This window comes from Jaculus jaculus, chromosome 3 (assembly GCF_020740685.1).
Source record: "Jaculus jaculus isolate mJacJac1 chromosome 3, mJacJac1.mat.Y.cur, whole genome shotgun sequence".
Classification (NCBI taxonomy): domain Eukaryota; kingdom Metazoa; phylum Chordata; class Mammalia; order Rodentia; family Dipodidae; genus Jaculus; species Jaculus jaculus.
Window position 1 is genome coordinate 30,299,557 of NC_059104.1, and position 72,089 is coordinate 30,371,645.

The following is a 72,089-nucleotide window of genomic DNA, read 5'->3' on the forward strand; positions in this document are numbered from 1 at the left end:
CTTTTTTAATACACCATGCAGCTTAAAAAAATTAAACATGCAAAGCTGGGTATGAAGACCCATGTCTATAATCCCAGAGTCCAGGAGGATAAGATAGGAAGACTGAAAAAAGTCTGAGTCTACCCTAAGCCACAGAGTAAAACTTGTCTTAAAAAACATAAAAATAGAATTGATGCATGTAGTTCCATGGTTGAAGTATAGCTTTTTATATCCTAGAACTCTTAGGCACTATAGAAAATGCTGACACAAAAAGCAAACCAATAAAATGCACAATATTTGCTAAATTATATACATTTTTAAATGCTTAAAATGCTTTGATGTGTGATAATAAGTGCAGTGACTTGGCCTATAGTATTGACATTTGTCAAAGATGCATTCAAGTAGATTATATAGCTTTGGAATTCATAGCTCACAAATATCAACCATAAATAACTATGACATCAAAATAAAAGAGAGGCTGATTGAGACAGGGAGGGGATATGATGTAGAATGGAGTTTTATAGGGGAACGTTGGGGGGATGGAGGGAGGGAATTACCATGGGATATTGTTTACAATCATGGAAGTTGTCAAAAAAAAAATTTAAAAGAAGACCTATGTGACCCAGAAATGCTATATCACTTTTTGGTTCATGTACAGTATTATTGCTTTCACAATCTTTACCAATTCCTCTTTGTTTTGGAATAAAATTTAAGTCATAATATTTCCCTAGACCTCACTCTTCTTGGAGAGCACTAAAATACAAGTTCTTCAACATCCAGGAGAAAATATAAGTGAGAGAAATATGGAAATATATGCCAATGTACTTGAAAATAAAAGCCTGTAGAGACAACATAATCATTAATATAGTCCTTTTGATAACAGACCATCTACAAATTGTGTATACATCCTCCTATAAACACAGTTGAGGCAAAGCCAGTTATTGAATACCTTCTTGTTTGCTAAGTACAATGCTAGATGCCGCGGGTGAAGTGAAAAATAATTGGGAATATTTGCTACTAATGGAGTTACAGTAATACTAAAAGTAATAGTGTGATGTTGCACTAAAATAAAGTTACATGAGGCTGAAATATGAAATAGTGATATTATGGGAAAACATAGGCAACCCTGCATAGTGTTTCGGCATATAAATGCAGGGTTTATTATTGCTTGGAATTGAATCCTGGCTCTGCCACTTGGTAGCTGTGCCTTCATTTATGCTATGCTTCATTAACAAAGCTAGGGACACTGACAGCAGTGCATTTCTCCTAGGGCAGTAATGATAAGAAAGCAAGTTATTATTTACAAAGCACTTAGAATCATGCATGGCATATGCTAAGTGGGATGAAAGCGCTGGTTAAATAATAAAGCCTTGAGCTTGGGGAAATGATCAGAGAGGAAGAAACTATTTTAAGGCACATGATTAATTTTTGATGGTGAAGAAAGCAACATGCTATCCATACTGCCTACTTATCCCATTATTGCTGGTGACTCCCACATGGATAAGAATTCTTCCATTCAATGCAGAAATTCCACGTGCAGATGGGATTTTGCTAACTTTTTTTTTTTTCAGATTTCAACATTATTTTGGTTGTATAATTGATTAATGGTCCTAAATGCTTGGGTTCTAATATTTGACATTTTTAAAATTTGATTTTTTTATAATTTTATATATATATATATATGACTGACATGTCACCTTGTTGCCCTTTCTTATCTCACTACACTTGAATCCCTTCTTCCCACCTCTTACCAATGGCTATACCATTCAAGAGATGGTCTCAGCCTTCATTCACTGCCATTAGCTCATTAGGGAGAGGTGAGGCCTCATTAACCACTCCTCCATCCATGACTGGCCTTACCTTGCGCAGCTGCTGTTAATTCATGACTATGGTGGCCGTGTCATGTCCAGACAACAGAGTTCCATGGCACTGCTCCCTCTCCTCTGACCTTTACATTCTCTTTGCCTCCTCCTCTCCTGCATGTTCACCAAGCCTTGGAGGAGGTGATACAGACATTTCATTTAGCACCAAGTACCCAACAGTCACTTATTCTGAGCACTCTGACAAGATTTGAGTAACCCCAGAAGTCACCTCTGGGCCCTAATTTTAAGAATGGATATTGAGGGAAAGGAAGCATCACTTAATGCTTATGTGAATGTGTGTAGAAAATGAACTGCCTACCTCCTTCACAGAAGTAACTGCTGAGGAATTACTACGAATCAGAACAGCCACTCGGTTACTAGAACAGTTATATTAAAATAATAATAATAATAATAAAGACAAGCTCCTGGCCATCCAAGCCTGATTAATTCTCCCATATCATACTGGTTTCTCTGTATAGCAAAACAACAAAACTGAAGATGAAATTCTGAGCACCAGGATTAGGAGTTTCAAACACAACTTTTCTCCATGGATACATCCAAGTCAAAATTATATTTCTCTGCTCCTTAGGACTTATCTATAGCCCTTACAGAATTTCTCTGGAAGGATGGCACTGAACAAAAATGCAACCTTCCAGAATCACCGAGTAGTAGATTTCTCTTGATGCTCATCATGATGTTAGAATATATAGAAACTATAGTTAAAATATAACAATCATTCAAGTGAGATTGAAACTTGAATGAATGTTGAACAAGACCCAGTGGAGGACAAGTATCTTGCCCCCTCTATAACCATGGCTCTCAATATTTTTTGAGCTGATTAAGACTCTCCACACATTTTTTTTATGCCTTCTTTAATCAAACACCCCCCCCCCCCATGTGTGTGAGTGTGTGTGTGTCCATTCCTCTGAATCTGGACTGGTTTATGGTTCCTTCAACCAACAAAGTGTTACTGAGTGTCACTGAGACAGGCCCCACATCCAGACCTTATGTAACTGGCAGTTAGTTTCTGCTTCCTGTCTCATTCTAAGACAATAATCACCAGGTGAAATGTCTGGCTCCATTGAGATGTTCTTTCTGTGAGAAAGCCCAGCAGACCATGTGAAGAAGCCCTGGAAAGAGAGTAAGAAAGAGAGACTGAAATGGCTTCTGTAGCCATTGCATCATGAGGATCAGACCATGATATAAGATATCCTCAGAGGAGTCCAGACCCTCCTAGTTACCAACTTACTACAATTACCTGAGAACCCCCAGCTCATCTACTACAACCAAATCTGTGAGAGAGTAATGAATTATTATGTTAAGCATTGAGTTTTGGCATAGTTTCTCACTTCATAGTAGATAATCAGAATGCTCCTCTGAGCATCCTTGTGTGCTCTCTCTTCTAAGTTACCGGAAGTGGCTCAAGCAGCCTGAGTTGTTGCTAAGTGCCTTTCTCACCTGTTCTCCCCCTGCCCAGAAAATTCTGACTCCAACCCTCAAAATTCAACACAACGTGCATTATATCTTTGACTTTATCTTTTCCAGTTGTTTCTTGATACAGATATTTATCAAAAAAGAAAACACACACACACTACTTTAAGTATGCTACTCATTTCTTTGTTTTATTTCCCCTACATTATAGGTGAAGAAATAGAGGTATAGAAAGATCAAGAAATAAAGATCAAAGAACTGGTGATTAGAAGAATTGTATCTGTGGTAGTTTGAATGAATGTTCCCCCCAATTGATTCAGGAGGTTTATTAAAGCTTGTGACTTGGTATCACTGTGGGTGGATCCTAGGATATAGCCCTAAGGTGTGAGGGTAGACCCAAATTTCCTATCTAAAGATATGCAACGTGCCAGAGTTTAGCCTTGTATTCCTGGAGTGTGCTTGCTGTGGTGTTGGTAGTGGCTTTTCTGTCTGTTTGGACCTGTGAAAGGTGGGCCAGCTTCTTCTGCCATCATGGATTTTCCCTGCCATCTGTAAGCTTCAATAAATCTCTTCCTCCCATAATGTATGCCTCATCTGGAGGTTCAACCCAGCAACTGAAGCTGAACTGCCATAGTAGCCCAATCACAGAGTTTGGCTTCTGATTTCGTGTTGTAGCCTCCATAGTTTGCCTCTGTCTTCTTCTCCCATCTACCTTCTTCTCCATCCTGACGGAGCGTCTCATGCATGCCATGTCCTCTTTGCCAGGTCTTAGCCCAAAGGGTAGTTCCTTAAAGAACATGACTGTTGACTCAGATAACATCAAATAGCCCTACTTTCTTCACTGTACATAGGTTAAGTCCTACATACCTTGTTTTATATTTTTATAGGCATTGAAAGCAATATTTTTAATTCATATTGAGCAGAGATCCTGGATTTATCCCCTGCAATATGCCCAGAAAGTCTGATACATACTATTTCTTGAGTAAATGAATATATGTACTTCCTGACCTAGAAGGTTCTTTGGGAGTAATCTACTTTGTGACAACTCACTGGTGTTAGGGCAATGGTAAGTATCCAGACAGCTCAGTACCTTATGGTTTATTATTATTAATTATTGCTATTATCACTTAAAAGAGAGCGACAGACAAATAGAAATAATATAGGCATGCCAGGGCTTCTTGACCCTGCAAATGCACTCCAGTGGCATGTGCTACTTTGTGCATCTGGCATTACATGGTATGGTGGTTTGATTCAGGTGTCCCCCATAAACTTAGGTGTTTTGAATGGTAGCTCCTTAGCTGGTGGCAATTTGGGAACTAAAGCCTCCTGGAGGCAATGTTTTGTTGGGGGTGGGCTTATGGGTGTCATAGCCAGCTTCCTCATGTCAGTGTTTGGCACACTCTCCTGTTGCTATTGTCCACCTGATGTTGGCCAGGAGGTGATATCTACCTTCTGCTCATGCCATAATTTTCCCTACCATCATGGAGCTTCCCCTCAAGTCTGTAAGCCAAAATAAACACTTTTCCTCACTAGCTGCTCTTGTTTGGGTGTTTTGTTGTTGTTGTTGTTATGTTTTTGTTTGTTTGTTTTTTTGCTAGCAATGTGAACCTGACTGCAACACATAGGTAGTAGGGAATCAAATTTGGGCCATCATGTTTGGCAAGTAAGTGCTTTAACCACCAAGCCATCTCTCCAGCCTCCTTTCAGTTATTTTTATTTATGACACCTGCCTATATTTGAGTTCCTAAAACAAAACAAAAAAATCCTGTAAATAAAAAAAACTACTTTCTGATAACTTTATCATGAAAAATGAACGTGTTAAAGGAGTAAAGGGTCTAAGTTATATTAGAAGTGAATTTATTGCTTGAGGCCAGTATTTCTCAGAATTAGAAAGGAGAACTACTGAGTCGGCAAAGATTTTCATAAGTGGCTAAAGTACAGGTCTATATCAGTTATTTTTCTTTTTGCTGTGATCAAATACCTGACAAAGGCAACTTAAGGGGTTATGTCGCCTCACAGTTTCAGGGGAGAGAGCTCCTCATTGTGGGGCAGGTCTGGCAGCAAGAGTGTGTAAAGCACTTCGTCACATTGCACTTGCAGTCTGGAAGCCGAGAGAGGCGGGTACTGTGGCTCACTACTGTCTCCTTGTTATGCAGTCCGAGACGTCAGCCTGTTTGAGGGCACTACCCTCCTTCCAGGTGCCTTCCCTACTCTGCTAAACCTTTCTAGAGACAACCCCGTAGACATAGCTGAGGTGTGTTTCCATGGTGATTCTAAAGCCAGCCAAGTTGGCAGTGAAGATGAACTATCACAGCATTCTAGGAAGTTTTAAGAAAATTGAGGATTCTTTGGTAAATCTTTTACTTCTTCAAAATATTATCTTATACCCTTTTTCTCCTGTCAGCTTTCCTTCCCCACTGTCTGTCTTCTCCACTTTGGCTCCCTTCCTCACTGCTCTCCCTTCTAGTATCTATCTCTGCTTTCTTTATTGCCAGATTCACAATTACCCTCTCTTGACTTCATACCATCTTCTTTCTTCTTCAACCATTGCTACAGGTAAGGTTCTTATCCAGAGTCTGCAGTTCCAGTATCTCCGAATCCAGTCTTCTCCTATTCTAATCTTTCACCTGTCTTGCCACCAAAGCTATTTTCCATAACAGGAAGCTGATCTCATCTCACTCAAGATCTACATTTGGATCCCACATCTTGCCAGCATAGTCTATAATTGCTTCATGAATAAATGATGTTTGTGTGGATAAAGCATCTTTAAATGATTTAACAATGCAAATTGTATGTCTGCTAGATGCACTCCATAAAGCGTGAAGCATTCATTTTTGAAAGATATCTTTTATGAAAGGAAGGACATACCCCGACCTGTGTGTGTGTGTGAGAAGCTTCACAGAAATGTCTGTCTCCTTCAAACTCAGGTATTCCTCCATGTCCCACAGGGCTTTCCTGCAGGCTTTTGGTGCTGCCTTTGTTCTACCTGGTCAGTAGCTTTTACTTCACATCATGATCGTCTTTTCCCCAAGGGAAAATGTGCACTATGAGAGCTCGGAGGATCATCTGTGATTTTATGTGCACAGAAAATACTGACCTCATAAGTTCTCTTGAAGAAACTTCTTACTGAAAACCTCCATACATATAGACAATATGCCATGATCATCATCCCCTTTCACAACCCTCCCTTTCCTCCTCTCCTTGTTCCCCCTTCATTAAATTCCTTCTTTCCAACTAGTTTTTTTTCTATGTAGATGCCATTTCTCACATCATTAAAAGTTAAAAAATAAAAATTCCTCTTCCTTCTTTCAGGCTTGAAGATGGTTCTTAGCAAAGGACTTAGAAACAACTGAAGAAGACATGCTCATGGGAAGAGATAGTGGGGATAAACTCACTCCAGAAGCAAAGTGACAGGACCACATTGCACAGGCGTGCCCAACAGGAGAAACTTGGCCTGTGAGTCTTAGAGAAGACATATTTAATGGCCAGTCGAGAGAGCCCTTTCTTATCTTTGAGACTTTAACAAGCTCGGCTACTCTTCTGGAGGCTCGAGCAGAGGGCGTGTGTGCCACGTTGGGATGAGTCTTAGAGAGGCAGCAGCAGCCCGAGGGAAGCCAAGCTCCAGGTGGCAGGTGGAAAATCCTGAACCTTTGGTGGAAAAGATTGTTGGCAGAGCATTGTCAGCAAGAAAGGTATATTTGGGGGATATGGAGACCTTTCAAATCTAGAAGCATTGGGGAATTAGGTATGCAGAAATCTAGTAAAAACTTGAACTTCCAGCTGGGCGTAGTGGCGCACACCATTAATCTCAGCATTGAGGAGGAGGAGGTGCAACTTGGAAATGGTCACAGAATGTGGAGAGATATAATCTTCTCAGGCCGTTATAAACGAAGTGAGTCTAGCCAAGCGCACAGAGATAATGCTTGAAATGGCTAGTGCATTCCTGTTAAAGGTAACATGGTACAATTAACAGTGAGCAGTGTGATCTTAGTTTGAGCAGAGATAGCTAGAAGGCTTTCATTTTAATTCTGCTCACTTGCCAAAGAGAGGTTTTTAAGCATGCAGAAAATAACCAGTAGTGGGGAAGCGAGGCCCTGCCTCGAGATTTCTGAATGGACAGGAAGACAAGATAGCTTTAAGACATGTCCTCTGATTTAAGGCTTCCTTATCATAGATCTGACTTTTGGGAAGTCTGTTAAAACTTATAATGGAAAGAAACATCTTCTCTCTTTCTACTAACTGCCCATTTAAAAAAATTCTTTCGCTGGAGCAAGCCCTTTTGAACATTTTACCTAGGTTCTATCACAGTGCTCGCTTTATGATTCTCACTTTGCAGTAAGGAGATTGGGTCTAAGAAAAAGGTGAACTGACTCACTCTCATCAAGAAAGGTGATTGTGTCTTCAGAGTCGTCTAGGTGGTGACTCGTTTTATTGATCACCATTCATTCTTTTAAAATCCAAATATTTAGTAGTGATATTCTGAGATGGAGATATGGAGTTACGCACTGAGGAACAGGGACTGTAGACCAGCTGTGTCCTGGGAATCTCATGGCTTAGGAGGAGGGATGACAGCTTGATTAAGTACCTGCCAAGCACAACTACAGGAACAATGACAGAGCAGAGCTCAAGGCACAGGGGAAGGCCAAACTTTTCCTTTCTGATGGCTCAGAGAGGGTTTCATAAGCACCAGAGCAGAACTAATCTACAGTATGTAATACTTCCATGGGTAAAATACTTTATGAAAAGAACTCACATTATGTGCTATCCATTGCCTCCCATTCTCTCATAGACAACTACCTGAAATGTTCAGAAAACCACACATGAAGGTTGACACACTGTAGATACCGAAATGATCTACATTCCTCTCCTTGAAAGTCTCCTTTCAGCCACTGTGCCTCTGGCATTGATTCCTTCCTTCCTTCCTTCCTTCCTTCCTTCCTTCCTTCCTTCCTTCCTTCCTTCCTTCCTTTCTTCCTTCTTTACTTCCTTCCTTCCTTCCTTCCTTTCTTCCTTCTTTCCTTCCTTCCCTCCCTTCCTTTCTTCCTTCTTTCCTTCCTTCCTTCCTTCCTTCCTTTCTTCCTTCTTTCCTTCCTTCCCTCCCTCCTTCCCCCTCCCTCCCATCCTCCCTTCTTTCCTTCCTTCCTTCCTTCCTTCTTTCCTTCCTTCCTTCCTTCCTTCCTTCCTTCCTTCCTTCCTTCCTTCCTTCCTTCCTTCCTTCCTTCCTTCCTTATGCCTATAACACATCTCCTCCTAGGGTTCTGTATTAGAGCTGCCCTTGGTCATTAAGGTTGTTTGAAAACCCCGTTCCTTGTCGAAATAAAGCTGAGTCTCTGAGGCCCAGATCCACAGGAAATTGATCTCTTGAGTCTGTCACAGAAATATGAAGGTCTGCAAGGTAGAGTGTAGTATTACGGTGCAGGTGCGTTGCCCAGATGACGTGCTGATGGCAAGAGAGGTGAGGACGCCCCGCTGCCTTTCACAGCTGCAGACAGAACGTTGCAGCGACAAGGGACAACCGGCGTGCCTCACATTCCTCCGAGTTGAAAACAATAAAAAGTGGGGGAATGAGAGAAAAATCAAATTTCTAAGAAGAGATGTCAGCAGTAAATTTAACGCAGGTGCAATATTCTACAAACAAAGGGTGTTTTGTTTCTAGGGCCTCTGGCTCCTCAAAACCTGCCCCGGCCTCCTCCCTGCTCTGTGCATCTCTTTTTAACATTGGAAGGCAGATTAAAATGTTGATACCGTCTTTTGGAGAGAGTAGTTTTAATGTTCTTAGTACCTTTAATGTAACTCCCCCCCCCCCGCCCCCCTGCCAAAGCTTAACTTTGTTGGGTGTAACAAAGCTTACCGTTAAGGTTTAATTCATTAGTTAAGCTTTTCATTTCTTCTGATTGCGCCTGTGTGTATTACTGTGACATGGCTTTTCTTAACCATCTGTTCTCTCCTGCATCTATAATCTAATAAAGAAAATAAAAATGGAAAATCAAACATTGACTTTAGTTAGAGTAACGAAGTTAGAAATTCTAAAAAAAAAAAAATCTCATTCTTGGTTAAGATCAGATAAAAGACATATTTTGTAAGATTTTAAGAGTTCAAGTTATTTATATTCTTTCACATAGCTGTCACAAGCAGAGAAAGTGCAAAGTGATGAAGGTGTGTGTCGTTCAGATTGGTTTTACCTAATGATTTATACACTTCCCTCTGATAATAGGTAACCATCCAACAATTCCCACCTTTACTAATGAAGCTTGAGGTCAGACATCACCCAACTTTGTGCGTCACCTTAGCAGGCCTTAAAAAGAATAAATGCCAACTTTTCTTGGGTAGTGACTCACTTAACTTGTGGCAGACAAGTGAGATGCTGTGGATGTAGTGATGTCATTACTCTGGGTGACCGCACAGTGTGAACAGAAGGAATGATTCTAACCCAGGATAGTTAACTATGATTTGGATGAACCTGGCAGTGACTTCGAATGGTGACATCATATCTGTAAGGGGTGCAAATTTTACAAAAGTGTGATATTTTAACCCTAATTGGCTACCATTTCCATTCTAGCATCTCTGGTCAAAATTCTAAAACCTACCCACTTCACATATGACAGTGGCCTTTTGGAAGCCAGATTAAAGGGAGGCCACACTGGGGGGGTATAACGTTGTGATCTCTAGTCACCTCCGTGCATAATTATTGTGAGAACATGTTGCTGGCTCTGGAAGTTGTTAGGAACAAAATGGAGTCACTTGAATCGGCACTAAATAAATGAAAAGGTGTGGCCACTTGAAAGTTGCCCATGTTCTCATAAATAGACCCCACCCATATCCATGGAACCAACCCTGATTAAACTCAGTGGGTCACAAAAGAAAAGGTATCAAGACAGAAGTGGGGCTACTTGGGAAGAAGAGGTTGAGCAGGAGAGGAGGGATGGATAAGAGAAGGTAAGTGGGGATCAAAATGCACCATAGATATATAAAAATTGTCAAGGAATAAATTAGGAGAAGAAAAAGAAAGGAAAGAAAATTAGAAGTTTTAAAGGAAGGGTTATTTTGCATAATTCAATGATGGTCACTATCCCCAAAGACTACCAGAACCATATAACCTTACACAAAGAACAATGCAGACTGATGTACTTTAAAATTTTTAAATGTTACTATTTATTCGTGTGTGTGCATGTTCATACCACGGTGCACATGTGGAGGTCAGAGGACATTTTTGGAGGAGCTCCTCACCTATTCACCTCATTTGAGACAGGTTCTTGTTCTGGGTTCTTGCTCTACTGTTCTTTGAAGCACTGATCACCATTGGCTCCCAGGAAATTCTCCCATCACTAACCTCCTAGCTCACCAGCCATCCATGTCAGTGTGCTGGGATCACAGAAGCCCACCTCAGCCTGGGGTCTGGAGAATCAAAGCCTGGTAATCTATCTTGCTTACGTGGCAGTTGTGTTATCCACTGAGCCAAGTCCCAAGCCTCCTTATATACTTCTGATAACCTACTGTAAGGTTATCAGTTTAGTCACTGTTCAACATTGCTTGACAGGTCAGTGGACTTGTAAAATGTATGAACATCCTGAATTGTGTTAGTTTCTGGTCCCTATACTCACTTAGTCTCTTTCCTCTCCACAAAGATGGGCCAGCTGTGTGTATAATCCTCTAGTTCTCTCATTTGAAAAGTTCTAAGTCTCTGACCCTTGGTGGAACATTTGGTTTTGGACTATGTCTCCTGAGTTGAAAATCTATTCAGCACTCAAATAAAACTTCGTTTTTAACCTACTTTTATTTTAAGATCTTTAAATATTTTTTTCTTTAGCATTTTAAAATTTTTTTTCATTTTTTGAGATTGGATTTCACTCTAGCCCAGTTGACCTGGAATTCACTGTGTAGTCTCAGGATGGCCTTGAACTTATGGCGATTCTCCTACCTCTGCCTCCAGAGTACTGGGATTAAAGGTGTGTGCCAGTATGCTCTGCTTTTATTTTTAATTCCTGTGTTTATTGTACTAGCTAATAGTAATAAACAGCATAAAGAAAAAAATAGTTGCACCTCTAATGAGTATCCCCCATCAAATGTCACAGTATAAGAAAACTTGAAATGTCCTAAGGCAGAAATTTGATAGTTCACCAAACCAACACACACTTAAATGCTGAGTGATGTTACTAATTTCAGGGTGTGTAACAGAAATCAACTTTTCAATGCTGTAAATGATAACAAAACGCTTTGTATCAACCATATGGGTGGAATTACTTTCCTGATGTTGCTGTCAAAAGTATTATGCAACAGTGGTCATATGAAAGAGCAGTCAATGAACATGCAGCCCCAACTTCTGGGGGAAATATATATAATAATGAGTCAAGCAATTAGTTAACAAGGTATGTTTGTTTTCTGAGTTTTGTCATGTTTGAAGTATTTATCAACCGATAAAAATGTGTGATAGACTTCTTTTTTATTGTAAATAAATACCCGTAGACTGGGGAGATGGTTCACTAGGAAAGGGCACTTGCTGCACAAGCATCAGTGCCTGAGTCTAAACTAAGCTCCAGCACCCACATAGAAAACTGGGTAAGATCATGTGCAACGGAAGCCCTAATCCTGAGGATGGGGAGTGGGGACAGGAGAGTCACTGGACCACACTACTGTGACAATATGACTCAACATGGTATCTCCAGGCTCAGCAAGAGCCTCTGTCTCAAAGAAACATGCGGATGGGTGATGGAGGAGGACATCCAGTTTTGTCCTCTAGTCTCTGCACATTGCGCAGAGTACATGTATCTTCATATTAAGAAAAAAACACATAATACACTATATACCCATACCACACATACACCATACCCATGCATAAGATAAACAAGTATCTACTTTTAGAGTTGATTTTATTTTATAATTTCATAGCCCTTTTTCTTAAAAATAACTTCCAAATTGTATCAGTGTCTGGCAGCACAAAACCTTGATTTCTTTTATAAAACTTGGATGTGCTCTGAGATTATGAAAAGATATTTGCAAGAGGACTTTTTATTGATCAAGAGTCTTGACAGGTCATGATACACAGAGACATTTCCTCCTACCCATAACTGAGGACTAACCCCACAATGTATAACCCATATACCCCAACAAGGAGGGGCTGGGGGTGGGGGAGGACAGGGAGGAGGCTAACAATAGTACCAACTTGACTGTATTCACTGAGTACAAAACTAATTTTAAAAAAATGCAGCTCATGAAATAAGAAGTAAATCTACCTACAAAACAAAAAGTCTTGACATGGATGATGAATGTTTAATAATAATCACCCATCCATGGAAGTTCTTTACAAGTTGTCTAGTAAGCAATGAGAATGAAGACAAAAAACAGCTATTTTGCATCAACAAGGCAATAATTTGTTTTTATGTGTTTCTGTAGAGTGCTAAGAATGTGAATTTTTTGCACATTTTGTTTTTGTTGATACCCCTTATCTACTCTTGGCTCCTGTAATCCCTGGTCTGAAGTGCAACTGGTGAATATGTTGTCCCAATTGGTGTGTTGTCCATTCACTCTACTGATAGTTTGCTTAACTATTAAGAACACTTTTAATTTCATATAATCCTACAGGTCAATTCTTGAAATTATTTGATGTGCTAGTAGAATCCTGATCAGAAGGTTCTTGCCTATGCTTTTGTCTTCAAATGTGTTCTTTATGTTTCTAACAGTTTTATGTTTTAAGTTAAGGTATTTGATCCATTGTAATTGTTGTGCTAGGTGAGAGATATGGATCTAATTTTCCTCTTCTGAATGTGGGTATCAAGTTTCCCTATCACCATTTGCTAACAGGCTGCCTTTCTTCCAGTTTGTGTTTTTGATACCTTTGTCAGAGCTTGGTGGCTATTGCTATGTGGGTTTCTTTCTGGGGCCTCTGTTCTGTTCCATTGGTCTGCATGTCTGTCTTGGTGCCAATATAATGCTGTCTTTGTCATTATGGTTCTGTAGTATAAGTTGAGGTCAGGAATTATGATACCTATAGCAGTGCTCTTTTTGCTTTGGATTGCTTTGTCCATTTTTGACTGCTTTTCCATATGCATCTTAAGATTGTGTTTTTCTCTTTCTGTGAAGTATGTCATTGGTATTCTGATGGGGATTGCATTGAATCTGTACATTACTTTTAGTATAATGTCATACATTAAATACGTTTAGTATAATGTTGACTCTAGGTTTGTCATATACAGCTTTTATTGTATAAGATATGTTCCTTCTATTTCTAGTTTCTTCAAGCTTTTTATCATGAAGCCATGTTGAACTTTGGGAATGCCTTTCTGCATCTGAGATGATCATGTGATTTCTGTCCACAAGACAAGAGGTTTAAGAAAAAAATTACATATTAATTTTGATGGAACAAGAAGAAAAAGGGAAATTATAACAGTGATGATTTCATAAACCACTAGGCTGCTTGCTTCCATACCTCTGTTGAAGAAAACAAAACTCGAATTTACTCAAGTCATTTTAGCATAATTCGTAGACATGTTGAGGTGACTCTTATATTTCAGATGATCATATTTAGTTACTCTGTCACTAAACCAGGTATTGACAATATACAAACCAAGGTGGTTACGTTACAGAAAATGGTGTAGACAGAGAGCAGTGATAAGATATACTCTTTCTTCTCTCCTCCTCCTTCTACTCATGTAAGAGATACATAAACTGAATCTACATTTAGACATCTGTCAGCAAGGGATTAGGAAGTAACTTGGTTGAGTTAAACTCAAAATGGTTTGAGCCTCACAAGGTTAAATAAGTTAATAATAATATTGTTTACAATAGCTAAACAGTAGCCAGCTTATAAGATAAAGTTTTAGGTAATAATTCCTGGAAAAAATAATATGTATTAATTTTTATTGTGCTTATCTCACCACACAATTTATTTTTAATTACCACAAGAGACTGTGGTAAGAGCCTGTGGGAGTTTAGAAATAATGATCAATTTATAAAGGCTTTAATATATAAACCTATGGCTTTAAAAAAGGCTTTGAATGTTTATTACTCAGAGAATTGGCTCAAGCAAATAGCTCAGAAGTCTACCAAATTTTGAGGAACTTGTGTTGTTTAACCACACAAATTTTAAAAATCCCAGGACAGCTGGGTGTGGTGGTGCAAGATTTTAATCCCAGTACTCAGAAGGCAGAGATAGGAGGATGGCTGTGAGTTTAAGGCCAGCCTAGGGCTAGAGTGAGACTCTGCCTCAAAACAACAACAGCAGCAAAATCCCAGGACAAATCAAATCTGTATGCTACTATTCAACCCCCTCAAAGCAATCCTTGGAACCTAAATAGTGCTGCAAATCCACACAACCTTGAAGGCACCTTGAGGACTGCTACCCCAATGCTTCAGTATGATGTAGTAGTGGAGAATTAGTAAGTAGACTAGAAATTTCCAAGGATCCCAACCTGGGTACAAGGATGATAAATGAAGAGTCTTAGCTACCCTTACCAGCAAGATCTGATAGATGCCAACTGACTTCACTTTTTTTTTTTCCAAATGAGTTCTGTTACTACTGCTAGCACAGTTCCTGTACCACTTGTATACTGGACATTTTGCAAGGAAGTAGCTAAATAATTGGAGAGGGAAGGATTCTATGTGGTGAAAGGTGTACTGTTCCAGAAATTCACAATTCAATCTAGAAGAATGGATAGGAATTTAGAATAGGACCTCTTTTCAAAAGTTCCCCATGGCTGGGCTGGAGAGATGGCTTAGCGGTTAAGCGCTTGCCTGTGAAGCCTAAGGACCCCGGTTCGAGGCTCGGTTCCCCAGGTCCCACGTTAGCCAGATGCACAAGGGGGCGCACGCGTCTGGAGTTCGTTTGCAGAGGCTGGAAGCCCTGGCGCGCCCATTCTCTCTCTCTTCCTCTATCTGTCTGTCTCTCTGTGTCTGTGGCTCTCAAATAAATAAATAAATAAAAATTAAAAAAAAAAAAAAGTTCCCCATGGCTGACACACTTCTCAATGGGAGCCAGTATTGGGATTCTAGGTGAAATCATTCCTTGCTATTCTAGAGTATTGTACATGCTACAGGACCATTATCGTGACAAATAAAATTTCTTCCTGAATTTTAAAGGATTTGTCAAGGGATAAAATACTAAGACAAATGTGACTATGGATATTGGGAGGCTCTGGAAGTTATAATTAATTGCCCACTAAATGCATATTTTCATCTCTTTTAACCTCAAAAGTGAAGGAGCTAGGTATCTAGAAAAGCTGCTCACATTCTGGGACTCCTTTCTACTTAGCTGAATCCCAAGCAATGTATACAAAAGTCACCAGATTGCACATCCTGCAGAACTTTTCAAAATAACACAGGCTCTTCTAGTGTAAGACTTTTGTCCTTTTCCTTCATTAGCTTGCCTGGAACATGGTGTGTGGAGTTCTTAGACTTGTCCTCTATGCATGAATTCAAGGCCATCTGCTTAGCTTGACAGAGAACAAGTACAACCAGGGTCCTATAAGGTGTTCTTGGCTGCTTTATCAGTGTCGCCTAGTTTCTGACTTCTGTACAAGCCAAAGAAGCCATTTGTGTAAGCCTCTGAGAGTTTCTGTTGCTTTTAGGCAAACCTCATTCTAAGTGAGAGAAAATGAAAACAACTTTTCCTGCTCTTGTTTCAGTAAAGATGTTATGAATCCAGAAAAGGTAAAGAAGAGTAAAAGAGGGCTGGAGCGATGGCTTAGCAGTTAAGGTGCAAAGCCAAAGGACCCATGTTCGACTACCCAGGACCCATTTAAGCCAGATACACAGGAGGCGCACACATCTGGAGTTCGTTTACAGTGGCTGGACGCCCTGGTACAGCCATTCTCTCTCTCTCTCTGCCTGCCTATTTTTGTGTTTCTTTCTCTCTCTTTCTCTCTCAAATAAATAAATAAAAATAAAATATTTTTTTAAAAAAGAAGAGTAAAAGTGAGTCGTGAAATTAAATACAACTTTATAGGTTAAAGAAAGTTACTTAAATTCTACCTTCACAATGAAGCTGAATCTTAAGGGTAGCTTTAAGAAGCCCAAAGTAAATGAGTGGATCAAGAGAAAAAGACAGGGATGGAGAGATTGCTTAGTGGTTAAGGCATTTGCCTACAAAGCCAAAGGACCCATGTTCAATTCCCTAGGACCCATGTAAGCCAGATGTACAAGATGGCACATGTGTCTGGAGTTTGTTTGCAGGGTTAGAGGCCCTGATTTGCCCTTCTTCTATTTGTTTCTTTTCTTCTCTGTCAAATAAATAAAATAAAATATTTTATTTATTTATTATTAGTTGGGGGGGTTGAAGTAGGGTCTCACTCTAGCCTAGGCTGACTTGGAATTCACTATGTAATCTCAGGCTGGCCTCAAACTCATGGCTATCCTCCTACCTCTGCCTTCCGAGTGCTGGAATTAAAGGCGTGTGCCACCATGCCCAGCTCTAAAATAAAATATTTTTTAAAAAGAGAGAAAAGGTAGGTCTCACTGAACTTTCTTGTATACAAATGAATTATTTTGCCTATATCATATGTATAAGTTTCATGATTATTTTTGCTATTCATGTGTATATATATATATATATATATATATATATATATGTATGTGATACAGGATTGTTTTGCCAACACTATAACCTACAGGAAGGAATGCTCAAGGTAAACATAACAGGAGAAAAAGTAGGCATCATTCTTATTGGGAAATTTTAGTTAAAAAGAATTCAAGGTAAAAGCATGTAATTGATGTGATGAGAAGACCTGTCTGATTGTAGCAGGAACGCATTGCACCTGTTTAAATGAGTGGATGGAGATGCACAAATGTCAAGAGTTTATTGGAGGCATATGTCCCTCTGAAGCACTAATTTTTTCACTAATTTTTAAAACCGAGAATGGGCCCAGCTTTCCCCCCTTTCCAGAAGAAGAAAATCTGTAATTTCAAGCAGTCATTTACTAGAAAACAACACTGGCAATTTAAGGTAAAAGCAGTATCCTCATGTGCTGGACTTGCCATTCTGAAAATGTCCCAGGAAGAGTTAATGATTCTGGACCCACATACTGATTGCAACAGCTGCACCAGGGACCCTTCTGCAGGAAAGAAAGAAAATAAGTTTTAATTAAATTGTTTTAATTGGTTTAGCTGATCTGGAAATAGAGTAAGGGTTCTGCTCTAACTTTGTGTTTTGGCTCAAGTCCACTTGTCCTTGACATGAGAATAAAGGAATGAAACAATAAAATGCCTAGAAATGCCCTGCTAGAGACTTTTAAACTGCCCAAGGTTAAGGAGCAATGCTATCTCAGAGATGAACTTAAAATTCTGTTGCCAACTTAGAGAAGTCAGAAGTGCAGGCAAGAAAAGGATGTGATTAAAAACCCCACTGCCTTAAAGCTCTGTAAAGCTGCAGAGAAAAGGCAGGCATTCTTCCCATAATAGTGAGCACTTGTTACAGAGAAAAGGAGGAGGTTGTGAAAGCTTCAGGGTCTAATGACCTTATTTTAGGCCATTCAGCGTAAGTTTTCGTATATAAGGTAACTGGGATTTGTAGTAGAGTGAAGCTTGATAGTTTGACCTTACTTGTGAAAACTACATTTTATTACACTTAAAGCCATATTTGAATCCATCTTACATGACTGTGTTATAGCACTTGTCATCAGTACTATGTGAAACAGAAAGTATTTTAAACAGGCATAGTGGGAATATAACCTACTTTTTTATTATCATGTTTCTATAAGCTAAAACGTTGAATATAATGATAATCACCAGAAATGCTCACTGCATGCCAAAATTCTGTGGCATGGGGAAGATACTGTGTAAAGATTAGGCTTAAATGTTATTCTGTAGAAAACATGGAGTTAAAATTCACCACGAGAAAAGATGTAAGGGACAATGAGCTTGCTATGGACTGATTATCTGTGTCCTTCAAAAATTCATATGTAGAAACTGCAAACACCAGTGTGATAATAGTTGGAGATGGGACTTTAAGAGGGAATGAGGTTTACGTGACACCATGAACTTGAGACTCCAGTAATGGATTATTCTTTGATGAACAGACACCAGAAAGTGCTCTCTCACTCTGCTGCTCTCTGCTGTTGCTCTGCTTTGTGAGGGTGTGATGGGAACACTGCCATCTGCAAGTTAGGAAAAGCCTTCACCAGGACTCAATCCTGCTGGTACCTTGATCTCATAGTTCCCCAGAGCTGTGAGGAAATAAAGGTTTGGTTTGGTTTAGGTTTTTCATGATAGGGTCTTGCGTCTTGCTGTAGTCCAGGCTGACCTAGAATTCACTATGTAGTTACAGGGTGGCCTTGAACTCAGAGTAATCCTCCTACCTCTGCCTCCCCAGTGCCGGGGTTAAAGGAGTGAACCACCATATGCTTGACATTTTATACATATTCACATATCTGTATATAGGCGAGAGTGAGAGAGGAAGAGAGAACATTGGTGCACCAGGGCCTCTGGTCTCTGCCGTCGACTCCAGCCATGTGGGCCCCTTGTGTGTATGTATAGCCTTGTGTGCTTGCATCACTGTGTGTCTGACTTCCGTGGGACTGGGAGAGTTGAACATGAGTCGTTAGGTTTCACAGGCAAGCGCTTTAACTGCTAAGCCTCTCTGTAGCCCTCAGTCTGTATTTTATTATGGTAGCCTGAGTTGACAAGTATAGAACCAATGGGAAAGCATTTACAGCTATTATTTATAATCACATGCATTGCACAATGAGATTGTATCTGTGATTTAGACTTTTTTTTTTTTTTGGTTTTTCGAGGTAGGGTCTCACTCTGGTCCAGGCTGACCTGGAATTAACTCTGTCATCTTAGGGTGGCCTTGAACTCATGGCAATCCTCCTCCCTCTGCCTCCCGAGTGCTGGGATTAAAGGCATGTGCCACCACACCCGGCTTGACTTTTAATCCATGACTGGGTTCAGAAAGTTTCTCATTGTTAACACCTGACTCTCCTTCACATTCTCTTAGCAAGGTGATGCATTTTCCCCATACTGACAACTGCTGAAACATTCTATTTTTATTTATTTATTTATTTGACAGAGAAGGAGGGGGAAAGAGGGAGAGAGAGAGAGAGAGGGAGGGAGAGAATGGGGGCCTCCAGCCACTACAAACGAACTCCAGACATATTTGCCCCCTTGTGCATCTGGCTAACATGGGTTCTGTGTAATCGAACCTGGGTGCTTTGGCTTTGCAGGCAAATGCCTTAACTGCTAAGCCATCTCTCCAGCCCTGCTGAAACATTCTAAATGTGGGTCAATCAAGAAAGCTCACTAATAACGTGGGTATTATTTCTCATCTGTCGTACTTGTTTGAACACACTGTGTGTCTTCAGAACTGAAAGCACATCTTTAAGAGCCGCCTTAGCTTCTTCTCTTCAACTCCAAGGTCCATGGGCTGTGCTTCAATAATCTTGGTGAAATGATAGTGTGATTGTGACTGCTTTTTCCAATGTTGGATGTGAACTCAGCTCCATTGACAGATGGGGCCAATATTCAGCCAGCTGAAGAAACTTAAATGGAGTAGAACCAAGGGTTAGAGTAAGAGAGAGAAGAATTAATATGCAAGAACACAAAAGCACATCCTTTTCATTGTCTGGGTCTACTCAGACACTTTCCTAAGTGCTTCTCCATTCTTCTTGAGCCTCTGTCTGATGTCATCATATACATATATATTTTAAAAAATTAATATATTTTGGTCTTGGAAAATTCTGTTATAAAAAGCCATATATGTCTACCTAAATGCAATCTCTTACTCTTTCTCCAAACATAATTGCTCTGAGTGAAGTGGTTAAGGATGAACCTTTTTTGTACACTTCACCACAATCCATAGTTCCTAAAGCCCAGCCTTAGGCAAACCCCAGAAGTGAGTCCCCATACATGGAGGACATCATGCCTGTTTGAAAGGCTTCTATGTATGGGCTCCTCAGACAACATAGAATCATCATTAGGGCTCTTGAATACTATTGTGTCTTACAGAGTGTAGCAAGTCTTCAGTGTATCTTATATAGTCTCCCTATCTGGGAGCAAGCCTGTATAGCAGACTCAATATCTTTCCCAAGTATATTTATGACAGGTTTTTGATCCAAGGATGAATGTTCTACCTCTCAGATTACTTCATATTCTTGGATAGCAGAAGGATTAGAAACTCAGATGTTGAAGTAGCCACAATAATCTCATACTCCAAAGAAATCATGCAAATACCCTGGGCAGCATAGGGAAAACACCACCCACACCTTTCCTTAGTCGTCTTTCTCAGGGCACGAGTTCAGCTTTTTTTGTTGTTGTTGTTTTTTCTTTTCTTTCTTTCTTTTTTTTTTTGTTCATTTTTCATTAATTTATTTGAGAATGACAGAGAGAGAGAAAGAGACAGAAAGAGAGAGATTGAGAACGGGTGCGCCAGGGCCTCCAGCCACTGCAAACGAACTCCAGACACATGCGCCCCCTTGTGCATCTGGCTAACGTGGGACCTGGGGAATCAAGCCTTGAACCTGGGTCCTTAGGCTTCACAGGCAAGCGCTTAACCACTAAGCCATCTCTCCAGCCCTGTTGTTGTTTTTTCGAGGTAGAGTCTCACTCTAGCCCAGGCTGACCTAGAATTCACTATGTAGACTCAGGGTGACCTTGAACTCAGTGATCCTCCTACCTCTGCCTCCTGAGTACTGGGATTAAAGGCATGTACCACCACGCCCAGCTAAGAGTTCGGCTTTTAATGGTTTATGTTTAGGATATGTTTAAATTCCATAGCATTTAAGTCCATTTTATTTGATTCTTAAGATGCTAGAAAAAATAATGCCTTCATGTGCTAGTTAGTTGTGGCCCTCCAGCATATTATTTCAAATTTTAGTAGCTTAAAGCAACACACTTATATTATTTCACAGTTTCTGAAGGTCAGGGTTCTGCATACAGTTCAACAAGGTCTCCTGCTTATGTTCTTCTGTAAACTTCTAATCAAAGAAGGATGTCATCTGGTGGACGAAGGATCCATTTCTTTCCTTTTCGTTTTCTTTTCTTTTTGTTTTTGGTGGGGGGTGGGTCCAGGCTGATTTGGAATTCACTTTGTAGTCTCAGGGTGGCCTGTAACTCACAGTGATTCACTTACTTCTGCCTTCTGAGTGCTGGAATTAAAAGTGTGTGCCATCACACCTGATATATATATATATAATTTTTATTAATTATCAACTTTATTGTATGACAAAATCACATGTTGATTATATTCCCCTTAGGTTAGCCTCTAATATCCCCTCTCCCAGCCTTTTTCTACTGAGGGCCCTCATCAGGGGATTATTGGTATTCACTGTGGGGTCATAAATGCACCAGTAAGTCTCTGTGATGGGAAGGGATGGCAATGTTTCAGCTTACTTCTTCCCACTCTGTGGCTCTTACAGTCTTTTCATTCCCTCTTCTGCAATGTTCCTTAAGCCTTGGTGGGTGTGTTGTAAGCCTACTTTAGTGTTGAGCTCTCTGAAATCTCAGAATTTCTGCTTTGATGAGTTTTGTGTGTCCTCAGTGTCTGTTGTTTCCCTGGAGCTGGTTGTCAGGCTAGCAGGGAAAGGAGCACTGATATTTAAGTCACCACTTCTCCTGTAATATCTCCTGGGGCCTGGCACACATGATAGAGGTGGCTTGTCTTGCACTAGGCAGTCAGCTATCTTTCCTTCTCATATTGATGGATTTGGTTCTCAATTTTTGCTGCTATCTATAAACAAACAAATAAACCAGATTCTCCAACTAAGAGTGAGAGCAGCATGGATTAAAGAGGATAAGCACCGATATTTAAGAGAAATTTTAATGGGTATAGTCACTTTTCTTGGCTAAAGACCAGTCGGAGCTTCTCTTTTGAGTTTATGGCTTTCCTGTCCATAGGACTCTGGCTTGGTTCTCAGTACTAGGTATGAGTTCTCCCCACTGGGTGGGCCTCATGTCCAATCAGAGAGCCATTGATTACCCAGATAGCTTGTGTGCCACTGTTGCACAGGTGTATACATCTGGTCCAACTGGTTAGTTTTATATCTTTCAGGATCTTCTTGCTTGTTCACACTGTTGGTGCCATCATCCCCCAGCAGCTAGTGTAGCACTTTCTAGCACTAGGAAGGCTAGCCAGCAGAGACCTAGAGAAGGAATCATTTCTAAGCTTGGTTGGTGCTTTGGAGCAACACTCCTTTCCTTACAGTGCTCTCTTCCTCAATGTCCATTGACTGGAGGGTGCTTTCAGTTTACCTTCCAGGTGATGAGAGAGCTCATGGGTGCTTGATATCAAAGCATGACGCCGTTATGTAAGTAGAGAAAGTCTGCCTGTGGTAGTGAAGTATCCATCTTCTGTAACCTAACTATGAAAGCAACATCCTATCACCATGGATATAGTCTGTTGGTTAGAAACAATAACAGCTTTCAAGAGGATAAGATTATATATCAAGGTGTGAATTGAAAGGGGCAACAGGTATCTTTAGGATCCATGTTAGAGTTGGTCTACCTTACTAGTAGTTAGAGAATATTTAAAGCTAAATAAATACAAGGAGACTATCTAAATGCCAATATTCACTTTTCTTTTTCTTGGTTTTATGAGGTAGGGTCTCACTCTAGCCCAGGCTGGCCTGGAATTCACTACATAGTCTCAGGTTGGCTTCAAACTCACAATAATCTTCCTAACTCTGATTCCAAGTGCTGGTGTTAAAGGAACATGCCATCACACCTGGAAAAATATTTTTATTCATTTATTTGAGAGACAGGGAGACAGAGGTAGATAGAAAAAGAGAGAATAGGCACACCAGGACTTCCTGCCACTGTAAATAAACTCCAGATGCACGTGCCACTTTGTGCATCTGGCTTTATGTAGGTCCTGGGGAATTGGCTTTGCAGGCAAGTGTCTTAACTGCTGAGCCATCTCTCTAGCCTCTCACATTTTTATTCCTTCTTTCCTTTCTAGTTTTAGCTTTCATATTTAAGTTAAATACATAAAAGTTATTATTGCATGCAGTAAATATAATTTCCAAAAGAAAATTACTGTGAGTACAGAGATGTTCCCATCTAACTATAGCCTTTTCTCTTTAGAAATATAATTTCATTTTGAGAGAGAGGGAGAGAGAGAGAGAGAGAGAGAGGGAGAGAATGAGAGAGAGAATGGACTTGCTAGGGCCTCTTCCACTGCAAACAAACTCCAGCTGCATGAGCCACTTATGCATCATGCTTTATTGGTTACTGGGGAATTGAACAGACTTTTCAAGCAAACACCTTCAATTGCTGAGCCATCTTCTCACCCAAGAAATATAATTTAAATGTTAAATTAAGGTCCACAAGGATATTGAGATTTTTTATTTAAATATTCCTCAGTTGCAGATCGTTCTGAATTCTTTTCTATTGTAAATTTGCACACAGCTGGGGAATTGAACAGACTTTTCAAGCAAACACCTTTAATTGCTGAGCCATCTTCTCACCCAAGAAATATAATTTAAATGTTAAATTAAGGTCCATAAGGATATTGAGATTTTTTATTTAAATACTCCTCAGTTGCAGATAGCTTTGAATTCTCTTTCTGTTGTAAATTGGCACACTGCTTCTTTATATACTAACTTTTTTTCCCCGATGTGTTTGAATTCACTTAGAATGTATCCTCAGAGGAAGTCTATGAAAGTTAGGGTTATATTAAAGACAGGCAATGAAGAGTCTGTGTAGTTTCTAGCAGTCCTGGTACTAAAGTAGTGTGGTGTCGGATGATCAGTGACACCTTAAACAAGTCATCAACTGATAAAGAGGTCCTAAGAAAGGGAACAGGTGGTATCTTTAGGAGAAAGGCATGAGAACATGCTAATGGTGACAAGGAAGTCCAGTGAGAGGTAGAGATTTAAGTGGACATCAGCTGGGATGGGGAGAGCTGATTAGATGGAGGGAAACCATCACTGGCTCAAGGAAGAGGTAGCTAGTAGGATGTCTGTATCTAAAGGAGCACAGGAGAGAAATGTAGATAAAGGAAGAGGATGGAAGGGATGAGTAGGCTTTCCATGGATATACTCCATGAAGACTTAATGTGGCCAGCTACTGATGACAAAGCTGGGTGCTTGGTGAGAAGGACAGAATTGTAGCTGTTATGGGAGACTAAGCTTGTGATTATTCGGAACTGCTAAAGTAGTGTGTTCTTCCTTTCTTTCTGTTGCAAAAGGATTGTCCCCAGCATCTATAATTTGCTTGAACATTTTGATGGGATTTAAATGGAGAGCTGAACAATGATAGGTTATGAAGAGATGCTGATACTTTTTGTAAGTATCTTTTTTTATGATGAGGAGATCAAAAATGTTCAGAGGAATATGAAGACTCGTATGAATTAGCACTAAAGAGTTGATAAACATCTAAAGCTTGAGAACTCCCATTTAAGCCAATTTTCACATCATATATCTAAATTGTTTACTATCATCTTTGCAGAATGAAAAACCTATGTGATTCGAATTGTGTATAAACTATTGTTACAAAATTTGCCTCTTAGTGAAAGGGAAGAAAACATTGTACTGAGGTTTCAGGTTGAGATAGTATGTAGATTTTAGTTTACACTAGAACATAGATCAAAAATAACTTTATATATGATCTAGGTAGGTGAACATTTCTTTTTGATTATTTCTCCTAATTGAGCCAAAATATTTGTGACAATAATGATTTGAATTCCCCTTTTCCCTGAATGGATCTTCTGGTGGAGAAACCACAAAACTAAGGGAGAGGACTCTAGCCTCATGGGACAAGGTTAGGAGACAGGCCAGTGACCCAGGAGCCCTGCTCTGGAAGAGCAGATTCTATGATAAAGCCCAGATCAGAGCGAGGCTAGGTTTGGGATTCAGGCCACAGTGTTCAGAAACTGCTACACAGAGACTCAAAGCTCACCTTTCATCTTCCCCAGGACAGGAAAAGGGAGGAATCACATAACTGACCTCAAGTGGAAGAGATGCCAATAATACATCCATGCCAAGGAGAAGAAGGCCAAGTCTTGAGAGTATCCTCCCTGGACCTTGGATGGGAAAATGAAGAGCAGGTATTTGGTTCTGGTTCATTTTTGTTGTTTGTAAAGGTTTGTCACAATGACTAGTCAGCATGGTAAGAGCCTGTAGTAAAGGCTGCTTAATACGACAGAAGCCTAGTGTGGGTGGACCAGGGAGAAGTGAAGAGAGCCTGTGGAAAATACTGTGCTAGCAGAGAGGTCAAGAAGACAGCAATCTGTATGAGGAAATTAGACTTTATGTCAAAGACAAAACAAAACTGCTATGCAAACAAATCTGGTTACATAAGCTGGCTAAATACTGAGAGCAAAAATTATGCATGCACTTGTCATTTAGAAGTTTCTTTTTGGTCACATTACCAAGTCATAAATACCTGACAGGTACTGTATAATGCTGACAGCACTAACTAGCAAGGAATATATCATATGTGGAAAAAAAAATTGTTTTCCTGAAACAAATCACATTCATTAATGATGTTGTTTCTAAATATAAATGAATAGAAAATATAAACATTGACCTCAGAAATGCAGAAAAAAAGAGCAGCTAAGTAATGCAAGACAAGCTGTGAGCACACATATCTACAGTAAATAGGAACTTTTTCTTTTTCTTTGAAGCTGCATGCCACTTCTTGAAGACCTGACATGAGAGTGCAGCTCTCCTATGTCATGATACTTAACAGGCACAGGCACTTAGACTCCGTTACTGTCTTCACTTGCTTTTAGATGTGGTCTCCTTTGAGAAAGGCCCTGTCAATGTTGCATCCCCACTATTTAATTCAGTACTACGGCATTCAAGTACATGTCATTAAATGAACATTTCAAGAAGTTCAAAGGAATTGGCGAGATGAACAAGAGTGTTGCTTCCATGGTGAGCCTGACCACCTGCGCCAGGGTGATGGAGACAGACCCTGAGGACACTCAAAATGCACCAAAGCAGGAATCCAAAAGCTACTGAGAGGTCAGCACTAAAGCAGACTTAAAACATGCCCACCATGGCTCAGGGAAGTTTGAGGTAGGGGTGCGGGAAGATTGTGAGAGCCACAAAATGGGAGGAAATTTCCAGAGGCGTTGCCCTGACCCACCCACCCACAATGACTGATAGCTGCTCTTAAGATTCATAACCCACATCTCCATGTGGAATACCAGGAATCCCACTGAGGAAAGCTCTCAAAGGAATGGGAACAGGGAGGAGGGAAATGATGGTACCAACACATGATTGTGCCCATACAAAGACTTTACTTAAATTGTAACACAAAGGAGCTGGGCATGGTGGTGCACACCTTTAATCCCAGCTCTTGGGAGGCAGAGGTAGGAGGATTGCTGTGAGTTTGAGGCCACCCTGAGATGACAGTGGATTCCAGGTCAGCCTGGAACAGAGTGAGACCCTACTTTGAAAAGCAAAACAAACAAACAACAACAACAAAAAATTGCTGAGGCTGAGGCTGAGACAACAGGATGACCAGGAATTCAAGGCTAGAGAGTAAGACCCTATCTTTTTAAAAGCCTTAGTGCTATGTATTTTTTAAAACCATATGTATTCTTGATGCAGTCAAATAGTCAATTTTGTTTCCTTCAGAACTCTTCTCATTCTTTTCAGAGCAGAGAATCCTCATATGACTGAAGCATATCTAGTTCAGCTTAATAACAATCACATTGGACTTTTTCTCCCATCAAACTTGACTAATTCTCACACAGATTTGCAGAAATATGAATAATGTCTTCGTGCAATTCATGCAAGGCACAGAACCTAGGTATCATTATTTCTGTTTTAATGACAGATTTTGAGGTTAGGGTGACTCATGAACAGCTGAGCAGCCAGTCAGTAGGAGAAACCGAAATAGCACAGAAACGCCTCCATTCCCACCCCACGCTCAAACCTCGGAGCGCCCCCTCCGCAGGGAGACGGATGGAAGCAGGAGGCGCTTCCTGCAAGCTAATGAGCTGTGCAGGGCTGGGCGCGGAGCTATCCCTGGTGGCAGTTCACTCAAACCATCTGACAGGAAGGGAAGGAGAATTTAGAAAAGCAAATCCCTTAAAGGCTGAGGTCTCTTTCTCTTGAAGAGGATGTTTCATTTACTTTGAGCTGAATCATTTTCAGAAATCACCAGCCAAGTCACCTGAAATGAATTGATGTTGCATTTTATTTATGCATTCTAACAACTGCAACCTTGAAATAAATTCTATGCATATCTTCAGGGTCCACCTCAGCCTGTTTGGCTCTGTGAGAAGGAAATACATTTTTACAGGGAGTTCTTTCATTCTTTTATGCATACAAGGAAAACGTAATAAACTGTGCTTTCCTAACTGGCCCTATACCTGAATGTAGCAGATATCAGTCTTTGACAGTGCAAAGGAATTACTCCAGAGAACTCTTCAGGAGCTTACGGATATTCTTAGAATATTTAAGAAGCTTAAAAGTAACTTAAAATGTGCCTTAAAAATATGTTTGCTCCCACAAACAGAAGGGCCTTGAATGAAGTCGAGAATTACATCTGTAATGTGTTTGATAAAGTTAGGATGCACTTTTCCCTTCACTATCCAATTCAAATAATAATAGTGTCCAATGCAAATACCAGTTTCCAGGAATCAAAGTCATTCATTTTCCTACACCTCTGTAGCTGGAGGCAGGCACGTCTATCTCACTTACTGAGGCTGCTCTCATAATTCCAGTGGGCTGTGTCCTAAGGCTCACTTTTAAAACTATTTTTCTCCACCAAGTCATTTGCATTGGGGCTATAGCTCTCAGCAACTGCGTGTCAACAATATGAGGAAAGAATAGTCAGTAAAACTTTTGCTTATTTCACCAAGTGTCTTCCCACAGTGTCATCCACTCTACCTTTCCCCTTGCTGTTCCTGCATCTTCCGATTCCCTGTGCTAGGGTACCAGTTCCTGATGTTCTCTTTGTTATCATTTGTTTTGCTACTCCATGAATTTAAATGTCTTGAGCTGTTTTATGGTTCTCAACATCCACCCATCTCACCTCCTCTTGAAAAACAAACATGAAGAAAAATACAAAACAGTCGAGCTGCTATAGACGAAGAAAGGGGCCTGTGAATAGAGAAACACTTCATTGACAGAATGTAAACCAGCCATGTTAAACTCACATTTAGCCATAAAGAACAGCCTGGGTGTGATAGAAGGACCTCTGCCAAAACAGAAGGTTCTTGTGGTGAGACGACTGATATGGGCAGGCTGGAAAAACCTCTCCACTCCTTCCTGTGGGCACCTGAATTCCACAAGTTTGCAGATGGCAGGAGGGACTGAATAAACACTTCCTTAGAGTTTTCTGTGTGCTGGTTAGAGACTTAGCCCATGGCGTGTTTCTCAAGACATGATGATCTCAACTCCTTGGGCAAACTCAGGTAAAATACAGGGGAAATGTTTGTAAGGTAAACTCTTCTTGTGTGCAGGAGAAAAATGTGCCACTATTCCCGTGTAAGGCAGCAGGTACAGGTTGGATGGTTTCCAGGGACTTCAACGGGCTGTGTACTTGATGTGCACAAAAGGACTCATTCCAATTTCCTTATCCTTTGGAGTAATCTAACAGAAAAATTGTATTTGGCCCAAGAGTTCATTTTAAAGCCCCTGCATCCACAGAGTTACAATAACTTATTTCTGTTCGGAATCTATAAGCAGAGGATGGATCCCAAGAAAACTTAATAGTTATATTTTGATTAAGATTAAGGTAAACCCTCACAAAATTGATATATCTGGAATAGTTCCCCAGTAGGAAACTGTACATTCTTTTTGTTTATCTATTCTATTTGTTCTGTTCTCCTCTCCTCTCTTCTTCTCTCCTCTCTTCCTTCTCTCTCCTCTCCTCTCCTCTCCCTGGCAGCATTTGACTGTGTAGGTCATATTAGCTTGGAACTTGAAATTTTTCTGGCTCATCCTTTCCATAGCTGGAATTACAGGTGTGTACCACTGCCAGCAACAAAGAAAGTATAGACTTAAAGCAATGTTTTACATACTATTTTTCTTGCCCAGTTTTACCTGATCTAAAAAATTACTGAGGATAGCACAGTACTGACTAGGTTTTTTGGTTTCTGGGCATCTCAGCTATAGAATTTGATGTAATCAGGGAAGTGTCCAAAAAAGGGGGTCTAACCTAGATGGCGAATGAGCTTCATAATGAAGTGTTCTCTCCTGGAAAAAAGAGCTGTCTCTCTCTGGCATTCATGACCCCTGTGGAAAGGATATTAGATGAATCTCAGAGAATTCCAGAGGCATGCTGAAAATATATGCCAAATAGTATAAAGCATTTATGAAACGTGCAAGACTGAAACCAAATATCTAGAATCTTCTGTCATAGCATCTTTTATTCTTTGGTTTCAATTCCAATCAATTTCTTTTCCAAAGGTATGATATTACTTCTCCCATTTAATTTAGCCTACTCCCACAAACACATTCATTCAAGAAATAGTTGCCAGGTCCTGTTGTAAGTACTGGAGAAAAGCAAGATCTATTGTCTAAAGAAGCTACTGGTCTACTGAAGGACCTTGTCAAAATCTAAAAATAACAAAACAAGATAAATCCAGATTATGGTAAATGAATAAAATATATGTGCTCACAAGACCAAAAATAACCAGAGGCTACTTTAGACACTGGCCAAAGTACACATTGAGGATGTTCAGTGAAAGTCATCTCAGATAGAGCAAGTATCAAGTACAAAAGTCTTAAGAGGAAAGTAGAGGATATTTGAAGAGCGCAAAAGCAGTGGCTCAAACACCGTAGGTGACAGGGAGAGATGTAATGACAGTAGAGAGATGTAAAATCCAGATATTCTAGATTATCATTGACTATCAGAAAGCTTTAAGATAGATATTAAATCTAATGGAATCTATTAAAGTGATTTATCTGGCTGCTATAACAAATGCCACCAACTGGGTAGGTTAAAACAGAAATAGAAATTGATTTCCTTCAGTTCTGGAAGTTGAAGTCCAGGATCAAGGTGCTGGCCAGTTCAGTTCTTGAGACATGTGGATGGAGAAACCATCTCTTGTCTTCTTATAAAGGTTCTACCACCATGACTTAATTATCTCACAAGGGCCGTTTCATCATTGAGCATAAGACTTTCAGCATATGAATTGGGAGCAATGAGTGATATTGTCTAACTGAAGAGACATGAAACAAACATGACAAAAGCTAGAGGAAAAATAGCACAACCAAGTTTCATAAACTTGAGATGGTATCACAGGTACTCAGGGGTAGAGTTCTACCCTGGTGAATTCATCAGCCTACAGGTAGTCTTTAAGCCACAGTTGTGAATGTTCATGTCACACAGACAAAGACAGAGGCCCTGATAATTTCCTGAGACACAGGTTGTCTGTACATTGCTAATGATGACTATGTACGACATACTTCAATACAAACATTCTTACCAGTGATGGAAAGAGAAGCATAAATAGGTAATTTCAAATGATTTCTATGTAGTTTAAATTCTTTTAACTTAAGAAATTGTTTGCCTTAATATATATGTATTATTTTATATCTATCTATCTATCTGTCTATCTATCTATCTATCTATCTATCTATCTATCTATCTATCCTAGTTACCTCCTCTTTGCTGTGAACAAATACCTAACCAGAAATAACTAAACAAAGGAAAGGTTTAATTTCAGTTTATAATTCCCGTGAGGAGTTCATCATAGTGGCAAAGGCATGGTAGCCAAAGTGGGAAACCAACTTGCTCATTGCAGTGAGGAAGAAGTGGATGAACAGGAAGTGGGGCTAGACTATAAACCTTCAAGCTTTTTCCCCAGTGACCAACTTCCCTCCGTACGGATGTACTTCCTAAAAAGTTCTTCAGCCTTCACAAATAGCACTCTCACCTGGGCATGAAGTATCCAAACACATGAGCCTATGAGGGGTATTTTATTTGAACCACAATATTAGCTCATAGTTCTGATCATGTTTATACATTTTCTTTATTAAAAGTATCTATTAGAGCTTAATCTTACCCAGGAACTAATCTAGGTTCCAGAAAAATATATATAAGCATTTCAGTTATGATTAACAACATTATGATAAAAATAGACATTTGACAAATAATTGTAGAAGTAGTTTAAATTTAATTATGATAAAAAAGATATGAAGAGAGGCTGGAGTGATGGCTTAGTGGTTAAGACACTTGCCTGTGAAGCCTGAGGACCCAGGTTTGATTCCCCAGCACCCATATAATCCAGATGTGTAAGGTGGCACATGCATCTAGAGTTCATTGGAATGAATAGAGGCACTGGCATGCCCATTCTCTCTCTATCTGCATCTTTCTCTTTTTAAAATAAATAAATACTTTTTATGAGAGAGAGAATGGGCAAAAGAGAGAGTGATAATTGGCATGCCAGGGCCTCCAGCCACAGCAATCAAACACCAGAGTACACCACCTTGTGCACATGCATAACCTTACACATGTGTTACTTTGTGTCCCTGGCTTATGTGGGATCTGGGGAATTTAACATAGCTCCTTAAGCTTGTCAGGTAAGCTTCTTAACTGCTAAGCCATCTCTGTAGCCCTAAAGATATTTTTTTGAAAAACAAAAAGATGTAAAGGGTAGTACAAGTTTTTCCTAAAGACATATTAGGTTACACATGCCCTCATCTGACCTGGTCTGACTCAGATGCATTGTTTGCAGCCTAGCATTGAGGATGACTGGTTGAAACTCAGGAAATCATGGAGCCATTGTATGAATGCATGCATCTTATAGCACTGTGCATGTTTCCTTTGAATTAAAACATTCCCTTCTGGAGAAAGGAGAGAGGTTCATAGAGTTGAGAAGTTAAAAAAAAAAATCTGCAAAAACTCGGGATGCATAGAAAGTTTTAAGAATTTCTATATATATCCTGCTCTGACATTGTGATTATTAGGGAAGAAGAGATTTTGGCAGAGCTATCTGTAAGCTGCGCAGCGAGTGGTGGGGGTATAGCTTTTATGAGTGGTCACCCATGTTGCAGTAGGGTTTTCAGTGATACAGCCGCCTGTAAAGTGATCCATCCTTCTGTAAGTCATTGTTCACCATGGTCTTATAAGTAACCCCAATAAACAGACTGGTCCACCAAGTTAACCTAGACTGGATTCATTTCTATGTTCCATTGTCTAGTGCTCTATCTGAAATAGACAGACATTGGTTCATGCCTTCCCAGGAAAAGTAACACTACATGATTGGTGCCTGAATTGGGCTTGATAGAACCACAAACGAGTTTGGAATGAGCCCTGGCGTGGCCCTGTAATGAGCTCTAAGTCATGCACTGCAGGCTGATAGACTCGAGGGGGTACCGACCATCCATGGAGAAAACCTGCCATGTTCCATGTGGTGTGGGATGGTGTGTGTCCTCACTACAGTGGCAGTCGCATGCTCCCTGTGGTGGGTGGTATGACACACAGCCATGGCCGAGACAACTGAGGATGAAACATTGCTGGGAAAATACTCCAGTAACTGTCTTCCTCTCTTTGGTACAGGGTGTGCTACATGCCTCCTTGATGAATGGGACCTGACATGTGAGTATGGGGACACCCTCAAGCACCTGATGGATCAAAGATGTATTGCAATTTCTGAAAGTAATACATACAACATGTGATGTTAGTAAGCAGGCTGTGGCAGCAGTTACATGAACTTTACTGTGGGCAATCACACATGTATCTGCCTGACTTTTCTGCCCAGAAGGAACTTACCTACATAAGAGAGGCAACGCAGTGGAGAAAAGATATGTGGATGCTATTGTTTGCACTTGCCTCTAGTTTGGCAGAAAAAAAAAAAAAAAACATAGAGAAAAGGGAGGATAAAAATGAAGGTTTTGCCTTGCCATTTTTTACAGCTGACAAGACATAAGAGAAAGAGAGTTAAGGACCTTTGCATCTATGTTCATTAGGGAAATAGGCTGGTAGTTTTCTTTTCTTGAGGCATCTCTGCCTGGTTTTGGGATTAGGGTGATACTACCTTCATAGAAGGAGTTGGGCAGCTTTCCCTGTTCTTCAATTGTGTGGCACAGTTTTAGGAAGATTGGTTTGAGTTCTTCCATGAAGGTTTGATAAAATTCAGCTGGGAATCCATCTGGTCCTGGACTTTTCTTTTTGGGGAGGTATTTTATTACTTTTTAAATCTCCATGAGTGTGATGGGTTCATTGAGGTGATTAATCTGCTCTGAGTTTAGCTTTGGTATATGATATACGTCCAGGAATTTATCCATCTCCTCCACATTTTCCAGTTTTGTAGAGTAGAGGTTTTTGAAATAAGTGCTGATGATTCTCCCAATTTCACTTATGTCTGTTGTGATCTCTCCTTTTTCATTTTGAATTTTGTTAATTTGGAGCCTCTCCTTTTTGTGCTTGATCAAATTGGCCAGAGGTTTGTCAATCTTGTTTATTTTTTCAAAGAACCAGCTCTTTGTTTTGTCAATTGCCTTAATTGTTTCCTTGGTTTCCAATTCATTAATTTCTGCTCTGGTTTTACTTATTTCTTTCCTTCTGGAGCTCTTTGGGTTGGACTTTTCTTGTTTTTCCAGTTAAACATAATCTGTACTAAAAAGTCAGCCCTTCCTGTGGTCACAAAAATTGGAATCTGTGGAAAGAATCAGACTCAGGTGTGGGAGAGAACAAGGTAAAAGTGGCAGATGATTCCTCTCTCTTAGACCTTTAGCAGAGCAAGGGAAAAATCCATGACCTCCTCCTCCTGCCCCCCACAGACAGGAGCCAGAATAACGTCCCTGTACTGAAAACTATGATATTAAGGGAATACTCAGCCTTACTTATGGAGTTATGGGATATGAGGGCAGATGAGGTCAGTCTGAGTGTTGTGGAAGCAAAGAAACTGAGTCACATAACTGCTCATCCCTTCTTGAGACAAAGGTTGCATAATCAGAATCGATACAAGGGAAATGACTCCCTGAAGTACTGTCTCACTTGAGGGGCATTTGGTCATCACTAACTGAGATCCCCATGAATATCAGGAATTGGAAAACAATTGAGGGAGAACAGGCATTACTTTGATAGCTGGTTATGGTAGGAGAGGTATCTGATGTCCAGTTCAATGGGTCTAATAATAGGACTGTTTGTGAGAAAGATAGAAAGAAGTTAATTTATTAGGGACCTTGGTATTAGTATGGGGCTTTAATGACTTTGCTGAGCCCTTGGAGTAAGTGACATGATCTTTCCAAGGTGGGTGAGTCTCTGATAGTTTTGAACATTTAGACCTCAGCATGCAGTATGGGTTATTAAAAGTCCTAAAGCAATCAACAGGGGATGAGAGAGAAAGGCCAAGCAAGGTGGTCTGCCCAAGTCAGTGGAAGGAAAAGGCAGCAAGACTGTGTCAAGCAAGAGTTCAAAAAAGAAAAAAAAAAGAAAAGAAAAGGATGAGAAGCCAAATACTTTGGTAGCAAGGAGCTTCTAGAAGGCTTTAAAACCTGAGCAGCTGTTCACAGGAGATGAATGATGAAGCAGTGCGGATGAAAGAGATTCGGAGTATCCCGGGTGGGCAGTTATCTACCCAGACTATGCTGTGTGCATTTCTACCCTGCAAGATGGTTCACTGGGGGTCAGAGACTGGTTGCCTTGCTTGATACCTTTCAGCAAGCATTCATGACTGATGGAGGGGTGCTTGCTGGTCCATAGCCAGTTATAGCCACAGTGCGATTCTCTTCCTCCTTAGCCCCGAGTAGAGTCTAATAGGTGGCCCCTCTGGCCTGCTGGAGTTGGGAAAATGTTGTCATAGCCTAGGATGATGGTGCTGGATGGCTCAGGGAAAATAGCCAAAATTTATCTTATCACTGTGTGTTGACATTTTATTTTAGTAACCTCTTAGCTAGTGGATCCCAAGACCAGTTGGTATTTTCTTGAAACTAATGACAACGGGCCTTCAGAGATCTTGCTCATTTTCTATAAAAAAAAAGAAAAAGAAAAAGAAAAGAAAGAAAGAAAGAAAAGAAGAGAAAAGAAAAGAAAAGAAAAGAAAAGAAAAGAAAAGAAAAGAAAAGAAAAGAAAAGAAAAGAAAGGTTCCCTTGGTCTGGAAAAACATCTGGAAGAACTGTAAAAAGAGCAGTTGAAGAGCTTGAACTTTCCCTACACTGCCTGGGTGGGAAAAGAGACTCCCAGGAGCCATGAGGTTGTTCATTGCAAATTTCAATGCCAGAGATGAGTTAGTTCCCTATAAATTGTTTTTCAAGTCACCCAAGAAACAGCATGGCCCATAGACCTAAAACCTACCAAGTTCTATATGAACTGTTTTTACTCGAACCCTGTAACATGCCTAATCAGGATATGTTACCCCCTGCCCCCCACCCCAATGCCACAAAAAGCAAAGAAACGAATGGTCTCACAACTCATTGCCTTCTAATAAGTTGGGCATTTCAGCGCAGGGCATGAGAGGCAGGGAAGAGGAGTGTGCAGTCCTTGAATGACAGCCGCAACCTCTGCCGTAGAAAACCAGTTGTAACTGCAAACTATTGAATTAATCTGGGAGGAAGCATTTTTATCATAGCTTCAGAGGTGTCTATTGCCTACTCCACATAGCCCCAAGAGAAGAAAGCTTTCAAATTTTGAAGTATAAAAAGCAGAGTTAAAAAAATTTTTTTTAAAAAGCAGAGTTAAAGAAAATCTTACTTTCTTCTTTACATCCATTTTGTTTCACTGGTTAGGAAAGAAGTTGAAGTAGTAACAAAAAGGGGGAAATAGAAGGAAATGGAGGGAGAAGAAAAGGGGAGGGAGAGATAGAGAGAGGCTGTCAACAAGGAGGAAACAGTATTTCCTAAGGTGCAATCTGAATTAGACTTAGTAGAGCTGGGAGGCCTAATTGAATATGGTTGTTTTCTCTGCTTTCCTGTAATCATTTAGGAGAGGGGATAGTTTACTGGGATACGCATCAAGTCTGATGAGGCAAATGAAAAGAATGGGAAAGCTACTCTTTATCTAAACGCTGTAAATCAGTGTTAGTCTTCCATACCCTGTCATCGAAGATTCTGCCACATGAATGATTCATGGTGAACCATCAACTCTGTACAGTCACTCCAGGAGAACACCAAGGGTTTGCTTACACATAATTACTCAGAACTGAGTAGGAGGAAATCCCTGTCTCGGATCATGGGAGATAATAGGATTCCAACTAAGGATGCCTTGGCAAAGTTGAAGTACTTTCCCTTGGACCTTTGAAATCCTTAATGAGTTGAATCATGTCAAGTAACAAAATAAACAAGGATGAGAAACATCAGTTGGGGTGGGTCCAAAGTCTATCCTGCTTTAAGACTGGGCTTCCCCCCATCATTGCTTAAACATAATATAGTGTTCTATCAGGCAAGCCTGTGGTTTTATTTCATTTTTCCCCCCTTTTCTTAAATCAGGTTTCAAAAGCTGGGCCTTAGCTGATGGTAATTAGTAGGCACCGGTTGGAGTTTATTCTTGTTCTTTCGATGCATGCATAATTTTTGTGAAGAGAAAAGAAAATCCAATTATCCCCCAAAGCCAGCCAGTGTGGCTCATCTGTCCCCACGCTGGATCTGTAGGAATGACTCCTAACTGAAAGAAGACGTATGGTATGAGAAACCAGCATTTTGTAACCTTGTTTATAACAATAAAGGAAAAGAAAAAAGTCCAGTTCGATGAGCATTTAAATCCCACTCCACAAAAATCTGACTCAAGAAATGCTGGTTCTTAACCCATGATGGCGAGAATTGTTCTTATCATAAGAAGTTTATTAGTGATTCCACCTCTAGGATCCCACTCAGACTTTAAAAGATATAGTTAGAAATGCTCAACTTGAAACTTTCCAGGAGCCCTTATGCCACATAAATTCAAACTATCTGATACAATGTCAGAGGACTCATGTAAGGTAGGAATTGCTCCTCAACATTGCAGTTAAGTCTGTGACAAAAGATTCAGTAAACTGGATTCTCTTATTATGTACAGTATTTCTTGAAAAGTTGGTTATTTTATAAGCATCATTGATCTTTGAGTTCTAGGGCATTCTTTAGGATTGTGTTTTGATTTTTTTTTTTTAAAAAAAAGCAAATGTATGCCTTTTATCATTTGGATTAACATTAAGTTCATGCATTTATCTTTAGGGAATAAACATGGCATTACTAGGTTATAAGGGCTGGAGAGATGGCTCAGTAGATAAAATGCTTGCTGTGCAAACATGAGGCCCTGAGTTCAGATCTCCAGCACCTATGTTGATACTGGGCAGGTGTGGCAGGCGAAATGTAATGCCAAAGCTCAGGAGGCAGAGCCAGGGGTCAGTTGGCTAGCCAGACTCATCAAATCAGTGAGTTCTGTATCAAGTGAGGGAGCCTGTCTCAATGAATAAGGGAAGAATAGTCAGTGAAGACGCTGATGTCACCCTCTGCCCTCCATACATGACACATGGGGACACACATATAACACATAACATGCACAAAGATAAAAAAAAAAGGGAGATCATAAAAACTGCTTCTACCATTGTTTTTAATTAAAAAAAAATTATCAGAAGTAAAACCTGGAAAAAAGAAACTGATTGCAAAATGTTCCATTTTAAATAAGCCTCCTTTGAACCCTCCTGATGCAAACACTGTTCAACAGCACTTTGCATTAGTAATCAGTGTTAACTACCTTCCTGGGTCTGAATTGATGTATTGTTGTTCTCTAACGACTTTATCACAGACAGCTCCAGGGAATTTTCTACTAAGTATGTAACAAAACATTGATTATAGACTGGATTCTCCAGCTATGAAAAGAAATGACCTAAATAATAGCATGACGATCACACTGCTGCTTCAGGACTTCTAATAGATTCTGACATTTTAGAAAATCAGGCACAAATCCCTTGGTATAATTTGTTAGGCTTCTGACCTGGAGCCTGGCCATGGGCTTATTCATTGCACTTCTCTGTACAGGTCAAAACCCACTCTTGACCCATTCAAAGCAGACTTTTTGCTTTCATGCCAGGATTTTCCTCCAAGCCCAGGCTATTCCCTGCCTGGCACTCATGCATCCTTCCATACATTCACTCAGTTTGTCATTCAGTGAAAAGCGCCCTGGACTAGTTATAGCTCTGAGCATTGTGACAAAAGAAAGGGAACCAAGGGATTTCCCCTGATTTTGAGGAACTCACAATTTAGGATGGAATACGGACATGTAGACAAACATATAAAGTGATGCAGTTATTAACTAAGGGTATTCAACATTTAATTAAGAAGAGAATTATTTCAGAGAATCACATAAAAGAAAGGGTAATTTTTGAGTAGAATCTTGAGAGATAAGAAATAGTGTACCATTCGCATTTGTGTTTTGCTTGGAAAATGTTCCAGTGTATGAGGTAGACCTTTGCAAATAGTGTGCTGTGTCAAAGAACTAACAAAATTTTATACTAGACTTTTTTGTGTGCTGTTTTGACATGATTTATTTCTTTCGTAGTTCTTAAGACAGTCTTGTGAAGTTACTAAGGCTATTGTGCCATACAAATAAAACACAGGCTAAAGGAAGTTAATCCAGTAAGTAGAAGACCCATTCTTCTAATTGCCTTTGTTCCTTCTACTTTGACTTCTTGCCCCCCCGACTATTACTTTAAATTTCCTCACTGCTCCCCCGAAGCCAAATGGACTCAGAGAGGACACAATTATTTATTGATAGATAGAGGCTTATAACGTGATGTTAAATCTTAATGTAGCTTTCCAAACACTCTGGCAGCTTTTGAACTGAACCTTTATCCTTCTCAGAGCAGGGATAAGCTGCTTTCTGTAGGAAAATAAAAACAGGTAAACTTTTGGTTGTCAGTGGTGTCCATATTGAAGAATCTCTCTGAGCTCTAGTCAGAAGAGCATTGGGAGAAATGGGAGACAGTTTCACAACCACATAGGACTTTCTTGAAGCCACCTGGCTCTGAGACAATTGATACCAACTGCTCTGCAAGTCCTCCTCACCGTACCAGGGTTTAGTGTAAGAACTGATGGTGGTCCAAGTGCTACTTTCAGAAGTTCAAGGCCACAGCAGGCATCTTAATTTCCATGACTGCTTTAATATAGCTCTTAGAATTATTAATATATCTCTTAGAATTATTCACTTTCGGAAGGGTTTGGAAATCTTTCACTTACTATCAGGGCTTCTCGGGACGTTGTGCTTAACACATGGAGGATATTCTACAGGCAGCTCAGGGACCCGTGATGGGGGAACCATTCTCTTCACATTCTTATTTTTCTTTCAGAGCACACTTTCCTTTCACAGACATAATCGTGGGACAATGCCATTGACCATCCATGCCTAGAATGATGGAAGGATGTTCCTGGTTGGGCTGGTGTGTTGAGTTGCATGGAATTCTGGCGCTAGGGACAGAAGGCTGCGGGGCGTTTAAGCATGAGTGTGTTCATTCTGAGCACACTGAGTAGTGACAGACTGCAGGTGTCCAGTCCAAGTAGAAGCTACAGAGGTGGAGACAGGCACCATGACTTTACATGCCAACATGGACGGAACACAAAGAGCAGGTGTGTCACTTCTGCGAGTCACAGTTTCTCATCTGTGAGACAGGAAAATGAATGCCCACTTTTGGTCCATATGACTGCAGTGCAGGAAATGCCATGCACCGAGTCAGCGCACTATTATTTGTTGAATGTTTGCTGAGTGAACACATGATGACAATGTTAGAGTCAGTGCAGAATGCACCTGAGGGAAAACAAATTTTCTCAAGCAGTGTGTCATGTCTGGTGCTGAGGATGTGTTAGTAAATAGAGGCATTCTTTTTTAAAAAAAATTTTTTGTTTATTTTTATTTATTTATTTGAGAACAACAGAAAAGAGGCAGAAAGAGAGAGAGAATAGGCGTATCAGGGCCTCCAGTCATTGCAAACACACTCCAGATGCATGCGCTACTTCATGCATCTGGCTTACGTGGGTACTGGGGAATGGAGCCTCGAACTGAGGTCCGTAGGCTTCACAGCCAAGCGCTTAACCACTAAGCTATCTCTCCAGCCCAACAGAGGCATTCTTACCCTCAAGGGCTCACACAGTAATCTAGGAGACAGAAGCTAACTGGTTAATCATGCATTTACTTATGCAAATAAAATTATGATAAGTCCCACAAAAGAAAATCCCACAGAAGAGCACAGACTTAGCCTAGCATCTAAAAGGGTTCTGATAGAAGTGGTATTTAAGCCGAATAGAGAAAGATAAAAGGGCAAAGATGTAGAGGATAATTTTTTGAGGATATGGAAGTGCTGGACGAAAATGCTTGTGAGACAGGAAGCAAAGCAGGCAGCTGGGTGCAGAGTAAGGGCCGGAGGAGCACACGTGGAAGGGTCTGATGAACAGGCAGAAGCCATCTCTTGCGGAACCATGAAGGCCAAGTTAAAGATTCCACAGGTTCATCTCAAATAGGAAAACCTTATATTCTTATGAGAATGGCTTATCAGCTTAAAAAAATATATTTATTTATTTGCAAGCAGAGAGAGAGAAAAGAGAGACACACAGACAGAGAGAATGGAGCACCAGGGCCTCCAGCTGCTGTCAAGGAACTCAGCTGCACAGGTCACGTTGTGTATCCGGCTTTACATGAGGCTTTGGCTTTGCAGGCCAGCACCTTAGCTGCTGAGCCATCTCTCCACCAGCTGCTTAACAGTTATACTGAGCACAGAGGGAGAACAGTGAACCTTGAGGTGTAAAACTGAGGGGAACCAGAAAATATACTGTGGAAAGAGAGGCTCCTTGTTACTTCCTGCCCAGCACAGGAACACAGGGTTGAATTCTGGTCCTCTACTGAGTAAACTCTGAAATCTCTGCTCTTTCACATAGGCTGCATCGCACTTGATTTTCCTGTATCCCCTTTGGCCAAATTTCTGCATGGCAGGAGAAAAACACGATTTATTGATATGATAGCAACGAGTGGAAGCTAGCATTCTCAACTAATTTAGCTACATGCTAGCAGTGTTATATTTATAAAAGGAATATGACCTAATTGTAGATACAAGTTAAAGACAGGTGAGAAACAAAGAGATGATAAAGAAGAGAGATGGTAAATATCAATTAATGTTCAGTTTTTCTGTAGGAAACAAAACTTGTATGTATTAAAAAGTCCTGAGACAAAATGGCTACAAATTAATTTGCTGACTCATCACCATTTTAAGAATCTAATTGTTTTCCTTTTCTTTCCCCACTCAATTGTTCTTAGTATTTGATGAGCTCTCTTACTGAAAAAAAAATACATATGTTTGTATAATTGGATGTGACATATGTCAGCATCCGTAGACCAGATGTAATACTTTCACAATCATACCCTACCAATCTTGTCCTTGAAATACACCTTATCTCTTCCAGGTGTATCATGTTGAGTGATAATCTTTTTGTAAAATAAAATCCATCAGAAGTCCCTCCACCCCGCCCCACAGCCAACTTTATTCATGTCTTGTATTAAACAATTCACAGGGGAATGGAATTCCTATTGCTTTCAATTTCTTAACTCCCTTATCTTAAATCCGTTAGGACTTTCATCCTGGAACCTGAATTGAAGGTAGGCGTTGCTGAAGCAAAAGGCTTTGTATGTCCCTGGATAAAGTTAAAATCTTCTGTTAAAAGGAGATAGCTGTTGGATGGCTAAGACTTCAATAATGTATACTTCCCATATGAAAATGAAAGACGAACCACACAACCAAGCAAAGGGATGTGAATGGTACTTGAAGTGACACCATCAGATCCACAGCCTCCAGTTGCCCAAGAGCTTGCTGGAATTAGTTCTCTCTCTAGTCCAGTGCAGGAACTACTGAGTCATGATGCCTGGTGCTATGGAGCAATCTGTTTTAACGAGCTGAACAGGTGATGGTGGTCCACGGTACAGTTTAAGAAGCTCAGAGCTGGAGTCACGTACATACTAGAAGGCTGAATGATACCAAGCAAGGAGCTGAAAACCTGGGCTAAGAGCTGGGGAAACAGAACAGAGCTCAGAACTTGACAGACCAATTAAAATGCAGGCCTGGTATCATGTTAGTAAGAGAGCTGTTTTGCAAGGAAGCCATTTAACATCCTCTAAATCACACTGCCTTCTTTATCTACCAGTAGAATCCATCCTGGACACACACACACACACACACACACACACACACACACACACACACACTAAGACAAATGGGGTAAAGATAAGAAAACACTGTGCAAAGACTGTATGAAGGCTAGCTAATAAATAATTCACTGGGATCCTTGCCCAGGCAGGAAAGAGTTTGAGTCAGTTTTGGATTTGGAAAATAGATAGCAAGTTCTGAAATTTAAGTATGGAAATGAACTACACGGATTGGCTGGAAAGCATGCTGCTTACAGATCCAGAATTACAATGACAGATTATCTCTCTGGACATTCTCAGAATGCTGATCAGAGAACACTTGATATAGCTGCAAACTGCCAGCAAATAAATCTATGTGGAGCTTTGCATTCTAATGGGGGAACATGTCTGCAAAACTGGATTATGGGGCTGGAAAGATGGCTTAGCAGTTAAGGTGCTTGACTGCTGCAAAGCCAAAGGACCTCAGTTCGATTCCCCAGTACCCACATAAGCCAGATAGATGCACAAGGTGGTGCATGCATCTGGAGTTCATTTGCAGTGGCTGGAAGCCCTGGTGTGCCCATTCTCCCTCTCTGACTTTGCCTCTTTCCCTCTCTCGCATAAATAAACAAAAATAAAATAAAATAAAAACCTGGGTTATGGGGAAGGAGATAAAAAGTTGCTTGCATTTTATCAGCGTGTGTCCTTGCATGCGTGCACACGTGTGTGTATAGGTACACATGAGGGCCAAACACCTGCTGCAGGTGTTCCTCTGAGAAACACACAAGCCTGGTTGAAACGTCTGGAAGAGCGAGGTTGTAGGCGATAGATGCCCCCAGTCTACAGCATCCTTTACTCAGGCTCTTGGCAGATGGCTCAGTCAGTGAAGTCCTGGCTGGACAAGCCTGAGGATCTGAGCTGGGATGCTGTGCCTGCATGTAAAAGCTGGGCCCAGCAGCACACCCCTGTAATCTCGGCGCTGGGAAGATGGACTCTGGAAGGTCCCTGGGGCTTACTGATTAGCTAGTCTAGTCAAATCAGTGAGTTTCAAGTTCACTGAAAAACCTTGTATGAAGCAGATGAGGAAGATACCCAGTATTAACCTCTGATATTCACACATATGTGCATGCCATGCATGCACACTACATGTGCACACACATGAGCCCATGCATGTGTGAAACTGCATACATGCACATTATACCTACTTACACATGAAAAAGAAAAAGCAAACAAAGACCATCCCTATGTAGGTTATATGGAAAAGGAAATCCATGGATTTCTGCTATCTCAGAACATCCCAACATTGTGGCCCACTGAAACTACCATTAAATGTTAGCAATTTGTTTATTATTTATTTGTAAGCAGAAAGAGACAGAAGAGAGACAGACAGAGAGAACAGGCAGACCAGGGCCTCCACTTGCAGCAAACAAACTCCAGATGCATGCATCACTTCGTGTCGCTTTACATGTGTATTGGGGATCCAACCCTGAGCTGTTAGACATTGCAAGCAAGCACCTTAACTGCTGAACCATCTCTCCAGCCCTGAAACCATCTTGAAAGGCCTGCATTAGGAAGGAGGGAAAGGGAAGCTGAAACACAAGGGGATTAGAGAAAGAAGTGCTAACACTTCTCAGACAAAAGAGAAAACAAGCTAGTATTGTTGAAGTAATAAGAATAATTATTTCCAAAAGCACCTGGCTAGTCTCAACACTGTTTGAAGTGTACTACGCAAAATTAACTCATATACTACTTTGAATTTTTTTGTTTTAATCTTAATCAGAGAGTCTCAAATTTTACTATACTTAAGCAAATGTTGGTATTTTTGAAATTAGGTGACATTTGTCACTTTAAAAAAAATTTTTAAATTTAATGTATTTATTTGCAAATGAACTCCAGATGCATGTGCATCTGGTTTACATGGGTACTGGGGAATTGAACCTGGGTCCTTTGGCTTCTCAGGCAGATGCCTTAACCACTAAGCAATCTCTCAATCCCCACATTTGTCACTTTTTAACATGTTTTTAAATTTTTTTGTTTACTTTTATTTTACTTATTTGAAAGTGACATACAGAGAGAGAAAGAGGCAGATTGATAGAGAGAGAGAGAGAATGGACACACCAGGGCCTCCATCCACTCTAAACAAACTCCAGATGCGTGCGCCCCCTTGTGCATCTGGCTAACGTGGGTCCTGAGGAATCGAGCCTTGAACTGGGGGTCCTTAGGCTTCACAGGCAAGTGCTTAATCGCTAAGCCATGTCTCCAGTCCAACATTTTCTTTTTTGGTTCATTTCTTGGTGCTATTCATAGATGGATTTCTTTACAGCATTTTCATGTCTACATGTCATTCTGTCTTGTTGCTGTTCACCGCTGTGCCTCACTGTGCCTCTCATCCCCCTTGTCCCTTCTAGCTGCTCCCATCCCTCTCCCAGGACAGGCCCCCCTCTGCTTTCATTTCACATGAATTCCATTCCCCCTTTCCTCTCCCTCTCTCCTTAAGCTATTTTTCTCCACACTCACGTTCCCCTTTCTACTTTCATGACCCAAGCACACACATGCACACACATACACACACAGAGGCTTAAGTCTATATCTGCACATGAGAAAAAAAAAATACGTGAAATTTGTGTTTTTATGTCTGGCTTATTTCACTTGACGTGTTGACTCCATGTTCCCTACAAATGTCATGATTTCATTTATTTTGCTGCTGAAAATTTACACTGTGTACATATATTGCATATCCTTTATGTGTTGATGAGCACTTAGACCGGTTCCAGTTCCTGTCTATTACATATAGTGTAGCAAAAAACATCAATGGCTATAGGTGGTTCTGTGTTATGTTGTCTTAGCATCCTTGTGTACATACATAGCAACGTTAAGCCGGGTCACATGGTAGCTCTATTTTCAGTGTTTGTGTAACCTCCACACTGATGTCCACAGTGGCTATAATGTGGTTTACACTCCCACCAACAGTAAATAAGAGTTCCTCTCTGCCATATCCTGTCAGCATTTGTTGTTTGTTTTCTTGATGTTAGCCATTCGGAGTTGTGTGAGATTGGAATCTCCAAGCAGTTTTACGTTATATTTCCCTGACGCTAAGGATGTTGAGCATGTTTTCAAATATATTTATTGCCCATTTGTGTTTCTGCTTTTGAGAAGTATCTATTTACTGACTGGGTGACCCCTGTTGAATGTATACTTGGGATCTTTTGTAGTTTTCCCTTTTCATTTTAACCAATATCCCAACTTACCCTGTCCCCCCATACCCAACACACAAGACCATAGTCCAGAAACTATGATTACTGATGACTAAAGACAGCTAGAATGAGGTTGAATCTGCTGGTGTGATGCCCACACAAGTGCAATAGTGGCACACAGCCATGGTGGGGAAGCAACTGCTCTTGATTCAGCTAACTGATCCCCTCAGTGGTACAAGACCCATAGCTGGAGCTGAGAAATAAGTCAGAACCATATCCAAACATAAGACCACTTTCCAATATCAAGCTATCATCAATCATGGGCTACAAGAGGGCCTACACCTATTAAATTCTCTATAAAAAAAATAAGGGCTATGATGGAGAATGGAATTTCAAAGGGGAAAGTGGGGGGAAAGGGAGGGAATTACCATGGGATATTTTTTTATAGTCATGGAAAATGCTAATAAAAATTTAAAAATAAAAATAAATTTTAAAAAGTAAATTTGTCCTGGTGCTAACTTACTCTCCATTGGAGAATCTGCTTCTCTTTTTCTGATAGATGCAGATCCTAAGGAGAGAGCCACCCAATCACACCTCAAAAGGGCCCTGGCTGAAACTAAGGAAAATTGGTGAAACAAGGAAGGATGATGTTTTCCTGTGAACCGGATACCAGCACAAGGGGGAAGGAGACCAACACAGAGAAAAATCAACTCCTACCAAATCAGAGAGCCAGAGCCCCAGAGGCCCCCAACACTTCATCACTGAAGCAGACCACAAATGAACCCAACATGGCTCAGGGAAATTTTGCAGAAGAGGGGGCAGAAAGAATATCAGAGCCACATGTTGGGTCATGATATGCAGAGACATTTATCGAACCAATAACTGTGGGCTAACTCCACAATGCACGATCCATATACCTCAACAAGGAGGGACCAATGGGGAGGGGGTAGGTGGGTAGGTCACGGATGAGCCTAATAATGGTACCAAACTGCCTGTACTTGCAGAATAGAAAACTAATAATAAAAAAAAAAGTTGATGAGCACATGTAAGAAAGGGAACAGTGAATGAGACATTTGTCATAATTTTAAAAGAATGATTCATTTTTACAAAGACAGGGAAAGATAGACTAACTGAAAATTAGTGTGATTAAGAGATGCTCTATGGGCTGGAGAGATGGCTTAGCGGTTAAGCGCTTGCCTATGAAGCCTAAGGACCCCGGTTCGAGGCTCGGTTCCCCAGGTCCCACGTTAGCCAGATGCACAAGGGGGCGCACGCGTCTGGAGTTCGTTTGCAGAGGCTGGAAGCCCTGGCGCGCCCATTCTCTCTCTTCCTCTATCTGTCGCTTTCAAATAAATAAATAAAAATTTAAAAAAAAAAAAAGAGATGCTCTATGGGAGAGAACACATGCCTAGTACTGAAAACCTAATCAAAAGCCTATGGTAGGGGAGGTCATGAGCATTAGGAGAGTAACACCTGCTCTTATCTGGCTAAATGCATGTATTATGCTCACCAAACTGCCCTGTAAGCACTTTACCATAGATCCATACCCATATTTTAGTGCTGCCTTCACTTTTGGTTGGAGAAGCTTCTCTGTTCAGATGGCAGTGACCACTGGAATGACCCAAAAGGCTGAGAAGTGATGTGACAATGGAGTGTTCAGCATTTAAACATCTCTATCACATCCTCCAAGTCTCAGGGTCCATTGTGGAAGAGGTGGGAGAAAAAATGTAAGAGACAAAGGAACAGTAGGACTGTTTACAAAGCAATCTTCCAGACAGAAACTGGCCTCAATATCCAGGACCTCACAATGCCTGGCACTACCTTCACAGGACCCTCATAGTAGGAGGAAAAGATGATGACATCAAGATAAAAGAAAGACTAGTGGATAGAGGGAGGGGATATGATGGAGAGTGGATTTGTAAAGAGGAAAGTGGGGGAGGGAGGGAATTATCATGGTTTATTTTCTGTAAGTATGGAAGTTGTCAATAAAAAATTGCCAAAATAGATGATGTTATAGTCATTTCTGACTATTCTGAAGTTTCCCATTTGATTAAAAACTGTAGTTCAAGAGCTCTACATATGAAGATTAATATTACAGAGTAACCATTTAAAAATATAGAAATAAAGTTCATTTTGATTTCCAGTGTAGAAGAATAAGGCAAATATAAAATGTTTGTAAATGTTGACTAAAATTTCAAATACTCTTCCCACTCTGGAAAGATAGTAAATATTAAAATTTAGCTTTTTCTAAGCTTCACATTTTACATGATTTTATGCATAATTTATACATATATAAAATTTTGCCTATTACTTCTCTTACTGAATATCATTTAATGAGGAATTTTTTATTATCCCAACTAGCTATTGGTGTTTGTAAAGCCTATGTACAAATTCCTAAGTTGTATATACCATAATTTACTTGAATTTTCTTAACACTTTGTTTCCTCTTTCCCCTTCATTCTAAATAATAATACAATGAGCACCTTTGTACACAAACTTTCTCTGAACTTAAGATGATTTTCTTTGGATACATTCCCAGATTTAGAATTACCTGTCTCAGAGTTGGAAATTTAAAAGACTTTTTCTCCACATTGTCATATTATTTTCCAAAGAACATATAAATTTTTTCCCTCATTAACAATACATTATCTCCAATGCCAAAAAAATTTTATTTCTGAAAAATGGATAAGTAAAAATTTATATCTTGTTTGGTTTCAATTTTCATTGAATTTACTAATGAAAAAAATATTTTCTCATATTTGTAAATGAAATTTTTTTCTTACATATAGACTTCCTGATAACTTTCAATTATATCAACTTTCAGTTCAGATATTTACATTTATTTATGAAAAAAGGGAAGTCAAATTTTAGAGGATTAAAATTGATAAAAGAACCAAGTGTTACACAGAGAATATTCATAGTTCACATTTTTCATGTTTGTAACATTAGTACTCTGTTTGAAAAACAAATAATTTCAAAGTAAAATAATCAGCCACTTCACTGAAATTTTACCCTGCATTAGTATGACATTATAATTATGGCACATTTAAAGACAATCACATTCGAATAAAAGAAGTATGTTCAACATTAAAAAGCTTAAGTTCTCTCATATGTGACTAATATACAAATGGGAGGTGATAAGTGTTGATTGGCAAAATCCCCAATAACTCCCCACCACTTACCAAGCTATTTACTGGCCACTAGAGTGGACACATCTGCCAGTCCATTGCTTAGTAAACATTACCTGGGAGACTGTATTTGGGGAGCGTTTCCAGCTTTCAGATTCCCTTTGCCTGGATTGAGAATGTATTAAAAAGGCCAATGTAGTTCCTGGATATGATCTACATCTAAAAATTTCTTTTCTTAAGGTTCACACACTGAAGGAAACCCTTGGTCTTGGTCAGGAGGTCATTTGATCTTCTGGGCTATTGACAAAGACCATAAATATAGGCTCATTATTCTTGTTCAGACAAAAATCTCTGACATTTCTATGTGGCTGATCATAGCTCAGTCACGGGTAAATATAAGGTGATTCCCTTTCTGTAAGTTCAGAAACCCAAGATGTCTCAGAAATTGAATTCTTTCCAGGAATGGCACCACATGCCTTTAATCCCAGCACTTGGGAAGAAGAGGTAAAAGGATGCCATGAGTTGGAGGCCACCCTGAGACTCCACACTGAATTCTGGTCTAGAGAAAGAGAGACACTATACATATACATAAATTGAATTCTTTACAACTTACTTCTTTGACTTCTTCAAGAAGTATAACAGAATTGATGTGACACATATGTGTTTGTGTTTGGGGTTTGGAAGTGTGTTCAGTAAAATGACATGTGATGTTTGATATATCACTGTTTACTTAACATGTATAGTGGAAAATCCTATCCTCTAGAATAATACAATTTAAAACTGCATACAATTTTAATGTCCATGTTTCTGAAATTTATTTGATATTCATCAGTGTCCATCTGTTTATTTACATCAATGGTATATTTTCCTTTAAAAATGTGAGAGCAGTGCCTTATAAAAAAAGGAACAGTTGGGGCTGGAGAGATGGCTTAGCGGTTAAGCGCTTGCCTGTGAAGCCTAAGGACCCCGGTTCAAGGCTCGGTTCCCCTGGTCCCACGTTAGCCAGATGCACAAGGGGGCGCACGCGTCTGGAGTTCGTTTGCAGAGGCTGGCAGCCCTGGCGCGCCCATTCTTTCTCTCTCCCTCTATCTGTCTTTCTCTCTGTGTCTGTCTCTCTCAAATAAATAAATAGATAAAAATTAAAAAAAAAAAGGAACAGTTATTTCATTAAAAAAAAATGCAAAACTAGAGATCTGCTAACATCAAGGGTTTATATGTAACTATCCTGACATTTCTATCCCCTTTCCTGCATGTCAAATAATAAGTATATAAAAATATAAAATATAAAATATAAACTCCCAATTCCCCATTGTTCTTTGTGTCACCCCTTTTCCAACTCATGTCATCAAGTTTCCAGGTCTCCACAAGCTTATGGTTTTAAAGAAAAGGTTCTTCATTAAAGGCAATTTTGTTCCCTTGATTATCTGGTAAGATCTGGAAAAAGTCTTCTGTGATTATAACGAAGAGTGTGAATGGTCCCTCATGGGTAGTGATTGGGATTGCTGCTAAAAATCCTGCAATGCAAAGAACTGCCTACACAACAAAACATCCATCCAGAAATGTTTTTGCCTTGACTTGAGCAATAGCCAAGATTCTTACAAAGCAAAAGGGAGATAAATATGGCCGATCACCACTCCCCTGCCACAGGCGCTATCAGGGCTTCTTAAAGGTTTTTCATTTGTGACACCTTTTAGTGTCTTAAATTTTGATATGGCTCTAGGTATATGGTATAGAGATACACAAAAGAGGTATATAAATTAAATATTACTGATAATAAATAATTTAAAATTATTTTAAAGTAATATCTTGGTATGCATATAATTTCCCCACTTATTAAAGATCAAACCAAATTTGCATAGATGTGCTTGTTCACCTCTACATAATGAACTCATAACTGGGGAAGTAGTTCAGTAGGTAAAGTGCTTTATATAGATTTCTCAGAATATATATAAAAAATGTTGGAGAGAGGGGCTGGAGAGATGGCTGAGTGGTTAAGCCGCTTGCTTGCAAAGCCTCAGGACCCAAGTTCCATTCCCCAGTACCCATATAAGGCAGACAAACAAGGTGACACATGCATATGGAATTTGTTTGCAGTGGCTAGCGGCCCTAGTGTGCCCATTCTCTTGTTCTCTATCTCCATCTGCCTCTTTTTGTCTGTCTGTCTCACTCTCAAATAAAATATAAAATAAAAAACTTCTTCACTTAATATGTATGACTACCTGGAAGTGAATGTATTAAAAATACTGTATGTGGTGGAATGTTTCTAACCCTAGTGCTGGGAAGGTAGAGACAGTTGGATCCCCGAAGCTCTCTGGACAGTCATTCTAGCCAATGTGACACATTTTAGGACAATGAGAGACCCTGTTCCAGTAACAACATTGGACAATATTACTGAGGAAGGACACCTGAGGGTGTCCTCTGGTCTCCACATGCACAGCTACACACATGCACCTACATGTACAAACATACTACAAATGCACATACACACCAAGAATTAAATCTTGGTTGACTGTTTTATACTGCAAGGCATACACATTTTCAACATTTTTCAGTTAGTTGCTATTTTGATCTTATAATAGTCAATACCAAGAACTTGGCTTCTTATAAGTGAGTAGTATAAAATGGCAGAAATATTTTTAAGGCCATGTTTGAAATTGTGCTAATGCTAAATCAAAATGGTGTACATGTATGTGTGTAACTAAAATAGGGATTTTTAAAAGCAAGCATTCTAGCACTATACAAGCCAAAGATATACTAATTTGGTACTTACATCGAAGGAATGACAGACATTAGGATAATAGTAAAAGTCCTTGTTTTCAGTGGATAAAACACTGTATTTCTTTTTTTTTTTTAATTTAATTTATTAGTTTTCTTTTCAGTAAATACAGGCAGTTTGGTACCATTGTTTAGGCTCATCTGTGATCTACCCCTTCCCATTGGACCCTCCTTGTTGATGAAAATGGGTCGTGCATTGTGGAGTTAGCCCCCAGTTATTGGTATGATAAATGTCTCTGCAAATCATGACCCAACATGTGACTCTGACATTCTTTCCGCCCCCTCTTCCGCAAAATTTTCCTGAGCCATGTTGGGTTCATTTGAAAACACTGTATTTCTATGAGCAGAAAATTTTGTATGCAAAGGAAACAGTTGCATTTCAAAACATCTAGGAGTTGGATCTGAGCTGCGGTATTTCAGGTAGAGTTCACAGGCACTAACGGCATGTGCTATGCAAAGGGTGCATGTCATGTGTTCAGAACCAAGGCTACAATGAAGTCCCATGAGGCAACGAAGAAGGTGAGTGCTGCCAGGCATATGTTAGCTTCATTAAACATTTGATTTTTGGATTCATTTTTTAAAGATTTATTTTTATTTTATTTATTTATTAGAGACGGAGAGAGTATGAGTGTGAGAATGGGCACACCAGGACCTCTAACCACTGCAAGCAAACTCCAGATGCATGCGCCACCTTGTGCATCTTGCTTACTTGGGATCTGGAGAGCTGAACCTGGATGCTTAGGTTTCACGGGCAAGTACCTTAACTGCTATGCCATCTCTCCAGTCCTAGATTCATTTATGATTGTTGCATATTCAGAAATCTTACATTGTTGTTGAATTTTGTGCCTTCTGCATTCAGTTACTGAGCTTGCAAACAATAGAAGCTGAGGTCTAGAACATAATTCACTTGGATATAAAGGGCAATGGGTGAGATGGAAAGAAAGAGGTTGAACAAAGATAGCGTTAGAAGAGTCCTGTGGTGGTTTGAATAAGATGCCACCATAACTCATGAGTTTTGCATTCTTGGTACCCAGCTGGTGGTAGTTTGGGAGGTGGAAACTTGCTGGAGGAGGTGTGTTGTTGGGAATAGTTTTTGGGGTGTTATAGCCAACTCACCCTTGCCAGTGTTCGGCTCAGTCCTCTGGCTGCTGTGTTCCACCTGCTGTGGCTGGGGTGAGATTGCCATCAGCCTCTGCTCATGCCATGCTTTCCCCTGCCATCGTGAAGCTCCTCCCTGAGACTGTAAGCCAACAAAAATACTCTTCTCCCATCAGCTGCTTTACCCCAGCCACACGAAGGAAGCTGCAACAAGTCCCATGGGGAAATGAAGCCCTCCACTTCCTTCTTAGTCTCCAATTTTGACAGGTTGGGGAGGAAAGAGGATGGTTGGTTGTTTTATGTAGGCAGAGTGGAACCGTAATGAGATGACAACCCCTGTGCTTCAGGATGGAAGGAGCAGAAACATGTCATTTCTCCAGGTCTGGTTTGGCCTGAGTACAGAGGGTGCCACGTCCAAAATGGACTTGTAGATAAGGTCTTAGACCCGCTAGTGGGGGGGGGGGTAAGAGGATGGACATCTGGATAGATATCGAGGCATCGCTATCAACACCCCTGAATCATGAGACAGAACCCTGGAAAAGGTGACTCATCAAAATGAGCTGCCTAACTAAGGAAAGGTGAACAATGAAACAAATTGGATTTTGTCCGTAGAGTATGATTTGTATGTCTGGCTAAAACTCATGTCATGTATTGAATATTTATATTAAGTAGACCTTAGTTAAAAAATGATTCCAGAGTGTAACAAGTGTAGTTCCGGGATGCTTAGTCTGGCCAGACTTTAAAAGTATTTAAAAATAAAGAGCATACGATTATATAACACCCTGTTATAGACACCTCTGTTAACTAAAGCCAGTATTGTCCTTCAAGGGTATCACAATCCCATTGATTTGAGTCCCTACCCAGAAACCTAGGAAGTTCATGCAACTATTCATCAAGAATTCTAAGCACCATTATCAAAGGAAACAGACACGTGTTGGCAGAGGATACATACTCCCCCTGCCACCAGCCCCCCAACAACCCTATATTTGTGTGCCCACTGCACAGCACAGGAAGACTTTGTTCCCATGGGTCATGTTCTACACTATCTGCTGAGGGTGCAGTCTGCTCCCATGGGTGAGACCAGATCTCTATTCCTTTTTTTTTTTTTTTTTCCAGTAGCAATGTTTACATGCTTTCTCTGACTCATTTGGTGTTCTTGTATCTCACTGGAGACTAGATGCTAGAGAACCTGAGAACTCTTTTCCTTCTCCAATGGGGACAATTATTTGTTAGACAGTGCCTATTATTTCACTCACATTCCACAAAGCCAAGTTGACTTGGGGACAACAGATAGTGACACCCACACTAGCTTCCTTAAAAAAAAAAAAAAGGTCCTACTCTAGAATTGGATGTTCTTCTCTCTATTTATGATCAATGCTTCATTTCATCGATAATGCCTCTACTGTCTTTTTGAGACATTGGAACATAAGCAAATTAATCAAATAAAAATTTTACTTGAGGCCTAGAGAGATGGCTTAGGTGTGAAGCCTAAAGACCCACGTTTGGCTCCCAGGACCCACAAAAACCTGATGCACAAAGGTGGGACTTGTGTTTGGAGTTCATTTGCAGTGGCTAGAGGCTCTGACACGCCCATTCTCTCTCTATCTCTATGTGCCTCTTCCCCCTGCCTCACTCACTCATTCTCAAATAAATAACATTTTTTTTAAGTTCCTTGGCTTTAAAGACATTTCTTGGAGCCACTGTCATCTATAATGTTTGTATTTTGTCTTCCTAAACAGTTGGGATGCCTGTGCATATACCATGCCTTTTTTCTTCCCATGCTCTATAGAAGCTGCTTGGCTGCTTATTCTAAAACCTTATTTCCCATCCTTGACATTTTGTAGAAAAGCTTTCTGCTCTGTTCAGAACTTTATCCTGCACTAGCCTCTACCTCACTGAAATCTGCTCAGTTGGGCACCACCATTAGCTACAAAAGTGATGCTGCTGAATGTCATTCACAAAGGAGAAGAAAGTTAGGAAGATCTTAAGTAGATGCCCCAAAGACATGCTATGGCAGACAGTCTTGAGCAGAAGCTTCGCCAATGTCTTCATAGTTCTGAAACAAATTTCAAATCAGACACATGCTATCCACTCTCTACAAAGATAGCATTGAGGAGGGGAAAAAAAAAAGGTTGATTTTATCAGGAAGGAGCACCTCTACCTGCAGTAATATTTGCTGCTGGCAGGATTTAGTGGGAGAATTGTAGAATTTGGTGTAGAATACACAGTCATTTGAATACCTAGTATGTCACTATTATGAAGCAGCTATTAGATCTTGGATGAGACATTTATTTTAAATTTATCATGCAAAATAGAAGAGTGAGAGGGAGCATCTTCGTGTAGCTGACATGAGACAAGCACATGAAAACAGTAGGTTAATGATGTGTTCAGCAAAATCTCAGCCCCATGGACCATCTATCACAAAACTGACAGTTGACTTTTCAAATTACTATCTGTTAATTTTAAACCACTATGTATTAATCGTTTTCTTGGTACCTTAATAAACCTGCCTCATCCTGATGGCAACAGGTAATGCTCGTTTCCTATTATTAAAACTTTCCGTGTGCCAGATGATCTGTGATAACCTCATCTCACTAGTCAGTATAGCTAGAAAGAAGTCCCATGTCACCCACAAAGAGACTGAAGCTTACAGGGGTGACATAACTTGTTCTAAATGGTAAACCTGGAGCCAAAATCAAAAGCAGAGCACATGCGAATGAGCAGAACGGACAGCTGACAATGAGAGAATCCCTGACCAACAATGAAAAAACAAAAGGTTGGTTAAAGATTGCATTGCTTCTTTTATTGCATTCATTTGGGAGCACTCAGAATTTCTATTTTCTATAAAGCATGAAGTGAATGTCGAAACATGCTTATTTCCACAGAAACCATTTCTCTGACTTAGAAAGCTTTTTGTAGCAAAAATCCAATCTCCATGTACCTGAAGTCCAGTCATGGAAAGAGGCGAGTGGTGCCAAGCTGAGATGAAAAGCTTTTCCTTACCTACTTACTTCCTATTACTGTGTGGAAAAAGTGATACTAAATTTTAGTCCTGCAGTAGACACCTATTTGTTTTGTGTGATTTAGCTATACCTTGGTTTGGAGACAGAGGGTTAAATGACATAATGCCTGGTTGTACTTGGGCTTGGCTACTTACAGAAACTCCAAATAATTGTAACTGAAAGAAGACAGAAATTTATCACTTTCTCATACTTAAAAGTTTCAGGCTTGTTAGGAGAACAACACTGTCATCTGGCAACTTAGTCACTTCCAAGTTTCCCCTCCCATTCACATTTCGCATGATGTCTTTTTGGGCTGCTGTAACAAATTACCACAGACTTGCTGGGTTAAAACAACAGACATTTATTCTCTCATCATTCTTGAGACCAGGAATCTTCCACTAGTTACTGCAGACCTAAAGCCAGAAGCCTGTCCTTTTACCACGAGCCTGTGGGGAGAATCCGCCTGTGCCTGTTTTGGTTACTGGTTACGCTGGTATTCCTTGCCATGTGGACACATTCTTTATAGCTCCAATGCTTTCTCTTCTGTGTGTGCCAAAGCTCTCTCTTCGCCCCTCTTGTGAGCAGACATGTGGTTATGTTTAGAGTCTGCTATAGTTTGAATACCCTCTTCAAATTCATGGTAAAGGGTTGGAGAGATGGCTTAGCTATTAAGGTGCCTGTGTGCGAAGTCTAAGGATCTGGGTTCAATTCCACAGGACCCAAGTAAAGCCAGATGCAGAAGGTGGTGCATGCATCTGGAGTTCCTCTGTAGTGGCTAAGGCTCTGGAGCTCCCATTCTCTGTCTCTTTCTCTCTGTCTCTTCCTTTTGCTCCTTTCTCTTTCTCCCTCTCTCTCAGATAAATAATAAATAAAATATTTAACCGAATTGTCATTGTCATGACACCATGAGGTAGGACCTTGAAGAAGTGATTCAGTCATGGAGACACATCCTCACAAAGGGATTAAGTCCATTACCTTGGGAGGAGATTAGTTATGTGAGAGAGTGTGTCTCTCAGGCTTGCCTGCCCTTTCAACTTCCAGGATGTAATGATTCAGCAAGAAAGGCTTCGCCAGAGGCCACATGCCATGTTCTTGGAGCTCCCAGACTCCACAACTGTAATCCAAATAAATTTACATTGTTTCTAATCGATTGCTTCTATTGTTTATAATTTGCCCAGTCTGTGGTGTTCTATTACAGTAGTAGAAAATACACAAAGGCAGGGACATCTGGGTGTAATAAAAATTTCCTTTTTCTTAAGATGCTTCATTTTATCACACCAGTAAAGTCCTCGTGCTTCATGTGAAATAATTCCACAGATCTTGTGGGTAGCACATGGATATTTAGAGGGTGGAGAGAGCTGCTATCCAGCTGCACTGGATCTCAAACCAGTATAACCCTCTTTCAAGAAAAAAAAAAAAAAAGAAAAGAAAAATTTCTTTAAGGACATGTTTTAAAGACACATAATTTCTTCTCCATGAACCAGAGAACAGTTACATGGTCATGTTTAGCTGAGTTAAGCTGGGAATGAAAGTCTTCATTGCTACTTCCCATGATCTCGGTTTTACTTAGAAGACAGAATATGTATTTTTTTAAATTTTTTTTAAATTTTTATTTATTTATTTATTTGAGAGTGACAGACACAGAGAGAAAGACAGATAGAGGGAGAGAGAGAGAATGGGCGCGCCAGGGCTTCCAGCCTCTGCAAACGAACTCCAGACACGTGCGCCCCCTTGTGCATCTGGCTAACGTGGGACCTGGGGAACCGAGCCTCGAACCGGGGTCCTTAGGCTTCACAGGCAAGCGCTTAACCGCTAAGCCATCTCTCCAGCCCCAGAATATGTATTTTAGGACAACTAGCAGTATGTGTTACCACCTGTCATTTTGATCACCTAAACATCACTACACACTATTCTTTTCATAAGCTCCTCCTGCTCAGCCAAGCTTCAAAGTAGATATCTAAAACCCAAAACTTAGATTACTGAGTTGTTTAATTGGTAAAAATATAACTTCTTGTCATCCATTTACCTGCCCTTCAGCACCAAAGAACAAGGTATTCAAAACAAAACCTCCCATTTGGCAAAATGGGAGTCAAATGTACTGTCCTCTTGGAATAAGATGACTCTTCTTGTGAGTAGAGTGAGCGCCAAGGTCACCTTACACAGAAGTCCTTCTGACAGGTACTTCCTGCTATGGATCTCGCACAGCTCACCCAAGACATTAGTGAGGGTGGACCTTTAGTACCTGCCTTTTGTCAATCACAGTTTGGAGGCCATATGAATGATTTGCAGAACCAATGGGATTTTAGTAATATAATATTTTCAAGTCCAGATAGGTTTCCAGGTTATTTGCTTCTGGCTAGTTCCATGAATTAGTGGCTGTGGTGCTTTGAATGTTTAAAATGCCCTGTATCTATCCACATGTTTGAACAATTGATCCCCAGTCGATGGTGCTGTTTAGGAAATTTGTGGAGTGTTTATGAGGTAGAGTCATGCTTGAGCAGGTGTGGCTCTGGGGGCAGGCCTTGTGATGTTATAGTCCAGCCTCATTTGGTACCTCTTCCTCCCTGCCGATGGGAAGGTATGGCACTACCTGTTCCATCTGTGCTTTCCCCATCACAATGGACACGTCTAGAAACTGTAATCTGAAATAAACTTTTCCTACCATAAGCTGTTTCTGATTGGACATTTTGTTCCAACAATGAGAGAACAACTATACAGTGACCACAGACAAAAATCTTGCAGAGCTACAAGCTTTAAGGCCAAGGTCTTTTATAATCTATTGCTTTTGGACACTGTCCCTCTTCTCTATGTGAAATAAGCCCTCTCAAACCCATTCGAAGCAAAGAGTTGGAGTGGGGAGATTGGCCTCTTTCTCTGGTGTCTGTCACTGCTGGCTGGCATAGTCTGGCATAGGACTCTTGAGTGTAGTTGCTTGGGAAAGATGTTTGTCTTCTATGAAGTCTGACCCTTTGCAGTTTTTATTTAGAATTGCTCCAGTCTGGGATACAAAAGCAATGAGTTTTCACAATCAAATGAGCCCAAAATTACCCACTGTTTAATGGAAGATTTACGAATACAGATTCTGGAGCCAGATTGCCTAGTTCAAACCAGATATGTCATGTTCTAGATGTACAAGTGACAATTTACTTCAGTTATCTGATCCTTATATAAAATGGGGCTAACATGACATCTACTTCATTGTGTTAATGACTAAGTTGTTTAAATGATTAAAATATACAAAACACCAAACTGGAGCCTGATATATTATACACACTACTGAGGTACAGATAGTATTAACTTACTACTACTGTTAACACTGTTAGCCTGTCCAGCATTTCCCATTGCAGTCAACATAAGACCATATATTGACTTGTTTCTACTAATTCCCCAAATGCTAAGATCATAGTGTATGTATTATGACAACATACCATGGTAATACCATGGTAAGTTTCATTGTCTATTTTCCCACAGCAAACCAAGAGGTTTTTGCCTTTGGGGGTTTCTATTACCAGAGGCCTCTGTGCCCGCAATTTAGTTTCAGTCATGCACAATGCCCCACGTTTAGGAATCAAAGTCCTTACTCATTTGGACTTTCACTTGTCTTCTCATAACAGATATCCTATGTACCTAAAAAGCATGACCATCTTGGATCATCATTTCTTCTTGCATAGACGTCTGGACTAAGCAGTTAAGGGATCACATAGTAATATCAGGGACACAGATTGCCCACAGATTTCCATGCCACCATCACTACTTTCTCATTTAGAAGTACAAGTTGAGTAACCAGCCACCATGCCTACCACCAAGCTGTAGGGAGGAGGGAGGGTAAGGAGCACGTGTGCTAGAAGTTGAGCCCATGCGTGCAGAACTTGTTGCAAGGCCACACCTTGCAGGGGCATTTGGGAATTATGGTCTCGAGCTGGTGGCAGTGCGCCAAGCCCCAAGTCAAGCTTTCTTGTTATCACAGAATAAAATGAGAACAGGCGCTACAGAGATAACCAGAAGCTTCTGCTGCCGTGTTCACCGAGAATGGTCTTTCCTCTAACTTAACACAGTGTCTGTTAAAAATAATACAGTGCATGTAACCTACTCAATCTCTGCCTCTTTGTCTGCCACAAGAAAACATGAAACCAGTAGGTGCATATGTGTTCAATAAAAAATAAAATAAAACCCAATAGTTTATATCAAATGACAACTCTGTCTTGGAGTAGTTTACGGTTTACCCTTAAGATATAATTGCATTTCCTGAAATTGGAATTAACTTGCATGTGTAGGGTTTTATTTTTAAATAAAGACTAAAATATTTGCATATTTGTGTAACATTTGGTTAGTAAAAGGCTCATGGTATTTGTCGAAATGAAACACCTATTTTAACCCTTACAAGTTTCCTCAACTGACCCATAGAAAGGCAACATTTTTCAGAAGAATAGTATGGAGTTGAAACAAAAATAATGCTTACTAGGCCCTGGTGTGGTGGTGCATGCCTTTAATCCTAGCACTTGGAAGGCAGAGGTAGAAGGTTTGCTGTGAGTTCAAGGCCAGCCTGAGACTACATAGTGAGTTTCAGGTCAGCCTGAGCTAAAGTGAAACCCTACTTCTAAAAATCAATATATATATATATATATATATATATATATATATATATATATATATATATACACACACACACACACACATATATATATATATTATAATTGAATATATATATATATATTTGAACATATTGAGAGAGGGGGGGCAGCATGGGGCATGGTGGCACACAACTTTAATCCCAGCACTTGGGAGGCAAAGGCTAGGAGGATTGCTGTGAGTTCGAAGCCAGCCTGAGACTACATAGTGAATTACAGTTCATCCTGGGCTAGAAAGAGAACTTACCTCCAATAAAGAATAAATAAATAAATATGTAAATAAATAAAGTTTTCTATTATACTTGGGCATGTAGAGAGAGTACAAAAGGCTGAATATCTTCTATTAATCTTTCTTTTTTCAGCTTCTCTTTGTGAAGCAGACAGGAAGCGGAAGGGATAAAACTCGAAGGGGTTTATAGATGCTACAAAACTTCAAACTTAAAACTGATCGATGAGGTTAAGAAGAAGGAATAAGCAAAATAGAAATGGTCTGTTTTGTTTCTTCATCAAGCAGCAGGGCTGTATTTGTACTAATCTCTCTGGGGTTTTCTGGTTGGTTGGTTTTGTTTGTTTTGTTTTGGGTGATGTTCAGCATTTTGTGTTCTGATAGGAATTTTAATGAATATGAAACAAAAGCACTGGTACCAAGCCGAGCCCAGTGGATGAATCAGGTAGGCGTGTGTGTATTCATTGCACTCATTACTGACCATTTTCAGCGTCAACCAGACATGCCATTGGAAAGGCGAACTTTTAAAAGATACTGGATGCTTTTCAAATACATATATCAAACATATGTTTATGAAGCAACTTTTACTTTATCACTTAGTCTGCAGACAAATGTTCTGTGGTTTATTTCAGACGCAATCAACATAGAGGCTGGACAAAGCTCCTCTGCACAATTACTCGTGGACATATCATTTGAGATCAAGCAATTCTCCACAGCTAAGAGGAGGTAGCCATTTCCTTTTGCAGTCAGCCCAGTTCATAAATAGAGTAATAGCTCTTTAATTTTTCCCCTTTGTTTTCAGAGCACTAATGTGGGCAACAGATATTCAGAGTTTATTAATGTAACAGATTTTACCAAAGAAAATGAACGAAAGGGGATTCCCATAGGCCAAAGGAACACGATTCATTTGGAACGATTCCTTATTTGTTATCTTTGCATATATACTTATCATTTACCATTTCCAGAAAGGATTCAAGCTACTCACTGAAAGTTGTCTCAAGTCACAATCCTACCCTCATTTGAAAGCAATTTAGTGACCTGAGCAGTTCTTTCTACGTCTCTAACTCACAAGGCCTGAAGCTGGGATGGAATTTTTCCTGCTCTATTTTAAATCCTATTTTATTTTATTTCTAATGATTTAAATGTGTGAGGAGTATACACAAATCTGTGTGAGTCCCATGTACGTGCATGGAGGACAGAGAAGAACAACTGGTCTGTCCCCTCTGCCGCTCATCTGTAAGCTTTCTTGAGGTGGAGTCTCTCTCACTGATTCTGAACCTGTCTGGTACCACGAGCCCCAGCAATTCTCCAGTCTCTGCACTTCACAGGACTTGGGCTGCAGTTGTCCATAGCCGTGTCCAGCTGGATGCAACTCGAGTCTCGGGCTCAGCTGTTTATGTGGGTCCTGGAGAAGCTAAGTTCGGCAGGCTGAAGGCCACTTTGGCATTCATACTTGTACAGGAAGTGCCTTTGCCCTTACTGGTTGAGAAAGCTCCCCGGATCCTTTAAGTCTTTGCAGGGCTCCTCTTCCTCTATGATCAGTGCCCTTGACATTGTAAATACCCCCTTCTTGCTTTCATCTTTTCCCATCATCCAGGTTTCACATCTGCCCTGGTAGCTTATTTGCCTGGAAACAATCCAATTACATAAAATGTTTACAAAATCATTATTAGCCCAAGGAAATCTGGTCCCCATGAAAATACAGTTTCAACGATAACCAAATAAGCTCTTTCAGATATTGGCAGTTGCGTACTATTTACTACTCTTTATGCATCTTTAGTATTTTTTTAAATTGTATGATCATTACTTTTTTTTAACTTCATACTTTATTTTCAGTTTGTTTTGTGCTGCCCTGTAACAAAAACTTAGAGTAATATAAATGTCCACCAAATGGTAGTTTGTTTAAATTAATTATAGGAAGTTATAATGGAACACACATGGCATGACCTCATTTTATTAAAGAAAAGACTCAATAATATGTAAGAATACCACATTCATAATATCACATATGATTACATATTCTTAATAATTTAAGAGGATATGGAAAATATGCCACATGATATTAACAACTCTTAGTTTTGAATAATTATGGTGTTCTTTGTCTGCCCTATTTTTCTACAGTAATTCCATATGTACATACATACATGTAAATATGTACATGAAAAAGTTGTAGAAGAAGGAAATGATGAAAGTGCCTAACTTTTAATGAGTGAGGGCTTATTGTGAGCTGTGCAATGTGGCAAGTTTTAAGTTTAATGTGGGTTTAATCCTCAGTAATTCTATGATGTACATAATGAAAAGCATTTTATAGACATACCCAGAAATATACAAACTTATAGACATATAAATAATACTCAAGGCCACATTATGCCTAGTTTTAGACATGACATTTGAATGCACACTGACCAGACTCCTAAGAAGTTATTCAATGCCATGATATTAAAGAATATTTAGATGTTTTTAACAATCACAAAAAAACACAAACAAGAAATAATGACTAAGTAGTTAAAACCTAAACAAGCAAATAAGTAAAAATAACTATAAAATAAAAATGAAATGTAGTGAAAAAAACACTTTACAATTTAGTCATAGTTAAACCATTTGAGAGAGTTTTTTAAGTTTAAAATATATTCAATTTTTATTAATTGTGAGCTTTACTATATGAGCATATTGTCTTAGTGGAATGTGAGACTATATTTTAAATGTTTGATTTTAATTCTTTTGCAGTATTGAGTATCAGAGAAACTATTTTACAGTTCCCCTAAATGAGAAAGCTTCAAAGGATAGAAACAAGTGATTGTTGCTCCTTGTTATTCAATAATAAAGTTTTTTTAAATAAATTTTATAACCCAATTGCTTAAGAGATAAGTGATCTAGTTTCCTTGGATCTTCCTTGGCATTTTGACCCCTTGAATTACTTTATATCTTACACACACACACACACACACACACACGCACGCACGCACACACACACGCACACAGGTCAGTTACTTAAATCTTGGCTTTGCCCATGCCCTTGGATTCTCTTGTCACTGCTTAGTATACCTGTCATTAATTTGCCAAGACTCTGACTCTTCTCTCCAAACAGGCCTTCACTCTATCCTGAAGATGAAGACCTCAGTGAAACTTCACTGTTTCTCATGTTCAAGACATTGAACAGCCAACATGGCCAATCAGAAGGTGCTGCAGGGAGAGCTACAACTATGCGTAGTAGATTATGTCCTGCTGGGAAGGTCATCATATTACATACATCTTTGTCGTAAGGAATTTCCTCCAAATTGAAAAATTCCCTCTTGGAAGGAGGAGGAAGGCTAGGAGATAAATAAGTGCCCCTCTGGAAAGAGGCTAACAGATAAGCAAGTCTGCAAAACTGACGCTTGCAAGAGTCACAAGACCGCTGTCCAGGGCTAGAGAAGCAGTACACATATTGGGGAGAGAGAATCTCCAACCAGTTGAGCTGTCTAAAAATTGTACAATGAGCTGCTGAGAGGCAGCTTTTCCATGAATCTGCTCCTATGCAGTGTTGGATTTTTTGGTGATCCGTTGCCTTTGAATCATACATTCTCCTGTAAGTAGCCCCTCATGGACCTTCCTGTAAGTAACCCCTTGTCCATACTCCTGTAAGTAACCCCAGCAAGCTCATTGGTTCAGTACGTTGGTCTTTGGTGTAACTATTAATTTGGTGTGTGTTGGCACCCTGTATGGGAGCGTTTGACATGTGTTCATGTCCAGGAAATGTTTAATGCCACAGGTACCTAAGCTGTCTGAGGACAGGGGACATCTGATTTTACTTAATTTTATAGCACATACTGTCTGTGCGAGAGCCGAATTAGAACAGCATGCGGAACAGTGCTCAAGCATATATCTATCCCTTTCTTGGTTCTAGAAGGTTCTAGAAACTTGCTACACAAGACAGACCAGCAAATGATGTACCAAAGCAGTGATCTGGCTTAATGCCTAGTTCCCCTAGGAAAGAGCATGGCTCCTGTTTGCTATGAGTGTTCGATATGTGCAGACATATCTGTTAAAGATGACAGAGGAAAAGGGAAGGAGCTGGTTTCAGAAAAGGCCACAAGGCAATAATAAAAACCACCACAAGAACTTTATATCTGGCAGGCTGAGCAGTTCAGATTAGTGAGATGGAACTCAGGGACTCAGAATGCTATGGCAAATGCTTTATTTACTGAGCCCTTTCCCCAGCGCCTGGGAATTATTTTGTAAGTCAGTGCATTAACTACTTGATTTATATAATCAACTGGAAAAGATCAGTTATAATATACATTGCAAATTATAAAATTGTTGCTCATTCTACAACTTCATGTAAATATGTAGAATTGATGTGAATGTGTGAATCTTAAAAAAAAAAAAAAGGGTTAAGGGCTGGAGGGATGGCTCAGCAGTTAAGGCATTTGCCTGCAAAGTCCAAGGAACCAGGTTCAATTCCCCAGGACCCATGATAGCCAGATGCACAAGGGGGGCACGTGTCTGGAGTTCGTTTGCAGTGGCTGAAGCCCTGGTGTGCCCATTCTCTCTCTCTCTATCTCCCTCCTTCTTTTCCTCTGTCAAATAAAAATAAATAAATAAAATATTTGAGGCTGGAGAAATGGCTTAGTGGTTAAGGCATTTGCCTATGAAGCCTAAGGACCCAGGTTCTACTCTCCAGGTCCCTTGTAAGCCAGATACACAAGGAGGCACATGTGTCTGGAGTTCGTTTACAGTGGCTGGAGGCCCTGGCATACTCATTCTCTCTCTCTCTCTAATAAATAAATGAATGAATGAATGAATAAATGAATAAATAAAAATAAATCTTAAAAAAATAAAATATTTGAAAAAGAGTTAATATGTAGTATTATTATAGTATACATAATGTATGGTGCTAAATTTCAAAGAAGTTTTTTAAATTAAAAATGTGAAGATATTTTATTGATCTTGGTAGAAGATATGTTCTACTCTTTATTTGTGGATAACAGAAATAGAAAATTCACTTTGTTCTAGAGATTGGAATATCTACAAGTTTGTGGTGGTTTTAATTAGGTGTCGCCCATAAACTCATGTGTTGTGAATGCTACCTCCCCAGCTGGTGGCAGTTGGGAGGTAAAGTTTACCTACAGGAGGTGTGTTGTTGGAGGTGGAGGTGGGCTTAGGGGCATTATAGCCAGTGATTGGCACACTCTCCTGCTGCTATTGTCTACCTGATTTTGGCCAGGAGGTGATGGCCACCTCTGCTCATGTCACATATTCCCCTGCCATCATAGAGCTTCCCCTTGAGACTACAAGCCAAAATAAACAAGTTTCCTCTGGTCAGCTGCTTTTGTCTGAGTGCTTTGTCCTAGCAAGGCCAAGGTAACTGCAACAGTAAAACTGGTATTAAGAAGTGAGGCTCTGGGCTGGAGAGATGGCTTAGCGGTTAAGCACTTGCGTGTGAAGCCTAAGGACCCCGGTTCGAGGCTCAGTTCCCCAGGTCCCACGTTAGCCAGATGTACAAGGGGGCGCACGCGTCTGGAGTTCGTTTGCAGAGGCTGGAAGCCCTGGCGCGCCCATTCTCTCTCTCCCTCTATCTGTCTTTCTCTCTGTGTCGCTCTCAAATAAATAAATAAATAAAAATTAAAAAAAAAAAGAAGAAGTGAGGCTGTTAGTGCTACAAACCTGATTATTTGGCTTTTGCCTTTTGAAACTGATTTGTGGGGGGGGGGAGGATTAAATCTTGGTCTAAGAGAAGTTCTTGCAGTGCTGAGCCCAGGCCACTGTGGTCAGAGTTAGGGAGACCTACATGCAGTAAAAACTGTGGAGTGTGATGTTTGGCTTATGAGGGGAAGAAAGAACTCTGTTGGAACTGGGCTAAAGGCAGTTTGTGTAAGAGGCCTGCTCTTCTGCCTGTGCCCTATGAAGTTGTGCGGGGCTGTATTTCATAGAAATAGACTGGTGTGAGCACAAGGATATGACACAGGAACACATGAAAGTTTCAGTGTCCATTTAGCTACAATTGTTTGAGAAATTACAACCACTGAGATTGGGACAGCTGTTCTGCATTGGTACAATGGAAAAAATACTGACTCTTGAAAGTAGAAGGGCCTGAATGCTGTGTAAGTGTCCTGTTCTTCAAAGTCAGCTTTATCCCCCCCACCACCAATTAACAAATTTGGTAGCCCACCTGGTTTTATGGAGAATAACAAGTGCTGGAAAGAAAAGGTCATTGGATTTGCAATACAATTTTGCTTTTTGGAAATAGCCACTGAACAATGTAAAGTTGGCTTGTTGTGTGTTAGTCATTTTCCCCACCACTGTGAGAAAATGCCTGAAAGAAGTAATTTAAGAAAAGTTTAAGAGGATTCAGTCCATCCTGGTGGCGCATGTAAGGCAGAAGAAGCGGTGCAGGCTATGGAAGTGGGAGTCTGAGGCAGCTGGTCACACCACAGGAAGTGGCTAGGATGCAGAGCGCTGCACTGGAGGAAGAGGTACATACGCTTTTCATGGCTGGCCCCAGCCACACACGCCTGCTAGGCCAGGCATCCATTCAAAAGATTCACAGCCTCCCAAACCACTGCCACCAGGTGGGGACCAAATATTAAATAGATGTGCCTATAAGGGACATTTCACATCTGAAATATTTCATATCTCCACACTGTTATTTTTGTCCAGGTAAACTTAGAGAGTCCTTAGTGGCAGGAGGGATCTGCATAGCTAAAGAGAGTTCTTGTATTTTATTTTCTAGCAAGTTAAGTGTTCACTTGTTCTGAGGCATTGCACATGAATTATGAAAATGACAATATGTGTAGATAGAAAATTTCAGGATTTAATGCATGGGTCCAGAAGTTGTTTTATTATTATTTTTAATAGTAATACATTTTCCACTCATACAGAGTATTTACTTATTGTCTTTTCCTAACATGCAGTCAGATTTTGAGGGGAAAAAGCCTGGTGATTTAAGTAACCTTATATAAAATAAAATGTATTCCACTTAAGAACATGCGTTAAGGGTTGGAGAGATATCTCAGCAGTCAAGGAGCTTGTCTGAAAAGCCTAATGACCTGGGTTTGATACCCCAGTACCCATGTAAAGCCATATGCACAGAGTGGTACATGCATCTAGACTTCATTTGCAGTGGTTAGAGGCCCTGGTGCACCCTTGTCCTCTCTCTTTCCCCCCTTTCCTCCTTGCAAATAAATGAATAAAATATATTTTTTTAAAGAACATACAAGTTAAATGTTTGACTTCAAATTAGCCTTGCTCTCCCAACTGCCCAATTTTACATTTCTCAAGTAGATCTTTGAGAGACAAAAAAAAAGGGGGGGGAGGGGGAACTAGAATTTGCCAGAAATGAAAAGCTTGCAAAGACAGGCAGCTTCTTGAGCTTGTTATGAGCTTTAGACAAACTGCCTTATTCCACAACCAGCTGTACAATCATGTTCTCTTCTCCTACCTTGCAGGAATGAGGTCAAGGGCAGTTAGAAGTAGTATGATTGCTTCCAATTATAATAAAACAGTTAAAGTTAATTAATTGAGTAGAAGTTACTATTAAATGTCTTTATGATAGCTAGGTTTATCTTCCTTCCTTTAAAATAACCCAGTTTTTTGTAATTTGAGATTAAACATATTGCCTTAGTTCAATTAAACCAACAAGAGAACAGGTTTTGGAGAGGAACTGGAGAGATGGTTCAATGGGTAAAGTGCTTCCCATGTAAACATGAGGACCCAAATGCAGATCTCCAGCATTCACATACAAGCAACTATAATCCCAGCATTGGGGAGGCACATATATAAGGGTCTCTATAGCTTGATGGCTAGCTAGTCTAACACCAGATATCAACTTCTGTGTTTTACACACACACACACACATGTATCCATACACATGCACCGTGCACACACACATGCTCCCATATACATATGAATGTGCATATATACATATCACACACTAATAAACATGCAAAGTTATAAAATCCAGCACAACCATCTAATAGTTGGCTTTAGGGAATCTCTTTTGAGAAATTATAAATCTACATCAACATTTCTGTATAAAATGGATGACATTTCTAATGATTTATGGTCTTAAGAATTTTGAGGTGTAGGGATGTAGCTTGGTACTAGAGAGCTTTGCATACCATGTTTGAAGCCCTGGGTTCAATCTCTAGGACTGAAAAAAAAAAAGGCTGGGGAATATAGCTCAGTTGATACTGTGCTTGCCTAATATTTATGAAGCCCTGGGCTTGATCCTCAACAACACGCATACCAGGCATAGTGGTACACACTGCGATCCTAGCACTTGAGAGTGAAGGTCAGAGGATCAGCAATTCAAGGTCTAAGAGATAAACCTGGGCTAATGAGACCCTGTCTAAAGAGGAGAGAGAGAGGGAGAGAGAGAGGGAACAAAGTTGTTGTAGAATTTAGGAATACAGAGGTATCACCATTCCTTCACTCCACTTCAGAAAATGGAAGTGACCAGTGTGGTTCTTAGAGAAATGGAAGGGAAATAGCTGATAGGAGAATGCATAGTGGATGCAACTGAGATTTACCATGGGTGAGTGGATGGGCAAAAACTATTCGGAGTGCAAAGGCAGATAAAACTATATGGTGCTGGGGGAAGGGTAGACCTTAGAGAAAGGTGAGGGGCAGACAGGTGAGCATGAGGTAAGGACTGGAGTGCTTCAAAGGCAGAGTATCATCCAGATCAAGGGCATGAATTTTATGGACTGAAGCTAACCCAAGTCTTCTGAAATGTCTGCCAAGTCATATACTGTCTCTAAGTCTCTGTGCCTTCTTCCATCAAAGAAGGGATGTTGAAGGCACTTCCCCTGTGGTTTCTGGTAAGAGAAAATGGTAAAGCATGCAGAGAACACAGCACAGCACCTCGCACTGAGAAACCCACTAGGATCATTGGATTTCCTCTGCAGGAAGGGTCAGGAGCAGGGGAAGGGAGGCAGGCAGCGGACAGGAAAGGAGGAAGGGACAAGAGTCCCAAAAGCTGTCGGGTTTTGACAAGGAGATATGCGCTTGAACAGCTCAGTGTCCTCAGAAGAGCTTCCAAGGTTAGCAAGAAGGGGACCATGGAGCAGAGTATGCCAAGTCTGCCTCAGAGACTAAGGGGGCAACCAAGGACACTGTGTCCACTGGAAGCTTGGAAGTAAATCAAGACACAAAATGCCAGGGGCAGCAGCGTCCTGGGGAATCTATAAGACACACTGGATCCCGAGATAGAGATCAGATGTTCAACAAGGAAAATAAAGGAACAACGTATGGCTCCAGGGGCAGCTCCTATACCACCAAAGAGCAGGGCATTCTGAAAGATTGTGGATGCTTAAATGCCTGGTCTACATTGTACTCAGTTTGGTCTGGGAATCTGAAGGAGATGCACTTTGTAAGAACTCAAAGGGACCTGACAGTCCTATGAAAATAAGTGCCAAGAAGATAAGTACATAAACTACTAGAGGTATACAGTGAGAGCTACACGAGAATTAGGTACCAGTCTATATGGAGCCAGACAGGAGTCTGGTTAAGTTCTGCCTTGAAGGGAGTAGAAGAGGCTTAGAAGAATATTAAATGTCAGGGCTGTACTTGGGAGGATAAGTGAATGGGATGCTAGTAGAGGGAAGGTACACTCTAAGTCTGTTTTGTTAGGTGTTCTTTGTATGACACATGTATCAATAAATCAGGATTAAAAATACATTGATGAAAAAAACAAATAAAATAAAATAAAAATACATTGTTTAATCTGAGTATGGTGGCTCACGCCTTTAGCACTTGGGAGGCAGATGTAGGAAGTCACCGTGAGTTCAAGGCCATCCTGAGACTACATAGTGAATTCCAGGTCAGTCTGAGATAGAGTGAAACCCTACCTCCAGGGGGGCAGGGGACATTGTTCAGGGCTAGAGAGATGACTTAGCAATAAGGCACTTGCCCGTTAAGCCTAAGAACCCAGGTTCAATTCCCTAGTACCCATGTAAGCCAGATGTACAAGGTCTCACATGCATCTGAAGTTTGTTTCTAGTGGCTGGAGGCCCTGGCGTGCCCATTCTCTCTATCTGCCTCTTTCTTCTCCTCTCCCTCTCTCTCTTAAACAAATAAGTAAGTGATTTAATAAAACTTAAAAACATACATTGTTCAATGTGTAATGAGTCACAATAATTATATGTTCTTATACAAGTATATCCGTTTTTAAAGTACTCCGTAGTCTTATTTAATTCTTGTAGCAGCACAGGAAGATAGGGCTTGTGTCCCTGATTTTGCAAATGAGGACAGTCTCAAAGGACTTTAAGTTGCATGCCCAGGGTTGCTGCGCTTTGACTGAAACCAGCTGTCTTGGTGTTCATTCATATTCAGCAAACATGTACCGAGTTCCTCTCTCCTGCCAGGGCCCTGTGAGATGCTGAGAATACAAAGACAATGCCCAAATAAAGGCATGGGAGGGAGGGGAAATGAAATATAACAAACAGATACTTACAGTGCACGAAGTAACAACTGCCATGAGGTTTTATATGGGATTGTTATTGATAATTTTCATGGAGGGGGATAGGAATTCAAACCGCCACTTTGATTCGTTCGGGAAGGAGAAGAAAGTGTTAAGGGGGCAAATGACAAAAACACTGTTCTGAGCAGAAATCCCTCAAAGCCATGGGAACACGCAAGCGCATAGAAGGGCTGGCCTCCTAGGAGCTCAGGGAGGACAGCCTTGGGGTGCAGGTGAAAGGCGGAAACAGTCTTTGGAGGGCTGTGCTCAGGGAGCCTGAATTTTCATGCTGTAAGTAGCTGGGATCCACTTGCAGGCTTTTAATTGTGTGAGTGACAAGATCAGATTTGTTCTTCAGAAAGCACACCCTGGCACAGTTCAGTGGGTGGAATAGAAAATGGTTACCCTGGCGACAAGCAGACCCATTAGAAAGCTATGACAGCGATCCAAGGGAGAGAAAATGAGGACACTGGTTGGAAGAATAAGCAGATTCAAAGACAGCTTAGAAATAGATCCGATGGGCAGGAGAGGTTCATCGGATATAAATGCTGAACCAAAGGCAGAATCAAGAGTGATGGTGTCTTTTCTGGCTTGGATTTCCACATGGATGGTAAATCACTAATCAATGTGTAGAACACCCAAGGGGTAGCATGTTTAGGGGAGAAAGGATTAAGGACACCTGGGACATGTTGACCCTCATCATTGTAGATGAAGATATTAGACATAGGGAATATGCTTTAATTAGAATTAAGAACAAAAGCATTATCTAAAGATATAAATATAGGAGTAATCATCAAAGGTTTTTGGCAGTCCCCAGTACTGTAAGATTTGGGAACCACAGCTTTTATAGACCCTATCCACTTCCACCACTCCTGAAATAAGTACTAGCTTAGGCTTTGCTCCATAGCACAAATCAGCAGCAATAGCTCAGAAAACAATGCCTCTGAGCTTCTGGAAAGAAAGCTATTCGGTCACCATAGGCCCAGCGTTAATGAAAAGTCACTGAAATAATCGCTCTATTCTCTACTTGCTTTTGAACTTCAAATAACTTGTTGGCAGCAAGGTAAGAATTTATAGAAACTGCTAAAAAGATCTTTGGGTAAATAGGGCAGTAAAGAGTTTGTTTTGTAAAATTGTTCTAAATCATATATGTGGTTGTATTTTGAAACTGCTAGTTCACATGCTTGACCTGAATTCCTTTTCTAATTGGAAAGTCAATTTTGATTTTGATCATAGGATATAATTTCTTGACAAAAAATTTTCTGGAAGAATCATTTGCTTCTCTCTTTTTTTTTTTTTTTTTTGCCAGATTACATTATAGGAACTAGATGATAAATGCATATATAATTTGATTATATTTTAATGAGAATACAATTTTTTAGAGGAAAACAGTTTTGCCTTGTTGTGAACAAACATC

The 72,089-nt window shown here is 40.2% G+C and overlaps 1 long non-coding RNA gene across 1 annotated transcript; it reads left to right on the forward strand.

The window, feature by feature from the left end:
- Positions 1 to 25,107: 25,107 nt before the first annotated feature.
- Positions 25,108 to 45,979, forward strand: LOC123459271. Its single transcript, XR_006636169.1, has 3 exons — positions 25,108 to 25,239; positions 32,661 to 32,699; positions 45,934 to 45,979. It is a non-coding gene; the product is annotated as an uncharacterized LOC123459271 (long non-coding RNA).
- Positions 45,980 to 72,089: the final 26,110 nt, after the last annotated feature.